The 72,089-nt window shown below is 44.2% G+C and overlaps 1 protein-coding gene across 3 annotated transcripts; it reads left to right on the plus strand.

Moving 5' to 3' along the window:
* The first annotated feature begins 6,686 nt into the window (after positions 1–6,686).
* PIK3CG (phosphatidylinositol-4,5-bisphosphate 3-kinase catalytic subunit gamma) lies at positions 6,687–59,719 on the plus strand. 3 transcript variants are annotated; one of them, XM_060244722.1, is made up of 11 exons: positions 6,687–6,751; positions 18,452–20,443; positions 26,305–26,370; positions 26,473–26,698; positions 28,867–28,970; positions 32,990–33,136; positions 42,989–43,079; positions 46,535–46,665; positions 53,970–54,081; positions 56,511–56,668; positions 59,199–59,719. In XM_060244722.1, the coding sequence occupies exons 2-11, from the start codon at positions 18,464–18,466 to the stop codon at positions 59,478–59,480; spliced, it is 3,297 nt and encodes a 1,098-aa protein (XP_060100705.1). In that variant the 5' UTR covers positions 6,687–6,751; positions 18,452–18,463; the 3' UTR covers positions 59,481–59,719. The 3 variants fall into 3 exon arrangements, with proteins under 3 accessions (XP_060100705.1, XP_060100706.1, XP_060100704.1); XM_060244721.1 differs by lacking the exon at positions 6,687–6,751 and adding an exon at positions 16,047–16,166; XM_060244723.1 differs by lacking the exons at positions 6,687–6,751; positions 26,305–26,370 and adding an exon at positions 16,045–16,166.
* Positions 59,720–72,089: the final 12,370 nt, after the last annotated feature.

The raw sequence follows: 72,089 nt of genomic DNA on the forward strand, positions 1-72,089 counted from the left end.
GGCTGGACTGAGTCTCAGCTGACTGCCTGTGCTAAACAGATGCTATTTCAATTTCTATATTAATCAGACTCAGGGCTTCTTCTGCTGGAGCTCACTAGAGTGGCGCTCCGCCTGGACTGGCCAGGGATCCGACTGGCCCAACCCACCACGCAGCAGCTACATGTTCCTGCACCTGAAGAAGGCCACAGCAAGCAACAGTGGCAGTGGCAGGGAGGTCGAGTAGTCTGAGCCTACAGGCTCCCACTCTTTCCTGTGACCAAAGAAGGCCTCTAAGAAATCAGCCGACAGGAAAGACATTACTAGACGCCGCGGGAAAAACAAAAGTCGAGCAAGCCCTTGTGGTGAGCCTGTTCCAGTGCTGTGGGGGGCACCTGGGGGAAAAGCCCAATGGAGAAACACCAGCACCGGCTCCGGGCCCAGCATTAGGGCCTTAGGTGGGCTTGGGGGCACTTGGGTTCTGAGAGCAGGCTGGCATGGGCCCCCACAGCTGCAAGAGCCACTACAGCAGCAGCATAGCAGGGTTCAACATCAGGGGTGTGGCCTAATGAGCTCCTGCTGGGCTTTTTCTACAAAAAAAGCACTGATAAGATTATGTAGTTTATTTATTTATTACTTTAAATTTCTATCCTGCCCTCTCCGCAAGCGGACTCAGGGTGGCTAACAACATTCATTTTTTACAATTTAACCAATAAAACTACAGTTTAAAATTATTTAAAAACATTTCATTTCATGGTGCTGTATCACTACAATATAATATAGTATAAGTGGTGATCATGGTACTCTATAATGATGTAGGGTGGCAGCTCTCTCCCGGTTAGATCTCAAAGGCCTGTCGAAAGGGGTGTCTGGAAGCCCAATGGGGAGGCTTTGCATTGGGGAAGAAGAGGAATGGGCTGTGGGGACACTTGGCCTGCCGGATGTGGACTGTGATGCTGGAAAGGGGAATCAATCTTCCTCTCCCCACCAATGCAAAGCCCTGCCCTTGAGCAACTCTCAATCAAAAAGAAAAAAAGTAAGGTTAGAAAAAAAATACATTCTCTTCTTGCTCAGCATAGTATTTTTTAGTTTTAAGTTTTATTATGGTCAGCAATGAGATCCAACTAATTAAAACACTACCAGGTACACAGATATTCAGTATTTTATAGTTTTAAGTTTTATTATGGTCAGCAACGAGATCCAACTGACAAACACTATCAGGTACACAGATATTCAAGTTAAACTCCAGTTAAAATAAAAACATAAAATTTAGCAAAAAAATCTATATAAAATTACATAGTAGAAATTGAATAATACACATTAAAAATAACATCTTAGATAACCATATTTAAAATTTGAGCCTGGAATCTAAAAACCGAGAACTATGTGATTTTAAGATATTGGGCAACTGCCATGATGTATTTCACATTTTCGGGGGTCAGAAACCAGAAGACTTCATTAAGTCTTGTTGGTGTTCCAGTATCACAAACCCTTTGCCTAATTGTGAGTTTGGCCTGATCAATAGTCTGCATCCATTAAACATTAAAACATTGGGACTGATTCCTCACCAGCATTTGCTCCACTCTTGCACTTCTCCCTGAACCAGCTCAAGTGATGGATTCCCCACAAGCACTTCTTGCGTCGCAGCTCCTTCCTATGACTGTCGCAGCAACAGGATGCTGGGTTTTTGGAGTTCCAGTTGCCGTGATGGGAATGGGAAGGAGCCCCAAAGCAAGAGATGCTGCGGAGCGACAGTGGGGAATCGATGGCTTTAGCCAACGCAAGGAAAAAGTGCAAGGGTGGAGCAAATGCCAGTGAGGAATCAGTCTGGTTCTGTTTCCCAGGAGGCTTTAGGATGCATTGGGTGATGTACAATGTTCGCTCTAATTCCCCCCTCCCACTGAGCAGAGCAGAGCAGTTCACCTCCTGAGCAGAATAGAACTGCTGTGATCTTTAAATGGGCAATGGGCACTGCAGGACTCTGTGTGGCTCCAGACTGCTGCTGATCAAGACTTCCTGTGCTAATGAACAGCCGCTCACCCGCTCACCTGCACAGCTTAGAGAGAACGGTGGTGATGTGACCTTCCTGATTCCGATAATGCTGTACATGTATTTTTCCTCACATTACTTTTGCATTTTAAAATGTATACATACTATCAAACTCTAAATAGATAGCATATCGGAACCTAGCTTCCTGGATTCTCTGAGTCACCCTAGGTCTTCCTGGGTTTCTTTGGCCTCCTTGACCCAGAGAGACAGAAAGAAAGAGTTGAGCTCTATTGTGTACGTCACTACATGTCAGATGCTCATCACAGAGTTGATTGACATTGGATCCTATGGATGTGGGGAAAGTACTTAATGTATAAATGTATTCTTGTTTGGCGGAGCTGTTTGGTGTGTGGACTCTTATCTGGGAGAACCGGATTTGATTCCCCACTCCTCCATTTGCAGCTGCTGGAATGGCCTTGGGTCAGCCATAGCTCTCACAGAGGTTGCCCTTGAAAGGGCAGCTGCTGTGTAAGCTCTCTCAGCCCCACCCACCTCACAGGGTGTTTGTTGTGGGGCGGGAAGGTAAAGGAGATTGTGAGCCGCTCTGAGACTCTGATTCAGAGAGAAGGGTAGGGTATAAATCTACGGTCTTCTTCTTGGTTGTTCCTGTCAACTGTCAGTGTCCTATTACTTTAATATGAATTGGAACTGCCAAGGGATTGTGTCATCCTTGAGTACAGGTGCTAAAGTGTCATCAGGTGAAAGCCTTTAATGAATTTGGAATGGGATTGGCTAAGGCAACTTGAAATGCAGTGGCCTGCTACCTGTTCAGTGTGGGATAGGAAAGGACGGATATAGCGTGGCATACTGTTGGATGGATATTGGAATTGATGACTGTGGACTGTGTATCTGTACTTCTGCCTGGCTCCGTTGGATGTAAGTGTATGACTCTTGGACTGCTTCTTGACTTTGATATCTGCCTGACCCCAATACAGTTTATTGAACCGGCTGTCGGTGTGAGTGTCTTCCTTACAACTGCAACTGTGACTGGTCTGACCAGAGTGGCCCAGTGGGCGCTTCTACTACTACTCTGTCATCAACAACCCATTTTTTCTGTGTCTTGACAAGATCATCCAAGGATATCCTTTATAAATTTAAGTGTTGAATTTTGATTAACGATGTCTGATTCTTATATGTTTTAATGAATTTACATTTGGGATTGAAATTAAATAAATGGAGGTTTTTTTTAAAAAGAACAACTGTCTCTCTTTCTTGATGCAATTAGGAAACCCTCTCCAAATGAACTCAATGGAAATGGGACTGCGTGAAAGGGTCCTTGCATCACTCATTTCCTCAACATTAAAGTAAATGAAACACTTACTGCAAAAAAAGAAAAAGATAACTATGAGTATCATTCTGCTAAAGACTGTTTTACCAATTGTTCACTTTAAAAAAAAACCCTTTTTTCAGCAGAGTTTATAATAGTTTATTGTTCCACAAATGAAAGCCAAACGGAGAGGTTTATACAAATATTTAAGATTTTTAGCTATGTCAGACAGACATTTGCAGCCCAAGAAGACAATACAGGATGTCCATCCAGGTCTGCTGCACAGACTTTCTATCAGAAAAGCGCCTCAAGTTCTCTGCTGGAAGAACTCAATTCCAGGGTGTGTGAAGGCCCTGTTTGGACTGGAACCACAATGTGAGAGGAAAAGTTGCTTAAACTATTTTCCCAGTATCAAACAGCCTCAAGGGGTGCTATTTGGGGAAACTTATATTTACCCCATCAGCACATGCGGATCTCCCAACAAGGTAAGCCCCCCCCCCCGGGTCATTTCAGTTTGGGAAAGTGTGGAGAAAGAAGACCCTGCATGTCACGGTCCCAAACTGAACTGGAGTCCATGTGTTCTTGGGAACCAAATTTCGAATGGGGAACTTGCAGTGAGCATTTGAAAGAAAGTCTTTCAGCAGTCCCAGATGTGACACAAGGGCTGTGTTAGACCCTGATGCACACCGCCCTTATTGATCATGCCATGCAAGAAGATAAACTAAGGCTGTTAATCTGCAAGAGTTTCGTAGGAGAGTTGTTTTTTTCTACTTAACTGTTAATCACTTAGGAAACATTAGCAACAAAGGAGCAAACTGGTTGGACCACAGTGATAATCTTACTCTCCGGTTGAACTCCCTAAATTTAAAATGTTATCGCTCGACAAACTCTGATCCCTAAATACATGTACCTGGAACTAGGTCCCACAGGAGCTCAATAAAGCTGGAACCCTAAACCTATTTAACTTGAAAGTCTCACTGAAATCAATGGAAACTTATTTGTTAAGGAAACATCATGCTGATTTGACTATGTATTTGTAGCCATAAGCTGTACATAAACAGAAAATGATGTCTCGAGTGACTATTCAATTTAGAGCTGTACAGCCACGCCTGCCTTCTTCTTCTGTTTTTAGGCTGGCAAATCTCCCATGCCGTTAATCTGCTGTAAAACAATATGAAGTAGTGATTTTTTTTTTTTGCACTACTGCATCTTCAGTACTGGGAAGGATTCACCTGTTGAATTAACGCATAACAAAGAACTTTGTTGTTGTTTGTTCAGTTACATAGTCTAGTCCGACTCTTGCAACCCCATGGACCAAGTCACGCCACTGCCTGTAAAAGAGAAGATGCCATCCTAGACCTGTAGCAACCTTTTTGGGTATCCCCCAAAATTGCCAGAAGCTGTGGGCCTCTGTGTCTTCAATAGATGAATTAAAGCTACACTAGTTGAACTTCTGATTGTCATGTGGTTGGGTAAGTAGAAGGACACAGAAGCCTTGTCTGGGGCAGGGAGAGGTGGTGGCTGAATGTTCTGAATGTTTGGTGTAATGGTTAAGTGTGCGGACTCTTATTTGGGTGAACCGGGTTTGATTCCCCACTCCTCCACTTGCACCTGCTAGCATGGCCTTGGGTCAGCCATAGCTCTGGCAGAGGTTGTCCTTGAAAGGGCAGCTGCTGTGAGAGCCCTCTCCAGCCCCACCCACCTCACAGGGTGTCTGTTGCGGGGGAGGAAGGGAAAGGAGATTGTGAGCCGCTCTGAGACTCTTTGGAGTGGAGGGCAGGATATAAATCCAATATCTTCATCTACCTCACAGGGTGTCTGTTGTGGGGGAGGAAGGGAAAGGAGATTGTGAGCCGCTCTGAGACTCTTCGGAGTGGAGGGCGGGATATAAATCCAATATCTTCATCTACCTCACAGGGTGTCTGTTGTGGGGGAGGAAGGGAAAGGAGATTGTGAGCCGCTCTGAGACTCTTCGGAGTGGAGGGCGGGATATAAATCCAATATCTTCATCTACCTCACAGGGTGTCTGTTGTGGGGGAGGAAGGGAAAGGAGATTGTGAGCCGCTCTGAGACTCTTCGGAGTGGAGGGCGGGATATAAATCCAATATCTTCATCTACCTCACAGGGTGTCTGTTGTGGGGGAGGAAGGGAAAGGAGATTGTGAGCCGCTCTGAGACTCTTCGGAGTGGAGGGTGGGATAGAAATCCAATATCTTCATCTACCTCACAGGGTGTCTGTTGTGGCAGGGGGGGGGGGAAGGTAAAAGAGATTGTGAGCTGCTCTGAGACTCTTTGGAGTGGAGGGCGGGATAGAAATCCAATATCATCTTCTTCTTCTAGGGCGTCAGCTCTTTTGAACACAGCAGGATTTATTTTTAAAAAGAATGCGCTGTTCAGAACCCACAATATTTATATTTTGCTCCTTTTAACGAAGAATGCTGTGGTGTAAAATTGTACTATTCAGCAGAGCATTTTGAGGGCACATGGAGGCTGGTCTGTGATCTGGCTCCACGAATATGTACCAAGGCTGCATTGTTTTGAAGCACAAACTGAATACTGTAATTTTCACCTGTTTTGCAAGCTGCCTCAAGTCTTTGTGAAATGGGTCGGCAAACAATGTTTCAAATACAGAGATATTAATATAATACATTGCTTACTGTAAATAAGTACATGTTGAAGGAATGACTTCAGAGTAAACATGCCCGGCATTCAGCGGCCCACATTAGGCCATCCCATTAATTCAGAGTTTACTTATGAGTAACTCCACCACCTGATCTGTGCTGGTACTACAGTAGTCTTGTTCCGATGACAGTGAACGCACAAACACCCTGCCCGTGTGTGTGTGTGTGTGTGTGTGCATCCGATTGTAAGAAACAGCCAATATATATACTCCCTTTACAAATGAAACCAAAGATGTCTCTGCATGAGTGTAGGGTTAGCAGAACGCATTCAGCTGTCAGTGCTTCCTGCAACAGGAGCATTCTCAACATGCATATTAAAATAAAGTCAAGCGTACGCTATATAGGGATCGCGGGCAGGATAAATGACGGCAACTCTTGGGGGGTGCACGAAAAAGCTGCTGAAGGCCGAGGACTGCAGCCTCCCGGTTTCAGGCAGATGAGTGGCCTGCAGCGCTTAGAGGCTAAGAAGTGAGCAGCTTCCGCTCTGGGCATGGCCTGCCTCACGAGGTTGTTGTAGCAAGCAGGGAGCGCAGCGGAGGAGGGGAGGGGAGGCCGCCCTGCGCGCTCCTCGACTGGCACGCGAGAGCCAAACGCACCTGAGAAGCGGCGCCGGCCACTGGTGACTTCCTGGCAGGAGGCCCCTCCCCGGCCGGGAAGTGCGCGGCGCCTGAGTGGCCCCGGCAGGTGGTGTGCGGGCGCGGGCGCGGCGCAGGAGGGCGGCGTCAGCCGGCGAGGAAGTGGCCGAGGGCAACGACCCCGCAGACCGCCGGGCGAGAGGGGTGAGTGGGGCGCAGCCAGCCCTTCGCCCGCAGTGCCGCGGCTTTTGGCGCCCCACGCGGCTCCAAGCGCCAGGCTTCCGGGGGCTCTGCAGAGACCCGGTAGGCTTGCCAATCCCCAGGTGGCGGCAGGGGATCCCCCGGCTTGGAGGCCCTCCCCCGCTTCAGGGTGGTCAGAAAGTGGGGGAGGAGGGGGGAAATGTCTGCTGGGAACTCATGATTCCCTATGGAGGTTTATTCCCATGGAAAAGAATGAATTGATCCGCGGGTATCTGGGCCTCTGGGGGCCATTTTTTGAGGGAGAGGCACCAGATTTCCAGTGTAGCATCCAATGGCTCTCCCCAGTATACTCCCTAAGTTTCAAAAAGATTGGACCAGGGGGTCCAATTCTTTGGGCCCCCAAAGAAGGTGCCCCTATCCTCCATTATTTCCTATGGAAGGAAGGTATTGGAAAGGTGTGCCGTCCCTTGAAATGTGACAGCCAGGACTCCCTTTGGAATTCAATGATGCTTGTCACACCCTTGCTCCTGGCTCCGCCCCCAATGTCTGCTGGCTCCACCCCCAAAGTCCCCAGATATTTCATGAATTGGACTTGGCAACCCTAAGACCCGGGAAGGTTGAGCGCGGGTGGCTGGTGCGGTCGGAACCTGCCCTCTTGCAGCGGCACACCCCCGCCGCGCTGCCTCCACTCAGCCCCTTCCCCGCTGGCTTCAGGGCAAGGGAGGGCAAGCTCTGAGCGCACGTGCCGCGCCACCCCTGCTCAGCCTTCCCGAGTCTTTCAGACCCCCTTATTGAAGAGGAAGGCCGCTTTGAGACCCGGGGAGCCTAGCAGACAATTGGGCACACACTGTAGTGTCCAAGGAGACTGTAGTGTCCAGGAAACGAATCTGTGGGATAGGTGTCCACCAAGGAACCCCTCCTTTCTCTGTGGCAAGCAAGAAATGCGTCAACAGGAGGCACCTGGCCCTCGTCGAGATGAACATGGCTGGCTTCCAGCAAAGTGTCAGTGGTCTAGAGAGGCCAGCAGGTGCGAGGGGTGCGTTTCATGAGTCTCGGCCCCTGCTGTTTGCAGCTATGAAAAACAAAATCCTCCCTCTGAAAGGGGGGAAAGTTGTAAACAGCGCAGGGTCGGAAAGCCATGAACTGCACCACGTTAATGTCAAGGGGGTCTAGTCCATCTCGGGAATGGTCCACCCCCATGATCACTGTCAGTTTAAATTGCATAATTTGGCCTGGCTGGGCTGGTTCTGGTTATTTTCCGGTAAGGGAAATGGCTCCACACATGTTCAAAGGAAAATGCACCTCTTTATATAGCTTGACCAGTTTTAAGGGATGAGACTTTGGTGGTCTGGAAAACGAAAGTTGTTCCCTTGTTTGAAGAGCTAGCTTTTGGATAGCTTGGTTCTAGCCTAACTCCTGGATGCAGTCCAGGATGTGTTAAACTATCAGGTATGAACTGAACTTAATTCTTTGGGATAGGCGCTTGTTTGCTTGATTTTTAATAGGACAAGCATATACACCACTTTCTTTGGGTTAAATGAAATATAGTGTCATTGGAAATTAGGTTTTACCTGGCACCATATTTTTATGTGAGCAAGGGCTTGAAGGATCTGCAAGACTGATTTCACTGTTGCCAGAAAACATGACAGAAAATACAGGGAAAGTGGCTTTGTCTCTTGCTAGCTGTGTGGGTTTGCTTGAGTGCCTCCTTGTAGGCGTAGCTGTCGTGGAGAGTGAGGGGTTCAGAAGTTCTTTTGCATGTGAGTATGCTTGGGTTGCTCATTGCCTGGAGGAAATACTGGTCCTGTTCCTTTATTAGAGGCTTCATGGCATGTTATTTTCTTCCTCTGCAAGAAAAGCTTCATTCAGCTGCCCATTTTCATACATGAAAATTATGACACCTCAGTTACAAGAGACAGGACGCAATTGTTCAGGCTTGTTGACAACTATATTCCTGAGTGCAAAACGAAGTGCCTTATTCATATGAGCATGTTACTTCTGGATCATAGAACCATAGAGTTGGAAGGGACCTCCAGCCTCCTGCACAATGCAGGAAATTCATTAAAAATCACTAAAGATGGATGTTATGCTGTTTATCACCTGAAGAAAAACATATATGAGATGCTTTATCCATTCTTAAGTGTGACAAACTGACAGAGAGTGAAATGGAGGCCTTCATTTTGTAGTAGTGAGTTGGGGGAACATATTCCATGCTTGATTCTGTGAGGGGGGAAAAAAAATCAATGAATCCAAAGATACTGCATCACCAAATGCTTTGATATTACAGTTCTCATTGATGTAAACTCAACTCAAGTGTATACTGAAACCTAAATTTCATGGTTATGTGTAGCAGTGATTACCTGTGACACAGACATCATGTTCAGTGTTGAATAAGACAGTTTATTATAAATACTCTGAAGATAACAGAGCTCCAAGCAGGCAGAGGGTTGTAAGAAGATACGTAATGTCCACGTCCTGATCATGCATGCAGTGGGAAAGTCTGATGATGGACATATTTGTAACCCTCCTGGCAGAGGTTTCGCTTATGTGATGCCGTTTCCAGGAACTAGGACCAAAGTGAGTTTAGAATAATGATATTAAAGATATTTAAAAAGATGTTTAAACAGTTATCCAGAGATGGCATCAACCTGAAATATTTCTTTTCCTCCAGTGTAGTGCTTATTTTTGTATACGCACTCCAGTGCTTATTTTTATATATGTTCCTCCAGTTTTTGAATTAGCCTCTTGCTTTGTTTTTCATTGCTGGCTGCCTGTCAATTAACTAACAGGCAGGAGATTACTCATACGTATATACCGTAAATCTTCATGTTACCAGAGTTGCAGTATGGATATCTGTTCTGAGATAATGAAGTAACTGTGAGTCATTGTTAGACAAAATAGCCGCTGTGTTCTTTTATTTGTTCCTGTTACAGTCACACTCCCTGCCTCTGCTATAATCATGCCTTAATGCCATGGTAGTGGTGGAAATGTGGTGAGGCTAGCAATGCCCCTATTATATAACATCCAGTCACTCTTTTGGTACTCATAAACTGAGAGATTATTATCGAGGTTGCCTGGCTGGAAGCCAGGTTGTTTTGTCCTACCTCTTGGGCACAGCATCCCACTGCAGCTGTGACAGTGTCAAGAGATGCTGAGCATTTACGACATCAATATAGCAGGATGGGATCTGTCCTTCGGGGATTTTTTTGGCTTTAAACATACCATTGCTTACTTGTATAATTTTCCACATCATACATGCCTCAGAACATGCTCTTGTCTCATGAGACCCACGAAGCCACTTCAGTTCAGAGGATTCTGCTACTGGTTCCGTCTCGACAAAGGGAAAGGCAAGAAACGAAACTACGGTGCTCAATAATATAATCAAACAACTCTGAAAATGTTCAGCACTTCTTATTTTGTTTATACTACAACACAGTTGCTTTCCTTTTCAAATATTCGAGGTTTTTTTTTAAATTTTTGAAAAGCTTTATTAATATAAAGTTCAAGGTACAATAGTGATGAGACATCAACAGATGCGTAGCATGTACCAATATAAAATAGGGAAATGGAAACATACAACGTTAGCTATTAAAGGCTAATTACAACATTAGTTGACATGACATCAAAATAGCATGGTATGAGTCATTAGGGTTCCTGCTATCCTTCGAGACTTTATCAATAAAGCGGCGCCATTTGCACATAAAGTCTAGGGAAGCGGTTTGGGAGGAGCAACAAGGATCCAAATCATAGGTGAGCTTATCTAAGACAAAATAATCCCACAATTTCAGCCACCATGCCTGTCTCGAAGGAGGAGTTTGTTGCTTCCAAACCAGGGCAATTGCGAATTTAGCTGCTACGAACATGTGTGAAACTAGTTCTTCTGTGTGGTCAGGAGTGCGTGAGGCGCCTACAAGGTTCAGAAGAATATTCGAGTTACAGGCAATTGACACAACTGTAGTATAAATTCACAGTCTCAATCTCAAAACGGTAAATAGAAAATTGCCATTCACATGAAACAAGGAGAGAGAATATATACAAGAGTTCTGTTCCAGCCTAAACATTCATTTCAAAAGCCTCAAAAGATTTCCATAACAGGTTCCATGTGTTGCAAACGCCCCTCTTCATAAACTGAAAGCTGAATGTGGTCCCTCCCACAATTTGCACAGATGGGCTACTAGCTTCCTTGATGCCACGTTTTGCCGGGAGCTTGATCACAGCTATTTTCCCTCCAAACCTCCTGGCATGTAAATTCCCATTTATGCTTGAACCAACCATCTCAAATCTTTCTCCACGCCAGTAGCCCACAACTAGCATTCATGTGAATGGCAATTTTGTATTTACTGTTTTGAGATTGAGACTGAGAGCTTTTTCACACAGCCTATGTATTCCGGTATGGAAGCCGGTCAGTTACTGAACAGTAACGGGTTTCTGCTGGCATTTCAGACAGACCCGACTCAGTAACTGGCTGCTACCGGAATACTCTCACCTTTACACACAGTCCTGCGGCTGTCCCAGTAGTGAGGCATGCCTGAGTCGTTACTAACAAAGAGCAGCTTCTTCCAGTTTTCAACCCCTCTTTCCGGGTTGAAATCGGTATGGAGCGCTGTGTGAAATGTCCAGTATCTAATCTGGGAGCAGTTTTCGCACCCTTTTTTGCCTGCCGGTGCGCAATCTCCATCTTTTTTTGGGGGGGGGGGGGAACGTCAGGCTAAGATCGCTATAGTGCTATAGCGACGTCTCACAACAGCACCACCATAGGGATGCCTAGGCTCCATTGAGATGCCAGATATCGCCACCGCTGAAACTTGGTAACAGGTGGCCCATTGGATACACAGTTCAAGCGGAAGATCAGGGCACCAGGTGTTGGTCTGTCACCTGTTGCTATCACTTGCATGCCAACACGGGAGTCAGGGGAATTTGATTGGTTTGTAGGTTTCTCTGAGGCACATTTTTTTTGGGGGGGGCTGTTGCCACCTGGAGAGGGGTTGCCCATAGGGCAGCAGGTTTCAGCGGGAGAACAGACCAACAGTGATTGGTGAGACAGATGTTGTTAACCTAGCCTTGTGCACCCATCCATGCCCACAGGCTATTGGCTGGAAAGTGACTTGTGCCAAGCTGCATCAGGTATAAATGTCAGGGGGGAAGCCACAGATTTCTGTGGGTTGTAGTTGGTGAGTGGATTGTCTGGTTTAATAGGTTGGTGAGTGGTTTGTCAGGAATTGTGAGGAGGATGAGTGGGTCAAGAGGTGTAGTTTGGAGTGAGCAGGAGATTCCTAGCAGTATGGGGAGATGATGAAATCCAAAAAGTCTCAATACTGTTGTGATGGAAACCATGACTATTACAACAATAGAACTAATAGAACAATAGCCTTCCACACAAACCATCTGTCTCACCAATCACTGTTGGTCTGTTCTCCCGCTGAAACCTGTTGCCCTATGGGCAACCCCTCTCCAGGTGGCAATACCCCCCCCCCCCCAAAAAAAAATGTGCCTCAGAGTCACCTACAAACCAATCTCATTCCCCTGACTCCTGGGAAGTGTGGGCATGGAAGCTATAGCAACAGGTGACAGACCAATGCCTGGTGCCCTGATCTCCCGCATGAACTGTGTATTCAATGGGGCACCTGTTACCAAGTTTCAGCGGTGACGATCTCTGGCATCTCAATGGAGCCCAGGCATCCCTATGGTGGTGCTGTTGTGAGATGTCGCTGTAGCGCAATAGCGATCTTGGTCCAATGTTAAAAAAAAAGTTGGAGATCGCGTGCCGGCAGGCGAAAACTTTCAAGTTGATAGTTTAGGCTTCCTTTTAAACTTTTTGAACTTGGCCTTTTCTTTTCAACTTATTACATCTCTGTGTCCACTCAACCTAGTACCAATAATTTGTTGTGCAGGGGAGCAGGAGCAGTTCTGGTATGCATTCAGCCTGCTGCTGTATAGAAAGATCACTGGGTGGGACACTTGACCAACATGGGCCTTCAAAAAAAGAAACAGGACATCTCTGGCGTTGCCTAAAGCCACCCAAATTAAAATACTATTCAGGCAATGTGGGATCGCTTCCAAAGTCAAACTGAGATGATGGGAAAGTAAAGAAATACTTACCCCTGTAAATCTTAAACAAATCAATGGGGACCTTCTGCAAGACAGTAGTTAATTAACGATGCCTTTGATGCTAGTGGGAGGAATGTTCCCATTACCTCAGAATCCTATCCCTCTTTGGAACTTTAGTGCCCCTCCCACCAGTGTTTTGTGCCCTCAATACAGAGCCTGTCCCAAAGTCTGAGAACCATTCAGCTAAGCAGCTGGCCTCAGATTCAGCAGGAGCTCACTGGAACACAGCTCCTGAACCTTTCTGAGGGTTTCCCCTCTTCCTCCTCACCTACCTTGTCCATTAAAGAGTAGGTGCAACTGGATAACAATCCCTGGATTAGGAGAGCGGGCAGCCAGCCAGCCAGCCACCAGGGGCTTTGCCACACCCCCAGCAACCTTCATTAACCCTGGAGAAGCCCACCCTTTCTCCACTCCTTATGTGATTTTTGGCTTGCTGGCCTTTGACTGTGGGGACAGGGCGGCCAAGGAGAGCTTCAGGTTAGCGAGGCCTGCTTGGGCTGGCTGGATCTCTAGCCAGTCCAAGCAAGCCTCGCTTACCTGGGGCTCTCCTTTCTTGCATCTGGTTGCTTTTGGCTGGTAGGGGGGCGGCATATGCTAATGTTATGCTAATAATAATAATAATAATAATAATAATTTTTAATTTGTATCTCGCCCTCCCCGCCGAAGCAGGCTCACGGCGGCTCACAACATAGGCATTTCAACAGTTAGAACATACATCCTATAACTCAACCATTTATAAAATTAATCATCATTCTAGTTAAAAACATTCTAAGATTAAATTAATATTAAAAACTTGGTGCTATGCATCGTGCAGTTTTTCCGTGGCGACGGAATTCATTCACCAGTATGCTGTAGGATCATTAAGTAAAGGCCAGCTGAAAAAGAGCAGTCTTGCAAGCCCTGCAGAACTGAGCAAGGTTCCGCAAGGCCCACACCTCTTCTGGCAATTGGTTCCACCAGTGTGGGGCTGAGATCGAGAAGGCCCTTTCTCTAGTAACTTTCAGTTTGGCCTCCTTCGGCCCAGGGATTGTCAATAGGGCCCAGGGAGAGCCAGTTTGGTGTAGTGGTTAAGTGTGCGGACTCTTATCTGGGAGAACCGGGTTTGATTCCCCACTCCTCCACTTGCACCTGCTGGAATGGCCTTGGGTCAGCCATAGCCCTGGCAGAGGTTGTCCTTGAAAGGGCAGCTGCTGTGAGAGCCCTCTCCAGCCCCACCCACCTCACAGGGTGTTTGTTGTGGGGGAGGAAGGTAAAGGAGATTGTGAGCCGCTCTGAGACTCTTCGGAGTGGAGGGCGGGATATAAATCCAATATCTTCTTCTTCTTCTTCAATAAATTTTGAGAACCAGATCGCACTGCCCTCTGGGGAATATATGGGGAGAGACAGTCCCTAAGGTAGGCAGGTCCTTGGCCATATAAGGCTTTGAAGATAATGACCAGCACCTTGTACCGAATCCGGTACACTATTGGCAACCAGTGCAGTTCTTGCAGCCCTGGCTGTATGTGCTCCCATCTAGGGAGCCCCAATAACAGCCTGGCTGCTGCATTCTGCACTAGCTGCAGTTTTCGGGTTCGGCACAGGGGCAGCCCCATGTAAAGGGCATTACAGTAGTCTAGTCTCGAAGTGACTGTTGCATGGATCACTGTTGCTAGTTCGCCGCGCTCCAGGAAAGGGACCAACTGCTTCACCCGCTGAAGATGAAAAAAAGCGGATTTAGCAGTGGCTGCTATCTGGGCCTCCATTGTCAAGGCAGGCTCCAGCAGCACCCCCAAGCTCTTGACCTTGCGCGCCATTTGGAATGGCGCACCGTCAAATGCTGGTAGGGGATTTCCCTACCCAGCCTGCCACTACTCAGGCAAAGGACCTCTGTCTTCGCTGGGTTCAACTTCAACCTACTCAACCTGAGCCAACCTGCCACAGCTTGCAATGCCAGGTCTAGGTTTTTTGGGACACAGTCAGGCCGGCCATCCAGCAGTAGATAGAGTTGGGTGTCATCAGCATATCGGTGACAGCCCAACCCATATCTCCGGACAATCTGGGCAAGGGGGCGCATGTAGATGTTGAATAACATCGGGGAGAGAACTGCCCCCTGTGGCACCCCACAATTAAGCGGGTGCCTCTGGGACAGTTCACCCCCAATCGTCACCCTTTGTCCCTGACCATCAAGAAAGAGGAAAGCCATTGCAAGGCCAACCCCTGAATCCCCGCGTCGGCAAGGCGGCGGGTCAGCAACCGATGGTCGACCGTATCGAACACAGCTGATAGGTCTAACAACATCAGTACCACCGAGCCGCCTGGATCCAGATGTCGCTGGAGGTCATCCACTAGGGCGACCAGGACTGGCTCCGTCCCATGGCCTGGGCGAAAGCCGGACTGGTGGGGATCTAAAACAGAAGCGTCATCCAGAAAACTCTGTAACTGTAACGCTACTGCCCTCTCAATAATTTTACCCCAAAAGGGTAAATTCCAGACCGGGTGATAATGTGCCAATTCGGCTGGATCTGATGTAGCTATTTTCAGGAGAGAGCAGACCACGACCTCTTTAAGAGGTGTTGGAAAAAGCCCTTCCGAGAGGGATCTATTTATGATGTCCCGTATAGGACATCTAAGCTCTCTCTGACAAGATTTAATTAGCCAGGAGGGGCACGGGTCCAGACCACAAGTTGTTGGGCGTACAGTGGAGAGGATTCTGTCAACTTCCTCCAGGCTGAGCATGTCGAAGCAATCCAGAATTGGTCCAGAAGACAGGCACATGTCTTGAGCTCCACCACCTGTTTTCTACAAAATGACTCCTGCTAAGCAGTAACCATTATCGCCAAACATGAGATTTGCATTGCAATCCTGTGCACAGTTACTCTGAAGCTCATTGAATTAATCAGGCTTATAATGGAGTAACTCTGTATAGGATTGCATTGATCATCTGTTATTTTCAGAAATGTTTAATTTGCTCGTTTCTGTTGTTGTTGTTGTTGTTGTTATTTGAGGCAAATTTGAGCTATGTCCCTACCAACACGTTTCCTCTTTTGTGGGGGGGCGGGTAGCAGTTACAGTAAGCATTTCTTTGCCTATTCTAACAGGAAGAAAGTTGCCTATAAAACACAACAGTGTTTATAACGAGTGGGTTAAAGCTTCCTTCCTGGTTACAGGAGGCCTTCCTTTGCAACTGCTTATGAAGGCAAATAAAAAAAGCAGAACCGCTTCCTTGAACATCTTTTCCTATTGTGAACTGGTTTTTTTTTTTCAAATTGCTTGGCTGAAAAACTAAACAAATGAGTCCTCTTCAGCAGCTCAGTTTCTACTTTTCAATCAGGTAATATTTTCTTAGACAGTCCATTTGTTTCTTAAAATTATGTTTTCTATTACTACAATCAGGAAACTTGTTGAGTAGCATGTTCTTTTATAGTGGCGTTTTGTTGCATTTGTTTGTCTTGAGGTTGAGGGACAGAGGATGGGGAACAGGGCTCTTTCGTTTTGTTTTTTTGGTATCAAAGTTTGTTTTAAAAAATCTTGTTGTGAAGGAATATGGGGCATACCAGTTAAGAAAAAACTAAAGCTATGTGTGTCTGATTTCCTCTGATGCGGCAGAGGGGGAAAAATTATTTTTGTGTTTTCTTGACCTCAGAGAGATTGTTTACTTATTTAGCTTCAATAGGGTTTGCTTGGAACACATGGGAAGTCAGTTCATTCCCAGTTTGTGAGCTTCTAGAAGCATCTACCCTGCAAATATTGGAATAGATGGGCTTAAGCCAAACCAGCAAGGTCGTTTTTAACAGCATGAGAGAGAGAGAGAGATTCTCTGAATGTTAGCTGAGGAGTTGCTTCATCTTCCATTGCTCTTGGGAGTGATGCTATTTTGGGCATGCTTTTTAATAGCAGGAATTCCTTTGCATATTAGGCCACACCCCCTGATGTAGCCAGTCCTCCAAGAGCTTACGGTAGGCCCTGTAATAAGAGCCCTGTAAACTCTTGGAGGATTGGCTACACAAGAGAGGTGTGGCCTAATATACAAAGGAGTTCCTGCTACAATAATAGTAATGTGGATTCCAGACATGTTAGTTCTGTAGCTCCAAAATAAAGCAGGAGATTACCAGCATTTATTCCACCGCACGTATTTTTGTGTCAGAGCTCACTTCATCAGATGCCTGAATACTATGAAAATAGCTATGTAGATCTGAAGTAGAACAGCTAGATTTGATTCCAGTAGCACATTAGAGACTACCATGTTTTTTGGCATATGATCTTTCGAGAGTCAAAGCTCCCTTTGTCTGATGCAGATAATAATATGAAGCTGATAACCATTCAAGGTACACCTTAAGGATTTCAATGGAACTTCAGGCAATGATGATAGCTTAATATTTGATTATCTCTTACTAAAGAAGGCAGGGTATTTGAAATTATGAGGTCGCATAGAATGTGCATGTTCCTTTCCCTAGCTATCTGATTAATACCTTTTATGCAAGACTACAATAATAATTCATATGCCCAGGCATGAACATCAGTAGTGTAGGATCCAGGCCTCAGATTCAGCAGGAGCTCACAGGAGCACAGCTCCTGAACCTTTCTGATGGTTCCCCCTCTTCCTCCCCACCTATCTTGTCCATTGAAGAGTAGGTGCAGCTACATAACAATCCCTGGATTAGGAGAGCAGGCAGCCAGCCAGCCACCAGGAGCTTTGCCATGCCCTCAGCAGCCCTCATTAATCTCTGGAGAAGCCTTCACCAGCCTTTCTCCACTTCTTATGTGATTTTGGGCAGTGAGTAGCTTGCTGGCCTTTTGACTGGTGGGGGGGCGGCCCAGGAGACCCCCCAGGCAAGCAAGGCCCGCTTTGCTGGCTGAATCTCTAGCCAGCCCAAGCAGGCCTCACTCACCCAAGGCTCTCCTTTCTTGCATCAGGTTGCTTTTGACTGGGGGGGGGCAGCGCATCCTAGTGAGTTATGCTAATGAGCTCCACCACCTATTTTTTTACAAAATGACCCCTGGTAGGATCCAGTATCAGAGCACACCCTGAGATGTTTTAAAGACTGGTTATTTTTCAGCTGGCTTACTAGCATGATAAACCTTCTCTGAGCAAATGACATTTGATAACCTTTAAAAAAACCCTAACGTGTAAGGATTATCCAAATCTAGAACAAGGGAAAAATCAGAGCTGAGGAGGAGAACTTGTTTTTAAACGGCTGGCTCCATTCTTTTCTTGTGCTGTGCCAGTTGACTTGAACAGCTTGACATTGGGTGGGGTTTGAAATGTAGAAAGGAGGAGTCATTTTAGTGAGTTTTTACAGATCTGATGTTTCTAGATTTGCAGCATGCTGATGATGTCTGTGTGTAAAGTGTTCCAGAGCGCTCTGATTTTTGGCAATAGAGGCACCTGCTACTCCAGACAAAAAAAATTATGCCCAGTATTTCCCGAAGTTAAGCTTGTCAGTTCTATTTATTTTATTGGAAGGAATCAAAGGGGCAGATGTTCAAATTTTTGGCTTGCTAGCATATATGCAAAAATGATTTTGATAACTGCATTGAATGAAGATTCAGCAGAAATGTGAAGGCAAGTAGATTAGGAAAATGACCACTTTTTCTTTCCTTCATGTATTTTTCTAGGTTTCCTGTGGCATGGAGCTGGAGAACAGTGAACAGCCTGTTGTTATGAGAGAGGACAATAAACGACGGCGGCGGAGAATGAAGCCCTACAGTACAGCAAGCGGTCTGTCTTCAACAGAGTTAATATCTATTGAGTTCATTCTGCCTACAGGCAACACGCTGATAGATGTAGCCAGCAATTGTACAGTAGAGCAGATGAAAGCACAGATTTGGATACGAGCAATAGAGAGGAATCTGAACTCTGACTTCTATCATAAATTCACTCCAGATCAATTTGTTCTTCTGTACCAAAAGAAGGGACAGTGGTATGAAATTTATGACAAACATCAGATAATACAGACCCTAGACTGTATATCGTACTGGAAGGTGCTACAAAAGAAGGTAGGCAGAATCCATGTGATCCAAAAACAAAAGCCTTCAGAGGAAGTTCAGGAGTTTCAAAAGCAACTAAATTATTTGATTGGCTATGATGTCAGTGATATACATAACGTTCATGACAACGAGCTGGAATTTGCTCGCCGCAGGTTAGTCACTCCACGGACAATTGAAGTGTCCTGCAGAGATCCAAAATTATATTCCATGCACCCTTGGACTACATCCAAACCTCTTCCAGAATATTTGCTTAGTAGAATTAGCAATAACAACATTTTTATAAATATACACAGAGGAACAACTAGCCAGAAGATTAAAGTGTCCATTGATGATACTCCAGACTTAATCCTTCAGAACTTTTTCACAAAAATGGCAAAGAAGAAATCCTTGATGAATATTCCTGAAGAATACAGTGAGCTAGACTTTGTTTTCAGGGTAAGTGGCAGAGATGAGTATATCGTAGGGGAGACACCTATCAAAAACTTCCACTGGATAAGACAGTGTCTTAAGAATGGGGAGGAGATCGATCTAGTACTGGACAGTCCACCTGACCCAAATCAGGATGAAGTTCAGAAAGAGGAGTGGCCCTTAGTTGATGACTTCACTGGAGTCTCAGGATATCATGAACAGCTAACGATAGATGGTAAAGATCATGATAAAGTGTTCACTATCTCACTGTGGGATTGCAACAGGAAATTTAGGGTCAAGATAATTGGCATTGATATCCCTGTGCTACCAAGAAACACAGACTTAACTGTATTTATTGAGGCTAATATTCAACACGGACAGCAGCTTTTGTCTCAGAGAAGGACAACAGCTAAACCATTCACTGAAGAAGTCTTGTGGAACATTTGGCTTGAGTTCGACATCAAGATTAAAGACTTACCCAAAGGTGCATTGCTGAACCTGCAGATATATTGTGGCAAAGCACCTCCGTCATCCACTAAGACTAACCCCCAATCACATGATCCCTCCAGTTCCGATACCAAAAGCAAAACCCAGCTTCTCTATTATGTAAATATTTTGCTGATTGATCACCGCTCCCTGCTACGGACTGGCAACTATGTGCTTCACATGTGGAAGATCCCGGGCAAAGGGGAAGATCAAGGAAGCATCAATGCAGATAAACTTACGTCAGCTACCAATCCAGATAAAGAAAACTCAATGGCTATTTCAATTGTTCTGGACAAATATTGCCACCCAATAGCTTTACCAAAACACAGGATAGTGATTGATTCCCAGGGAGACCGGGCTAGAACTGAAATGCCCAACCAGCTGCGGAAACAGCTTGAAGAGATCATAGCTACTGATCCCCTTCATCCACTTACCCCTGAAGATAAAGAATTGTTGTGGCATTTCAGATATGAAAGCATAAAGCATCCAAAGGCATATCCAAAGCTGCTTAGCTCAGTGAAATGGGGACAACAAGAAATTGTTGCCAAAACTTACCAATTGTTAGCTAAAAGAGATGCTTGGAATTGTAGCGCTTTGGATGTTGGACTGACGATGCAACTTCTAGATTGCAACTTCTCCGATGAAAATGTAAGAGCCATGGCAGTGCAAAAACTGGAGAGCTTAGAGGATGATGACGTTCTTCACTATCTCCTGCAGCTAGTTCAGGTAAGGAAGAATATCCTTATAGTAACCTCTAAATGTATTTGTACGATTTTCAGGATTGTTGTGAAGACGCGGATATCTTCTCATTTGCTCTTTCAGGACAGAATGCAACAACCGTAGTAAAATTAACATAAAATAATGCCATTGTGAGCACCCCTTCTACAAAGTCACTCTCTCACCCCTTTCTGCTGCCATGCCTTCTGTGATGGAGCTTCTTAGGCCTCAGAACTGGGGAAGGTAGGACTGCAGATGAGCACAAGAAGTCCCTCCTTTTCTTCTGCCTCCCTCTCTGGCATTGTGCTTCTCCCTTCCTCCCTGGCCTATCTGTTAAGCCTGCCTTTTATTTCCCTCTCTTGTCTTCCTCCCTCTTCCTCTATCCTTGAAGAGGTAATCATCCACCCCTCCTTATTCACCTAGTGGTCCCCACACCTGAGTCTGGCTTGGCCTTGCCTGTTCCCGTGGTCCCGGTGTTTTATCTACTGCCTGACTCCTGTAGATTCTCTTGTCTGCTTTAAGCAGGCAGCCTGTTCCTTGGTGCCTTTCCTTCCCTCTCAGGACTCCAGACCAGGTAAGTATCCCAGTTCTGGAGTTTGGGGTAAACTTGTGTTTGAACAGCCATGGTTAGCATATTGGCAATAAACACCACATGTGTGTTTTTTAAACTGTCTTTATAGCAACTCTGGTTGACTGGCAGCCAAATGTATTGAAATGATGCCCCGGACAAGTTATTGCTTTGGAGTTTCCATCAAGTTATAATGAATGTTCTGAAATCTTTGATGACTCTTTTGTAAGAGCAAGTTGCCACTTTTTGTGCAGTCACCGACTGATCAGCATGCATGCGTGAACCAGCCTTGTGTCCAAGGTTGTCTTATTTACCACTAGATCTCTACCCTTGATCAGACAGCCAGTCACTAGAATGTAGAAGAAAGATATAGGAGAATCAGGATCTCCTCTCCCTCAATGGAAGAGCCTCAGTTTTGTGTGCAGAAGGCCTCAGGTTCAGTCCCTGATATCTCCATTGAAAAGGACCAAGCTGCAGGTAATGTGAAAGACCTTGGAGAGCTGCTGTCACCTGTCAGTCTAAGTAGATGATAGAAAACTTGGCGGACCAATACTCTGGTTCAGTATAAGGCAGCTTCATGTGCCCGTTGAGCTAACAGGATGTACAGTTTAAAATCCTGGTATGTATGAAAAAAAACGGGGGCAGACTCGCCGTTTAACTTTCTGGACAAGTTCCTGGTAGGCCCCTGGATGAAAAGCCCCAACAGATCCTCTAGGGCTACAGGAATTACTTGGGTCAGACTCTTCTGCAACAACAATAGCTCACTAGTTATCTGTTCAGTAGTGCCACCAGGAGCTCTGGGTGAGCTGATACCCATCAACAGCACTGTTTATGGGGTCTGAGCTGCGATGTTCCCTGCTGTGCTGGCTCACAGCGCTACAGAGGCTGCTCAGTTTGGCAGGTTCCTAGGCCATTTAAACTTCTCAGTCTGCACCTGGAGAAGACAAATTCCCGTTTACCCCAGGCACCTGCTTTAGATATCACAGCAAACTGGAGTTCAGTTTTATGCCTCTGAAACAAAATATGCCTTCAGTCATGTCCCATGCAAGGGGAGCAGAGAAGGGAGCATTTGCAAATCAGAGAAGAAACAGATTAATAACATCTGGATGTAGTGTAGGTTTGTTTCAAGGCCATAGATATAAATTCTGCTTTCTGGTGTGCTTCAATTAGGAGGGAAACAAAGATTGCCTGTGAATTATGTTGGTGAGATTGTTTTTCCTGCTTGGAAAAGCTGATGGTTACATGACTGTAGCTTGAATGGCTAAGCTTATGTTTAGCTGTGCTGCCATTTTTTGTTTTAGCCTATAGATAATGGGGAGGAGGTGATGATTAAGGATTGGCCTAGCACCTTTCCTAAAAAGGAAAGAGCAGTGGGCATCAGAACTGGGGAAGAAGAAGAAGAAGAAGAAGAAGAAGAAGAAGAAGAAGAAGAAGAAGAAGAAGAAGAAGAAGAAGAAGAAGAAGAAGAAGAAGAAGAAGAAGAAGAAGAAGAAGAAGATATTGGATTTATATCCCGCCCTCCACTCTGAAGAGTCTCAGAGCGGCTCACAATCTCCTTTACCTTCCTCCCCCACAACAGACACCCTGTGAGGTAGAAGAAGATATTGGATTTATATCCCACCCTCCACTCCGAAGAGTCTCAGAGCGGCTCACAATCTCCTTTACCTTCCTCTCCCACAACAGACACCCTGTGAGGTAGATGAAGATATTGGATTTATATCCCGCCCTCCACTCCGAAGAGTCTCAGAGCGGCTCACAATCTCCTTTCCCTTCCTCCCCCACAACAGACACCCTGTGAGGTAGATGAAGATATTGGATTTATATCCCGCCCTCCACTCCGAAGAGTCTCAGAGCGGCTCACAATCTCCTTTCCCTTCCTCCCCCACAACAGACACCCTGTGAGGTAGATGAAGATATTGGATTTATATCCCGCCCTCCACTCCGAAGAGTCTCAGAGCGGCTCACAATCTCCTTTCCCTTCCCCCCCCCCCCACACAACAGACACCCTGTGAGGTAGATGAAGATATTGGATTTATATCCCGCCCTATACTCTGAATCTCAGAGCAGCTCACAATCTCCTTTACCTTCCTCCCCCACAACAGACACCCTGTGAGGTGGGTGGGGCTGGAGAGGGCTCTCACAGCAGCTGCCCTTTCAAGGACAACCTCTGCCAGAGCTATGGCTGACCCAAGGCCATTCCAGCAGGTGCAAGTGGAGGAGTGGGGAATCAAACCTGGTTCTTCCAGATAAGAGTCCGCACACTTAACCACTACACCAAACCGGATGTGATATAAGGTTTTTATTGGGACCAACCAAAATACAAAATACAGAGAAGTATAAGTCAGAAGACTTCTTTGTTCCTTTTGCTCTTTGGTGCATTTTGTAACTATCATCACTGATTAACTCTGCAGCCTTTCCTGGCCTCCAGTGCAAGAAAGCTGCACCTTTAGAGTCTTTCCTCGTGCCCTGAAACATTTTTTCTTCCCTTTTTCTTCCTCCACTTTTGTTTTGTATAATCTGATAAAGAATTCCAGGAGACCCAAAATCTTGCATTTGTCTAAGGTTGCCAATCTCCAGTTGGACAGGAAAAAGGTCAGAACCTCCGCGAAAAACCAGCCTCAAAATAAAAGCAAAATTTATTCGTGCTCTATAAATGGAGAACGATATAGCAATATAAAGTGAAACGAATCACAAAAAAAGAACACTAGCCACCCCCACACCAAAGTCTCACAAAAGACGAATCACCGTCAATAAATCCAATGGTAAAGTCCAGGTTATGGCAAAGGAGAGTTCTTCAAAGGAGGCCAACACTCCAGAAATGTCTTCAGAAATGCTTGATGGAATAATCTTGTGCCCCAGGGCACATACAAAACGTGACAGGGTTGTACTTGATCCCCTGTTTCACATAAGAGCTTCAACGAGCTTCATAATACCATTATACATTTTTCAAGGGAGCAGAGCTTCAGAATTTTTAGCAAGAGTATTTCTGAAGACGTTTTGGAGCATTGAACTCTGCAGGCTCAAAAAAAAGTCGGGGACCCAGGGGACTCTTGTGGGATAGCTTTTTAAAATTTTGCATGCACCCCAGCCCAATTTCCCCATAATATAACAAACAATGTTGTGGAATTCCTTGGGCTAGCATTGGTGACGGTAGAATAGGGAAGATGTGCATTTTGACTATATACACAGAGCCCTGAATATTCCTAGATCAGGGTCTGGGATTGTGTGATAATTACAGAATACCCCAACTCCAAAAACTGGAGCAGCTGGCACAGTTACAATCCAATTGAGAGCAGTAGCTAGACCTTTTTTTAAAAAAACCCCTCTTGTTCTCTTATGCTTGTTCCAGCAAAAATTTACCGTAGTCTAACACAGCCTGAGTACAGTTGAACCCTGTACTGTTCTGTCCTACTACAGTTTTGGACAAGATGTGGATCAGGTAGATCTGGAAGCTCTTGTTCTTTGTTCTTTTTATGGTTGTGTCCCTAAATACTGGTGAATACAGGCAACTTGCTTCCCCCATGAGAAAGCTTGCTCGCTCCTTAAATGAATGCTGAAGTGCTCCAGTTCAAATGATATGGGTGTTTTTAATATTTGTGGCTGCTCGTACTCTGCCCTGGGTTTCTATTTTCTACCATGTTCAGTTGCTATGAAGAAAAGACATTAATGGTACCTATTGCTTGGTAGTTTGCTCCAGTGTTTTGTTGCTCCTTCCAAGTTGTTTACAAAAGTAGATGATTGGATGGGAAGGGTTTTCTTTTTTAAAAGCCCCTGTTGTGAGTAATTTAAATTATCCACAGGCAGTCTTTACACATAACACTCTATTCAAGTGGATTTTGCTTTTAAGTTTTTTTTTTTTTAAAAAATGATGTCTCTGAGGTATGTGTCATCTTCTTGAAATAAAAAGTGGAGAGAGAAAACCCACCCCCACTCTCATTGCACAATGCTTGAACAAATGTAATTTGTGAGAAGATCTGGTTTATGGTTTCTCAAGAGCCAGCATGATATAATGATTACAGTTTCAGACTAGGGTCTGGGAGCCATAAGGTCTAATCCCCACCCTGCCATGGAAGGTTGCTTCAATCACACACTCTCAGCCTAACCTACTTTAAAGAGTTGTTGGTGACGATAAAACGGAGGAGAGAAGAATGGTATCCACTGCTTTGGGTCCCTGTTGGGGAGAAAGTCAGAGTATAAATGAAGCAAAAGAAATAAGAAAGAAACCATGAAGCACATTCTAATAAATGCAATTAAAACTGCAGTATTTGAATCTTTCAAAATGTATAAACTGCTGGGTATTGTGAAATCTGAAAACTCATGAATAAAGCAGGGAAGACGATCTGTTCAAAACTCTTAACAAATCATACAAATTCCCCCACTTACGTGCCTCATTTGTTGCTCGCTAATGCAAATGACAGTCCCATGGAAGCTCAGCAAGAAAAAATTTACACCATATTTGTAGTAATACAGATTAGTATTACTGAGTAATTACATGATAAACTAGTCATATGTATTTACTTAGCAGAGTTGGAATAAACAAGAACAGGCATTTCCTATTCTGTCTGTATTATACTTGCATCAACAGGTATTTAGAGAAAAGTTAAAGCAAGATCTGAGAATAGATACTACTTCTCTTGAAGGGTCAAGTGACCCTTTCCCAGAATGCATCTGTCTACCACAAAACAACTGTGCCCTCTCCTTTTGGGAGAACTCCAGATGATCCTCAAATGGAGACTTTGAACAAGAAGGTCGGTGGCATCTTAAGGATGTTCACTGTAACACTAGTGTTTGTAGGCTTTGATGTTAGATGCAGTGAAGTGCTGCAAAAAACCCCATTGGTCTTGTGAGGAATAAACTCCTGTATACAGGAAAGATGCCTTGAGAAATGCCTTCCTGAACCAGGATTCTTAGATGCTGTTTCCTTAAGCACCTTTTGAAGCCAGTTTGGTGTAGTGGTTAAGTGTGCGGACTCTTATCTGGGAGAACCAGATTTGATTTCCCACTTCTCCACTTGCAGCTGCTGGAATGGCCTTGGGTCAGCCATAGCTCTCGCAGAGTTGTCCTTGAAAGGGCAGTTTCTGTGAGAACTCTCTCAGCCCCAGCCACCTCACAGGTTGTCTGTTGTGGGGGAGGAAGATAAAGGAGATTATGAGCCGCTCTGAGATTTAGAGTGGACGACGGGATATAAATCCAATATCGTCCTCTACCTCCTCCTATCATAAGAGTGCACAATGCTCTAATGATATAACTTCAGATTATAGGGAAGTTTACATAAAGCCTTTTCTGTTTATCTTTTCTTCAGGCTGTGAAATTTGAGCCTTATCACGACAGTGCGTTAGCCCGATTTCTTCTTAAACGAGGTTTAAAAGTAAGTGTTTGGCTTTTTAAAAACAGATATTGGCAAAATGAAGTCTGCTGTGAAGACACCCTGTGTATTAATCTGCCCCCCCCCCCACTTCTGCACCTATAGAACAAAAGAATTGGACACTTCTTGTTTTGGTTTTTAAGAAGTGAGATTGCACAATCCATGCACTATCAGCAAAGATTTGCCGTGATCCTGGAAGCTTATCTTCGAGGCTGTGGAAAAGTAATGCTACACGACTTCCTGAAACAGGTTCAAGTAATTGAGCTCCTGCATAAAGTAACGATGGAGATAAAGTTGGTTTCTGCTGAAAAGTATGATGTCACTTCTCAAGGTACGTACAGATTTTACACTCAGTATCTTAATGATGTGTTTTTACTATGTGTACAAAGCAAGATAAGCTGTAAGCCTTTGATATCGTCAGTGGGGCAGGTATGTAATCTTAGATTTATGCCCCATTCCCATTTAGATGGTAATGTATTCTTCAAATGTGAGGCATACCATGAACATCAGAAAACTTGTCATGTCTCTCCCCACCGTTTTGGCATCAGTACACCTGGTGTTACCTGATGTTATGCACATTTATTTTGAAGTAATCCATTGTGTCCAGCAATTAACTACAGCCCTCATTTGATAACCCCTTCACTGAACCTGTGGTCTAGGACCCTGAATTTCTATCTCCCAAGTCAGGTCCGGATGCCACCACTTGGCGTCAGAAGTAAACTGAAGATTTTAATATATTCGCATTAAAAAAAATCTTTAGGACATTAGTACTCAGTGGCTCGTGTGTCACAAGTGGCTGTTTGACATACCACAAGTGTTCCAGAGTAGTGGGTAAGGCTTTTGCCTGGTGGTGTTTGTGGTTGGCAGGTGGTCCCTACTTTGAAACAGTTGCCACTGGAGGGACAGGAGGATGGGTGAGCTGGAAGCCTCTAAGGTGCAAACACCTAGGGATGGAAATAAATGGAGGTCTGTAGAAAATGGGGTAATGTCCTTTTTTAATACTGGTCCAAGATAGAACAGTCTTATTTTTACAATGCAACATAACATTTGTTATAATTATTATACCAGGGCTCTGGAAATGTAGGGGTTCTGCATGTGAGGCCAGATCAACATATGCAGCTGAATGAGATAGTAGAATGGGGCGTGTCACTGTTACAAAACAAAAATCTCTGCAAACAGAAAATGTAGTACCAAGAGAGGTTCTAACCATCCCTCCTCCTGCAACGCTAGAGTCAACTTGAAGAGAACTTCTAATATAGGGAAACATTTATTTATTTATTTATTTTTAGAGCGGCCCCATGGCGCAGAGTGGTAAAAGCAGCAGTACTGTGGTCTGAACTCTCTGCTCATGACCTGAGTTCAATTCCGGCGGAAGCTGGATTCAGGTAGCCGGCCCAAGGTTGACTCAGCCTTCCATCCTTCTGAGGTCGGTAAAATGAGTACCCAGCTTGCTGGGGGGAAAGTGTAAAAGACAGGGGAAGGCAATGGCAAACCACCCCGTAAAAAGTCTGCCGTGAAAACGTTGTGAAGCAGCGTCACCCCAGAGTCGGAAACGACTGGTGTTTGCACAGGGGACCTTTCCTTTCCTTATTTTTTTAACGTCCAGCCTGATAAAGAGTTATGGAGACTGTGAAGGTTTGCACATTGTTTTGTATCATAAATCTGAATGGCAAGTTGCTCCCCTCACTCCAGGCACCCAAGGGTTGGCTGAGATACAGCTGTGATGGGGGAAGACAATTCTACACATTCTAAGGTACTCTAAAAGGTACTTTAAAAGGTTCTGGATACTGGTATATATTTAACAGCTGTATCTTATGTTACACTGAGTGTTGGATGGGGTGACTCATGGGGAATACAGTTGTCATGTGGCCTTTTCAACTGAGGGTAGTTAGGAATGGGGCTTTCTGTGAGCCACAGGGTGAGTACTACAGGGTGAGTTTAAAAAGTAGTTTGGGCCAAAAGAGGTTACTTTGGGCAGTAACTCTGGGCAGTTACTTTGGTCACTTCCAATCTAAATCGTGGAGCAGACCTACTAGCCCAGAGTAGCCTGATTTCATCATAGCTTGGAGGATAAGCAAGGATGGGAGACCACCAAGGAAGACTGGAGCTGACATGCAGAAGAAGGCAATGGCAAACTCTCTTCTCATCTCTTGCTTTGAAAAGCCCCATGACGTGGAACTTTGTGGGTTCTCCATGAGTCAGTTGTGAATTGACAGCACAGTTTACCTTTAATGTAGATCAGGATGCCATCAAAAGTCTCATCAGGTAAAGCTGGAGATGCACAGGAATTCTTGAGAGTACTAGAAGTTGACTAGAACTTCATGACAAACAGGTTTTTTGAAACAATACGTTTTATAATCTTGATTGCAAACAGGTGAAAGTGAGCTGATTATACATTCCACAAACAGAATCCCTCTTTCAACTCACAGATAACGCTGAAAAAGCAGTCTGCTCGCTCCTAACTAATTTTTGAACTTTTTTCTAATTGACAATTTTTAGTTATCATACAACTCAAACAAAAACTTGAGAAACTACAAGACAATAAATTTCCTGAATGTTTTCGAGTTCCATATGATCCTGGATTGAAAGCGGGAGCCCTTGTGGTAAATATGCTGAATACTTTCATTTCTGTATTTCTAAAAATGCATTTAACTTGCAATCTTAACTTGCAAGTACATCTCTAAGTTACTGTCTTGTTTATTAATCTTTGGGCATATACCTCATGGAGTGTTCCAAGTTTAATTAATCTTTAAGTTTAAAAAGTAGTTTGGGCCACAAGAGGTTTAAAAGGAAGCTGAGAAAAAATAGTGTATTTTGGTGGGGGTAGATTTCTTCAAGTTGGCCCTACAGTAGATTTCAACCTGTTGCGTCTTGCATTTCGGTCCCTGGATTTACATCACAGCACGGCTACACGCGCTAAAGGGACCAGCGGGAACCCACGGGTGACCTGACTGCAAGGGACTGCTATAAACCGCCTATGAAGGTCTGTGGTGCGAAGTTTAACTGGTCTGGATTGGACCTGACAGAGAGATCCCTCCACGCCGTTGAATTTGCCTGGTTCACGGCCTGAGACTGTATCTTTGCACGGGGTTCTGACTGGGTGGGGAGGGGCTGGCCCACAGGCAAGATTGATGCAGAGTTCAGGCCCTTTGCATCGTGCAGGGATGAACTTTTGGCATACAAGGGTTGCATCCTTTGGGGTAGCCGTGTGGCAGTTCCCGCCCCCCCCTCTCCAGAAGCAAGTACTTGAAGCTTTACATGAGATGCACCCAGGGATAGTACGTATGAAGGCCCTGGCTCGTAGCTATGTATGGTGGCCGGGGATGGATGAGGAAATAGAGGGATGGGTTAGAAGGTGTCAGCCCTGCCAGAAATCCCAGCCAGTGCCCCCCACTTACCACTGGGAGTCTAGTCACATGCCCTAGTCCCAGCTTCATTTTGACTTTGTAGGGCCATACCGGGGCAGATATTTTTTATATTAGTGGATGCCTACACAAAGTGGCTGAAGGTGATTTCCGTTGCCTCCACATCATCCAGGGCTACAAGGAGCCCTTCGGAGGGCCTTATGCATGCATGGGATCCCAAACACAGTAGTCACAGACAACGGGACCGCATTTACCTTCTGGGAGTTCCTGGAAAGGTACCTAATTAAGCACATACGGTCCACTTCCTTCCACCCGGCCACCAATGGCCAAGCAGAGCGCATGGTCCACACGACAAAAGAGGCCTTGGGGTGCATCATGCAGGGGGATTGGGACCCCCAACTGGCCACCTTCCTTTTCGGGAACCGGACCACCCCAAACCAAGTTACCAACAGAGCCCAGCAGAGCTGTTAATGGGGAGGAGGTTGATCACCTGGTTAGACAGGCTGCATCCAGACCAGGCCCCGGACCTCAGAAACTCACCCGAGAATAGGCAAGCCACAAGGATTTTTTTCCCAGGGGACCCAGTTTATGCTAAGAACTTTGCAAGTGGTCCGGAGTGGATCCCAGCCCAAGTGCTGTGTGTCACCGGGTCCCAGTCGTACGAGGTCTCGACGGAGGGAGGTCAGCTCCTCCATTGGCACATCAATCAACTGCGCCACCACGCCCAGCCCGCAGAACCAGAGGAGCCTGGGAACGAGGAAGATGGAGAGAGCGGGGCAGCGCCATTGGCTGTCACTCCACCGGTTTCAGTCATGCTGGCTGTGGAGTTTCGTAGTGACTCTAGGGGTTCATCTCCAGCAGGGGAGCGGGCAGAGTTGCCGCCATAGTCGCAGGGTGGGTCTTCCCCCCCTCACCCAACAGTGAGGAACCGGTTCCGCCAATCCGTATTCCAGCAGCTCCCGTTCCCCCGGCCGAGCCTCGGCGGTCACACAGGGAGCGGCGGCCACCTGCCTACGTAAAAGACTATGCAGCTTGAACTAGGGGGGGGGGAGGATTGTTGTGTTTTGCATTTTGGTCCCTGGATTTACATTACAGCATGGCTATCCATGCTAATGGGACCAGCGGGAACCCACAGGTCACCTGACTGCAAGGGACTGCTATAAACCGCCTATGAAGATCTGTGGTGTGAAGTTTAACTGGTCTGGATTGGACCTGACTGGGAAGTGGGTTGTTCCGGGTGAATGTATATAAATGGGGAGCCGGCCCCACCATGTTGTCTTTGTGATGTACTAGCTAATAAAGTATGTTGGTTGTTACTCGTGTCCGAACCCAGTACATTGCACACCCTTTCTCTTTAAATCATGATGTGGGGACAGCTAAGAAAATAAACACTCTCAATACAAGAAAAAATATGATGACAAAAAAGAAATGTGTAATCTAAGTCCTGTATTCATTAACTTCTTTCTCAGCCTGTTGAGAGAAATTTTAAAAACCCTTGGTTGTTAAATATGAGAATGTGGGATTGACCAGTAAAATTCTGTAAAAAGCCCTAGATTGTATTGGTGTCAGAGATGTTGAAACCATGATTGCTTGTTCCCAGATGAATAACTTAAAAGTTATAAAGACCAAGCCATCATGTAGAGTCCAGATTTCAGTAGAACTTGATACAACAAAGTGTATACAGCAAGAACTTTTTCTTCCTCTCCCGTAGTACTGGGACTCAGATGAACCCTATGAAGTTGATAAGAGGCAAATTCACAAGAGAGAAGATAACTTCTTTACACATCCCAGTTTTGCAACTTTCTGCCAAAGGATGTAATGGTAGCCACTAATGTAGCTTCTTTTGGAAAGGTGTTAGAAAAGTTACATAGTCAATCAGTGGCCCCTAGTAGGTGATTAAATAAAGCCTCCATATTCAGTTATCCTGCCCGGAGCTATTGGGGGGCAAAACAGGGGAAGTTTGGGCCTTTACTTGTGATCTGTTCAAGTTGAATGGTACTGAAAGCAAAATGCTGAGCATTGGTCTGATCCAGCAAGGTTCTGCTTATGATCTACTGCAGGCTTTGACACAGTGTGGCCTTGTTTCTCTTCTTCCATGTATCCCAAGTTGGAATTTATTTCTCCAAGTTTCTTCTATAGCCTTATGGTAGTCATGTTTACTTAAAGATAAATCAAGTAATATGTAATTGCCTTATTCTGAGGTAAGCATAGACTGGACTGGACAGTGAATTGAGTGAGTTCCAGATTCTATTTTTATTTATTTATTTGGTGGATTTATATTCCACCCTTTCCCAAGTGGGCTCAGGGCAGATTACAGCATAATAAAACCAGTTAAAATATAGCAATAAATTAATAAAATACAATTAAACAACACAACTCAGTAAATATAGCAAAGGCAGGGCGGGCTCATATTGCAGAGCACAATATAGTTATCGACTCAAATATAATAACTCAGATGGTACATCATTGTGGGGGAGGATAAAGATGATGTAGGCAGTGAAAATAAAGGACGCCCACTTGCCTCAACCGAAAGCCTGGTGGAATAGCTCTGTCTTACAGGTTCTACGAAATGGTAACAAATCTGGTAAGGGCCAGATCTCCACGGGGAGCTGATTCCACTAGTTCGGGGCCAGGGTCAAAAAAGCCCAGGCCCTGGTCAAGGCAAGTTGGACGTCCTTTGGTCCAGGGATGGCCAAAAGATGTTGATGGGCAGATTGCAGGAATCTTCGGGGCTCATGTGGGCGCCCTCAGGTATGTCGGTCCCAGGCCACGTAAGGCTTTAAATGTTAGTACTAGGACCTTGAAGCGGATCCAGTACTCAACTGGTAACCAGTGCAGTATGCACAGCATTGGCCGACTGCTTGCTTGTAAAGGCAATCCAGTTAGCAGCCACGCTGCCGCATTTTGCACCAGTTGGAATTTGAGTTTACTATAGAGGGGGAATTATGAAGCTGTATGAAGAAGAAGTGGCGCAAGAGCTAGGTGCTAAGACAACTAGATGGGCCAAAGGGCTCCTGAGTTTAGCCTTTGTCATTGCTATGCTATCATCATAACACTCTTAAGGATTGATTTTTGTTTTGAAAAAGCAAACTTGATTATAAACAGAGGGATACGCTCCCTGAACATAGTTTGACTAGAGGTAATTAATTTTGCAGATAATTAGCAAATTAATTTTGGTTTTAAAATGCCTGTTTCAGCCTTTTAGTTTTTAGGCATCTGTTACTGCCATATGAAATACATAAATGTGTCTCTTGCAGATAGAAAAATGTAAAATAATGGCATCCAAGAAGAAACCACTTTGGCTAGAATTTAAGTGTGCAGATCCTACGTCCCTGTCCAATGAAACAATTGGCATTATCTTCAAACATGGAGATGACTTGCGACAGGATATGCTTATTTTACAGGTATTGTCTACATGGTCTGCTATTGAAATGGTAGTTGATCTTTAGAGATAAGGGGATAGGATCTCACTGAGCATTCCCACTGATGGAGGGGGGGGTGTTTTTTGCCAGTTCCCTCATCTTGCTGCAGAAATCAGATTCCTCTTAGCAGTAACAATGGGCAGGGGGTCAAGATTTTAGGCTGCAGTGAGATGGGGAAGACCTGATGCTCCACTGACAGAAATCGTTCCATCTGCAGAAATCCAGTGGAAATTTTGGCAGGATCCAAAACAATATTTCTTTGTTCAAAAGAAAAATATAGATGAGTTTTATTCATGGTCTGCTTAGAATTTAGACAGGATCCAAAGATGTGTGTCGTTTTTTTTCCTGTGTCCATTAACAGCTGTATTTCCAATTATTGTTTTAATATGGCATAGAAGTCTGCTTATTACCATTAGCCAACTCTACACTGGCCATTTTTTGGACAAATTTAAAGGTTGGTTAGAGCAGGAAGATCAACTTGCACGAGAGCAAGCTGGCTTTATGGGAGGAAGTCCCCCCATCCGAAACTGTTGTTTGCCCTGCAGGAGAAACTATGAAGGTCTGCTACTGAAAATGTTTCCAGATTTTTGATATTTGATACATAGGTTTATGATCTTCTTCGTGGTCTCTGTGCTTCATACTCATGGGATGAAGCGCCAGCACCAATCCCCGATTGGTAATACAAAAGTTCGGGATTTTTCGCCGCTCGACCCTGGTGGGCATGTGCAACAGCCCCAATGCGCATGCTCACCCAGTGGGGGCGAACATCCCGCCAGTTTTTTCTTTACCGCCACGTCGGATAGACATGTTCGTGGTTGCTCCGGTCGTTAGTTACTTACCTTTTTTCTCTCCAGGTTTCTCTTCATTTTTTCTTCGTTCCTGTTATTGGGGGAAAAAAAGAGAGAGAGACTATTAGTTTAGTAGTTGCTACCCTTCAGGGTTTCCCCCCCCCTCCCACCATCCTTTTTATTAAGTGGTGCTTTAAGTGCGGGAGCAAGATTCCTCCTCCCGACGGACATCCTCATTGCTTACTGTGTCTTGGGGAAGGTCACCAGGTGGAGTCCTGCCATCACTGCTCGAAATTTTCCAAGCAGACGAGGAAAAACCGAGCTGCAAGACTTTCAGCGGCGCTGCTGAAATCGGCTCTTGCACCACAGATGTCGGCATTGGTGTCGACCAATGCTTCGATGGCCACTCCGGCGTCAACATTGGTTCCAGTTTCGTTATTGAGCCAACCGACTCAACTACTTCAGGGAGCCGACTGTCCCCACAAGCGTGCGGGCTCGGTATCCCAGTCAAAACCCTCGACACTGGCCAAGAAGGCCAGAGGGATCTGGGACTCTCGCTCCACTGAGCCCAGGAAACATAAGAAGGAGAAGAAGAGATGCCAAGATCGACAGACCTCTTCTCCGCCACCGAAGGATCTGGCGATCATTTCAGGGGAGCCTCCGGAAAAAATCCTTGCTTCACCGATTCGACCGAAGAGCCCCTCGGGTCTGATGGATGCTCCACATACCTCTCTTTCTGGCTCTGATCAGGAGGCTGACCCTACAGAACCATCAGCAGGCTCGAGGGAGGGTGGCGATCCGAGTTCGGCATCGGACTTAGATGTTTCACAGCCGAAGGACCGCTCGACACCAAAAATGCCGCTGATGCTTCAGCCTGATTGGCTTGGGAAGACCTCGGACTCTTTTCGATGTCCGCATCCTCTGCCCAACTGGGACCCACGACCGTGGGCTTATCTGTTTGGGGGCTATCCCTATCATTCACCATACCCTTGATACCCTCCTCAGAACCCAGATTGGGATCAGTGTTCTGAAGCCTCACGCTACTCCAGAGTCTTTGCGCACGCATTCTCCACCGGGTTGACGGGATTCATCAATGCCCACTTCGATCCTGAAGTTAGTCAGGAAGCCGGCACGTTCCAGTGTTCCCGATGTTGAGCAGACCTCCTCAACTAGGCCTACTGTAAATGCCCCAGGCTTACCATCTGAGGAGAGCGCCCCTTCCTCTCTGTCAACGTCCGATGACGATTAGGAGGACAAGTCGGGTCATCAGCAAGAAGGGTCCTCCCCAGAATCCAGGATAGCTGAAGATCTCCCTATCTCCCCTTCTGAGGATTTAAAATCCTATGGAGAGCTGAATAAAAGGATATTGAACTCCTTGTCTCTGCTAGTGGTCCAGCCTCAACCGGTCATTGACGACATAGTCTTTGACATTATGCAAAAGGACACTTCAACAGCTGTAGCCCTTCCTATCACTAAGGTGATCTTGCAAGCCATCAAAGACCCTTGGTCCAAGCCTGCCTCAACCCCAATCTCTTCCAAACGTATGGATCATATGTACAGAATCCAGGAACAGGGTGCAGAGTTTCTTTTTAACCATCCACGCCCCAACTCTGTGGTGGTGTCGTTCTTTTCCAAGGCTAAGAAGACCCACTCCTCACTTCCAGATAAAGAGGGGAAGAGGTTTGATACTTTCGGCAGGTGCTTTTATTCTGCGGGCACACTGAGAATAAAAATTTCAAACTACTCTGCCTGCATGGCGAGACACCAGTATTCCCTCTGGGAGCAACTCTCACTGCTGTTAGCTGCTCTGCCTGAGGATAAGTGTAACCTGGCCAAAAAGGCTCAGAGGGAGGGGATGCTCCTGGCAAAACACATGGTGGACACTGCAGGCCTCAAAACACATGGTGGACACTGCAGCTAAGACACTTACCTCGGCTATGACGTTGCGTTGTCACTCCTGGCTTCGTGCACCACCATCCAGTTAGACACCAGATCCTGGGTTGAGGATCTCCCCTTTGAAGGTGAGGTTCTCTTTAGCTCCACTACTAATGCAGTCCTACAGGAAATGGACAAGAGCATTAAGACGTCACAAAACCTGGGAGTTCCTGCATCTTCCCCTCGCTCTGGCAGGCCTCATCCAGGGTCCAAGCAGTGGCCTAAGAAGCCCTACCAGACCAAATCCCTTGAATCTGCATGGAAACCGCGTGCGGGACAGCATGAGGCCAAGAGTTCTTTCGCTGCAGGAGGAAAAGCCAAGTTTTCTTCCTTCTCCTCTCACATAGGAAAGTCAAAGACCAACCGGAACCCTAAACAGGGACTTTGACTTCTCCCCCCCTCCTCTGGGCCCACCCACCTCCACAGTTTTCTGCAAGCATGGTGGTGGATTACCAGTGACAAGTGGGTCTTGTCCATCATACAGGAGGGTTATGCGATACAATTTGTTCAGCCCCCTTCTCATCCCAGATTGGTGATCACACACCCTACAGCCGTTCTACTGGAGGAAGTTCAAAATCTTCTCAGCAAGCTAGCAATAGAACCTGTTCCCGACCATCTCAGGGGTCAGGGGTTTTACTCCAGATACTTCACGGTTCCCAAGCAGGATGGGGGACTTCGTCCGATTATGGATCTGAGGGGACTGAACGAATTCATCGCCTATCAGAAGTTCAAAATGCTGACTCTACAGAGCATCCTTCTACTCATCAACAAAGGGGATTGGATGGCTACCCTGGACTTGAAGGATGCCTATTTCCACATCAGCATCCTCCCCAGTCACAGGAGGTTTCTTAGTTTTGCCATTGGGACGAACCATTTCCAATACCAGGTGCTCCCCTTTGGGCTCTCCACAGCCCCCAGGTTCTTCACAAAGACCATGGTTGTTTGAGCACAAACTGGAGGTGGATGGTAGTAGTGTAAGAATTATGAAAGAATTGCCGAGGAAAGTTATAAATGACAGAAGATTGTATAAAAAACGGACTGACAAGCTGAGAGAAAGTGAAATAAGATACAGATGGATACTTCCAGAGGGCCTGGGTTTTGAATACAAAGGGAAGAGATTTATCATCACAACCACTCAAGACATGACAAAGTTTTTAGAGGAGCATAAAGAATTTGGGAGTACAGGCTAAAAACAGAAAACCATGATGGATTACAAATTAATATCTTGGAATGTAAATGGACTTAATTCACCACAAAAAAGAGCAACTTTTCATTGGATTGGGAAGCAAAAATGTAATATAATTTGTCTACAAGAAGTACATATTAAACAAATGGATTACAAATTTTTATGGAATAAGCAACTTGGTGTGGAATTTTGTTCATCGGCTAAAGAGAAAAAAAGAGGTGTGGTTTTTTTATGTGAAGCAAGAACTAGACCCAAAGTTGATTTTTAAAGATGATGATGGTAGATTTATTGCGATGGAAGTGACATTGAATCATAAAAAAAACTTTGTTATTGGGACTGTATGCCCCCAAATGGAGCAAAAGACTCTTTTTTTAAGGATATTAAGCAACATTTAGATCAAGTGACATATGAGCAAATTATGCTAATGGAAGATTTTAATGGAACAGTTAAAATATTTTGGATAGATCAGGGGAAAAAAACAATGAAGGAAAACTACCAAAGTCATTTTTTGAACTAGTTAAACAAGAGAGTCTGGTGGATACATGGAGAGAATTTAACCCTAAAGTACGGGACTACACTTTCTTTTCAGCAAGACATAATTCTTTCTCAAGGATTGATATGTTATGGATTACAAAAAATCTGGGACTTACAACAACAAAAAATAGAGATTCTTCCTAAAGTAGGTGCTGACCACAATCCATTAATATGGTTTGCAAAACCCATAAAAAAGACTTTGAGGTGGCAGATAAATGAAGACTTGCTGCAGAATAAGGTGGTAGTAGAATCTCTGGAAAAGGAGACCAAATCCTTTTTTCATATAAATGAAAATGAGGACATTCAATTGCAAACGGTGTGGGATGCGTATAAAGCAGTAATGAGGGGCATCCTAATTACAGTGAACAATAAAGATAAAAAAGCCAAGGATAAATAAATTAGAGACTTGCAAAGTGAGATCGGAAAGAAAGAGAAGGAACTTAAAAAGAGGCCTGGGAAAAAGAAAATTATAGGGGAGATTAGAATATTAAAAAGTCAATTGAGACATTTGTTAAACCAAGAAGTGGAATGGAATTTAAAAAGACTTCAACAAAAATCTTTTGAAGGAGCAAATAAACCTGGAAAATACCTAGCCTGGCAAATAAAAAGAGAAAGGAAAAATAAAATTATTAATAAAATCATTTTGGGAGATAAGGAAATTGTTGACCAGGAAGGAATTAAAAGAGAATTTTATAAATATTATGCCAAGTTGTTTAAAAGTCAAATGGTGGATAAGGAAAAAATTGATGCATATTTACAGAAAATTAATATAAATCTCTTAACTGAAAATATGGAGACGGTATTAAATGAACCAATTGGAAAGGAAGAAATAGAGGTGGCAATTAATTCAATGAAATTGGGAAAAGCTCCTGGTCCAGATGGTTTCACAGCAAAATTTTATAAAGTCCTCATGGAGACTCTATTACCAAAACTTCAAAAACTGATGAATACTACAAGAATAGATGGGAAAATACCTAATACTTGGAAAGAAGCCGTAATCTCGTTGATACCGAAAGAGGATAGAGACGCCACGAATGTAAAAAATTATAGACCAATTTCATTACTTAACAATGATTACAAAATATATGCCAGAATATTAGCAGAACGCCTGAAACAGCATTTGAACAATTATATTAAAGAAGAGCAAGCAGGGTTTCTTCCCAGAAGGCAAATTAGAGATAGTATTAGAACGGTGACAGATATTATTGAATATTATGAGAAACATCCTGAAAAAGAAGTAGCATTATTTTTTGCTGATGTAGAAAAAGCATTTGATAATGTACATTGGGATTTTATGTTTGCAGTGATGGAAAAACTGAGATTGGAAGAAGATTTTGTAAGAATGGTGAAGGCAATATATACTGAACAATAAGCAAGACTTTGTATAAATGCGGATCTGATAGAAAAAATGATAATCAGTAAAGGTACGAGACAAGGTTGCCCTCTATCTCCACTGATATTTATAATGACTTTAGAGATATTGGTTATGCAAATCCAAGAAGATAAAGAAATGGAGGGACTGAAATTGAAATGTTTTTCTTACAAATAGAGCGTTTGCTGATGATGTAATGTTTATAAATGAAAATCCAACTCAAGTTATACCATTGCTGCTTTGTAAGATACAAGAATATGGAGAGCTGGCAGGTTTCTATATAAATAAAGAGAAGTCAAAAATTTTGTGTAAAAATATGTCAAAGACTAAACAAGAACTACAAAATATAACAAAATGTGAAGTGACTTCTAAAGTAAAATATTTAGGTATAGAAATAACAACAAAAAATATTGACATGTATAAAAATAATTATGAGAAACTCTGGCGGAAAATTGATGGAGATCTACAAAAATGAAATAAGTTGAACTTGTCTATGTTCGGCAGAATTTCAGCAAATAAAATGAATGTGTTACCAAGAATTATGTTTCTGTTTCAAACGATTCCAATAGTGAAAGATAATAAGCAATTCAATAAATGGCAAAGGAAACTCTCAGAATTTGTATGGGCTGGCAAAAAACCAAGAATTAAAATGAAAATGTTGACAGACGCAAAAGAGAGGGGAGGCTTCCATTTACCAGATTTAAAGCTATACCATGATGTGGTTTGTTTGGTGTGGATAAAGGAATGGATGACGTTACTAAATAGAAAATTATTAACATTAGAAGGTCAAGGAAATGTTTTTGGCTGGCATGCATACTTGTGTTATGGGAAAAAGTAAGATGGATGGCTTCTGTTTACATCATTATATAAGAAGTAGTTTGTTAAAAACTTGGTTGAAATACAAAAGATTTGGGGATGAGAGGAAACCGCTTTGGATTGTGCCAACAGAAGTAATAAAGCTATATTCAGATATCAAAGAGGAGAAATGGTTATCATATAAACAATTGTTAAAAATACACGGCAGTAAGGTGGAACTAAAATCGGTGGAAGAATTGGAATATAAGTATAATTGGTTTCAATTGCAACAAGCAGACTCTTAATTTGCTTGAACAGGATATTAAAAATGATGGAATAAGACAAGAACAAACAGAACTGGAAAGAATGCTGTATTGCGATAACGAAAAATTGATCTCAAGAATTTATAAATTATTGTTGAAATGGTCTACAGAAGATGAAGTAGTAAAATCTCAAATGATAAAATGGGCGATTAACATAAACAAAGAAATACAGATGGAACAATGGGAGTACTTATGGAAGAACTCTATGAAGATATTCACATGTTATAATATAAAAGAAAACTGTTTTAAAATGCTTTATAGGTGGTATATGACACCTAAGAAACTGTCAAAAATGAACAATCAGGTGTCTGATAGATGTTGGAAATGTAAAAAACATGAAGGATCTTTCTGCCATATGTGGTGGACTTGTGAAATAGCAAAACAATTTTGGCAAATGATTCAGCAAGAGATCGCAAAGATTCTGGGTTATAACATCAAGAAGGCACCAGAAATCTTTTTGTTGGGATTACAAATGGAAAAATTTCTGAAACAAGATAGAATGATACTTTGGTACATGCTTTCAGCTGCAAGGACATTATATGCGCAGATGTGGAAGCAAGATAAAACACCAGAAAAGTGGGACTGGATTATTAAAGTTATGCACAGGAGTGAAATGGACGAGTTTACAAGAATCTTAAAAGAACTTGACTTAGAGAAATTTAAAATTGGGGTAAATTTCAAAAATAGGTTGAAAAACAATGGAAAGTTAAAGGACATTTGGTGATTTTTTTATAATAGTTGAAGTTAGAGGGATAACAAATAGACTACTGTTAAATAATGAAACTATTAACTAAGGGTTTTTTTCAACTTAGTTTGATAAGGATTATAGTTGAAAGGTATAGTTATTTTGCCATAGGTATACTATAGCTTTTTATTTTTTTCTTTCTTCTTTTTATGAAGATTCTTAATTTGAAAATTACCTTTTAGTTTGTTTTGAAATTTTTAAAATGCACAGGGGGAGGTCACGAAAACGGGGGGAGGGAGGTGGAAAATGTGATGTATTGGCATGAAGTTCTTATTAATAGACGAATATTATTGTTACAATACGTTGCAGAATAATAAAAGTTGTTTATACACAAAAAGAAAGCTGTCAACTCGCCGCTCCTATGAGGGAAAGTGGTCTAAGTTCCTGACTTTTCTGGGGGACAGGGAAGTCAATGCCCGTAAGGTTAGTCTTGAACTTTTTTTTGAGTTCTTACTGACTCTTGTCGATGCTGGGCTTAATCATTCCTCGATTCAAGTGTATCTGGCTGCAATCTCGGCTCATCACGATCCTATGGATGGCACATCGGTTTTCACACACCAGCATACAACATGTTTTTTGAAGGGTCTTATACGGCTCCACCCGCCATCTAAGATTCCTCCTCCTGCTTGGGATCTGCCGTTGGTCCTAGAACGGCTTTCGAGGCAGCCTTTTGAACCCTTGGCTACCTGCCCATTGCATCTTCTCGCCTGGAAGATTGCCTTCTTAGTGGCCGTCACTACAGCCAGGAGGGCAGGTGAGTTAGTGGCTCTGCGGTGTGATGCTCCATACATCTCATTTCAGGACGATGGGGTATCCTTGGCCCCGGACATCTCGTTCCTCCCTAAAGTGGTGTCTAGTTTTCACCTCAATTTGGAAGTGTTTTTGCCTACATTTTACCCTTCTTTTTCTGCGGAAGAGAGGTGTCTGCATGCCCTGGACGTTAAGAGGGCATTGTTGTTTTTTGTGCATCGTACCAAGCCGTTTCAAAGGATCCCAATCTATTTGTCTCCTATGCAGCCCCTAGGTTGGGTTTTAAGATCTCTGCACAGAGACTTTCTAAGTGGATCACGGAAACCATTAAACTCTGCTACCTGTTGGCTAAGCGTCCCTTGCCAGGGCCACTCTGTGCGCATTTCACTAGGGCTATGGCTACATCCACAGCGTTTCTGAAGGGTGCTTCCTTGGCGGACATCTGTTCAGCTGCAACCTGGGCATCTCCTCATGTCTTCATGCGACATTATGCCTTGGATGTCCAGAAGCATTGCAGAGCACAGCTGGGTACCCTGGTCCTTCAAACCGGTACTTCTGCATAACCGCCAGCGCCCTTCTCCAGGTAAGCCTAGCTTGCTAATCTCCCATGAGTGTGAAGCACAGAGACCACGAAGAAGATAAACAGGTTTCCTACCTGTAACTGATGATCTTCGAGTGATCATCTGTGCATTCACACTACCCGCCCTCCTTCCCCTCTGCTGCCGGTCATGGTATCCTAGATAGGCGGTGGTGGGAAGGAACTGGCGTGATGTTCACGCCCAACGGGTGAGCATGCGCACTGGGGCTGTTGTGCATGCCCACCAGGGTCAGGCGGCGAAAAATCCCAGACTTTTGTATTACCAATCGGGGATCGGCGCTGGCGCTTCATCCCATGAGTGTGAATACACAGATGACCCCTCGAAGATCATCAGTTACAGGTAGGAAACCTGTTTTTTTGTTTTGTGCTTCAAATGGGATGCATGCCTCACTTTTACATGAAAATTCGCTATCCTTTGGGTAGGCATTCTCCATCCTACTGCTGAGTAGCCCTGAAATCCTTTGGGGTGGTATTCCCCCTCCTCTCCATGTGTGGGTTTTCCTTACTCTGACATACAATATGGTGGCTTTTCAAGCTGCCCTTGAGCTATTCTCATAGCATGCTATTCTGCCTGGTTTTCTGGGAGGTGGTGGGTTTTCTCAAGATGAAGATCATTCAAGTATACAAGAGCAAGGATTTGTACACATCTGACATTTATACCCAGTTTCTCAGTAAGCTCAGGCAGTTTGTTCTTTTGGGTTTTTTCTAAAAAATAGAAATAATATAGGGTGATATAAAAATCAGTTGGTACTATTAAATGAAAACAAACCATCACAATAAAATATTTTATTGCTCCCCCCTTTATTAGATTCTACGAATAATGGAGTCAATCTGGGAAGAAGAATCCTTGGATTTATGTTTACTGCCATATGGCTGTATTTCTACAGGAAATAAAATAGGTAAGGGCCCTTAAAATCAGGCTTTCACTCTTCATTGCACTGCGCATGGGATGTAATGTTTGGATTTGTATTGGTTACTGGTTTGTTATACATCCTTCATGTTTGATTCTTTCTTACACTAGAACGATGTTCCATGAAGAGGAATGTGAATGAAGGAAATTAAATTACATCCTAAAAATAACTTTCAGTTCTCAAGTTCTGCAGTACTTCATATATGTCCTCTGTACATTGTGTGTATTCTTCAACCAGCTCTTGATCTGTGAAGTAGATATTGGTTAACTTTAATATCACATGAATGGACATCTTCTTTAGAAATTCTTTATCACCATCCAAAGAAAAAAATGCCTCAGATTCTTCTCTGGCTGTTTTTTCTCTTGAAGTTCTCCCCCTCCTTTTCCTGCCCTGTTGCCAGGCAACCCCACGCCCAGCCTCCCTGTAGGAAGCACCTCCTGTAGAGTCTTTAGGCTAGGCCCAATATGCTGGTGAAAGCACGTTGCATAGTTTAAAGAACAAGCATTTTTACAATGCTTACATATGTAACTCACCCTGATCTGGATGATCCACACTAGGTCTAATCTTGTCAAATCTTGGAAGCGAAGTAGGGTTGCTTGGATGGGAGACCACCAAGGAAGTCCAGGATTGCCATACAGAGGCGAGTAATGGCAAACCACCTGTTTCACGCCTTGAAAACTCTACAGGGTTGCCATATGTTGGCTGTGGCTTGACACCACTTTCCAACATGCAGGCTGCATCTATTGCAGTTGCCACTGGGGGAGTGCAGTTATTCCCTCAGCTAATGTCTTCAGTACCACTGAGCACATTCCATGGACACACATTGATCATTGCATGTGATGTCCCTGGTGATCTGTGACATCTTTCCCAAATCAAGACCTGGTTTGAGAATTCATGACAGTTTTAATTTTCTCAAGTTTAGGCACTGCACACCTGTATACCACTTGTGCAGAGGGGAGATCCAAGAGAAAACCACCAAAGACTGTCTCTGCCTTACAGTACCAATCCACTGTTTTGTGAATTCTACCCCCACCTTTAATTCTGATCTGTAAGCTCTTCATCTCTCTTGTTCCAGTACTTTGATCTTCCCCTTTCCCACTTAGCATGGGACCCACTAAGCTGTGAACACCTGACATGAAGAAGAGGAACCAGTGTAAAGACCTCACTGGTATCAAGGCCAGGACCATGAACAGCTAGAGTTGCCAGCTCCATGTTGGGAAATACCTGGAGATTTTGGGGGTGGAGCCTGACGAGAGTGGGATTTGGGGAAAGGAGAGACTTCAGTGGGGTATTGCCATAGACTCCACCTCCCAATGTCCATTTTCTCCAGGTGAACTAATCTTTGTCACCTGAAGATCAACGGTAATTCTGGAAGACCTGCAGCTACCACTTGTGAGTGGGAACCCTAAACAGAAGACCAAGCAAGTTGGATCAGGAAATGGAAACTGAGCACAAGGAAGTGATTAATACAGAGAAACAAACAAGCTTTCTGTTCCCACATAAACTCTCCCTTACTTTCTTCTCATCTAGCACAGCTGCTTCATCCATCCTTTAAAGCTCCCTGCCTGGCCTAGTGGCCCAGAGTCCCATTTACTCATGAAAGATCAGTTTTGTAGGGAGAGGGGACTCTGTTCTGCCAGCATATGCACAGAGCATTGGAGGCTCAGCCAGAAGGAGAAAGGGGTGGACAGGCTGGAGGAGGGAGAAGGCAAGGGAGAGCTTTCATGAACAGGAACTCTGCATGGAGCATTGAAGACTCTGCCAGACATGGGGGAAGAGAAGGAAAGGGGCCACTATTGCATAGAGGAGGGAAGTCTCTTAAGCCTTTCTGTCTTAAGTCCCCTGTGCCATGGGCATCTGTCCAGCTTCTTCCTCTCACTGTGGGTGTAAAGAAAGACAGAAGTCATAATGACCTTTACACATGAGCGCTTGCCACAGGTCCTTCCAAGAAGTAGGGGGAAGTGGCTCAGTAGAGACTTGTAGGGTTGCCAAGTCCAATTAAAGAAAAATCTGGGGACTTTGGGGGCGGAGCCAGGAGACTTTGGGGGTGGAGCCAGGAGACACTGGGGGTGGAGCCAGGAACAAGGGTGTGGCAAGCATAATTGAACTCCAAGGGAGTTCTGGCCATCACATTTAAAGGGGCAGCACACCTTTTAGAATGCCTTTCTTCCATAGGAAATAATTAAGGATAGGGGCACCATCTTTTGGGGCTCATAGAATTGGACCCTCTGGTCCAATCGTTTTGAAACTTGGGGGGTATTTTGGGGAGAGGCACTAGATGCTATACTAAAAATCTGGTGCCTCTACCTCAAAAAATAGCCCCCCCAGGGCCCCCAATACCCACGGATCAATTCCCTATTATTCCCTATGGGAATCATTCTCCATAGGGAATAATAGAGTGCCCAGTAGACATTTCCCTCCCTCCCCCACACTTTCTAAAGGGAGGGAGGGCCTCCATACCAGGGAATCCCCCTCCCTCTCTCACACACACACAAATACTTACTTGGTCTTCTTCCGGAGAACTGTGCCTGCTGAGAAAACGAAAGCAAAGAAGGGAGGGGCCGTTCTCCGAAGCCCTTCCTGTTTCCTCCTTCCTGCCCAGCCTTAAAGGGACAGGGATTTTACAAACTGCTCAGGAGCTCTACAACAGGAGCTCTATAGGTATGTTCTCCCCCCCCCACCCCACCCCCCGCTTCTCAATTTTTGAAGACCGGGAGATTAAGCTGGGAACCCAGAAGTCTCCCGCTAAAGCGGGGGGATTGGGAACCCTAGAGACTTGGGACCATGTTCCCTCTAAGCTGAGTTAGTGTGAGCCAGCTCACAAATTTTTAGCCTCCAGCTCACACCTTTTTGTCTCAGCTCAGGAAGGATGACCCCAGAGCACACTAATTAATGCAGTAGCTCACAGCTTTAATGCCGGTAGCTCACAAAGTAGAATTTTGGCTCACAGGACTCTGCAGCTTAGAGGGAACATTGCTTGGGACCCAGCAGGTGGGCCCTACAAAGACCATGGTGTGGGGCAAGGTTCAGGGCTAGCTCTGCTTTACCATTGTGTGAGTACCATGATTTGTCTTGGAAAGGTGTTTAGTTAAGAGGGATAGGTCTAAACCAAAGAGGAATCCTGAAAATACCAATATTATGGCATTTGTAGCAAAAGTCCAATAAATAGGTAGTAATAAAAATGAAACTTAAGGGTGTGACCCTGTGGTCCTACGTAGGGAAATGGAAGAACAGCCTGTAAAGTGGCTAGAGAAAAGCAACTATGGAAAGAGAGGAGGAGAACTTAGGTTCTGGCAGCGCTGTGAAAGGCCTAGGGAACTGCAAAAGAAACATAACATTTTGTATTTCAACATACAGGTTATCGTCTCCTTTAACGGTTCTTCTGTTTGAAAGCATTAGGGCAAGCTATATAATGAGAATATCACCATGTTTTCCTTTAATAGGAATGATAGAGATTGTAAAAGATGCTACAACAATTGCTAAAATCCAGCAAAGCACAGTTGGGAATACGGGAGCATTTAAGGATGAAGTACTAAACCAATGGCTCAAGGAGAAGTGCATCACTGAAGAAAAGGTAAGCACATTTGGCCTGCCTATCTTGGTTTTCAGTTTAGGACACTTGTTTTGTCTTTTTAGCAGACATTATTGTGTTTGGAATTGGATAGCAGTGAGCTCCCCCACCCCGAAGTATGAATCGTCTTTATTCTATTTAAAGGGATTTAAGAATGTCAGTGTGTGGTTATCTGACTTTGTATTAAGTATGCAATGCATATATGATAGTGTAAAGATTATTTTTAAACCCACTTAGATATAATGTCATTCTTTGCTTATTAGTGTTTTGGTTTCCCTTGATATTTTCAATTTGATATTTAATGAAAAGGATCAGGAGGAGGAAAATATAGCTGTAATTTTAATTACATGTAGTGAGCGCAGTGCTTGCAACAGATGAAATTGCTGTTCCTTGAAGGGAAGAATCCTCACTGAACTATTGTGAAAGCCAGAAGGGAAAATGAGAAGGATGCATGCTTTTTGTATCAGACTCTTGGGATTGTGGAAATCTTCAAAACATAGGAAGTATCTCAAGGTGTAGCTCTGTTTTCCCAAGACTAGACCCATTTTTCAGGAAAAAGTAGGGGAACATTCAGTACAGATTTATTTTTTTTAATCAACCTTCAGAATTAGTCCAAGGATCATCATAAATGATCAAAACAAGTACTTGTGTGGAAGTTGCTGGGACTTACCTGTGAAGGGGCATTCCCTTAACCAGGGCTCATCAACTTTTCTGAGCTTGCATCGTTGGAATTTTTACTGGAATAAGACCCAAGAAGGTGGGTGTAACTTCCAGATGGCTGCCACGGGGGGGGGGGGGGGAGCCAACCACAAAATGGCTGTTGTAGGAGGTGGAGCCAATTATTTTGGCTAGGATTGTGACCTAACATTACCCTCCTTGCATCATTTAAAAATGAATACTGTTTTAAAATATTTTCCTGCATACCCGTAAAGAAATACACACACACACACACACTTTGAGCTAGCTAAGAAACCCTCATCTGGCAGAATCTGTCTTTCATTTTACCCACAGGGTAACATTGTCAATTGATGCTAAAGGCAGGGTTGCCAGTTCCAGGTTGGGAAATATATGGAGATTTTTTTTGGTGGGGTGGAATGGGAGAGCACGGTTTGGGGATGGGAGGACTTCAATAGGGTATATACCACAGAGTCCCGCCTTCCAAAGTGTCCATTTTCTCCAGGCCATTTTCTCTATCACCTGGAGATCAGTTATAATAGCAGAAGGTCTCCAACCACCACCTGGAGGTTAACAGGAAAAAAACCCCCACAGCCGCTGTTAAGACCGCAGAACAGAAACACACACAAAGTCTTTCTCAATGACCAGTTTATGCTCAGTCTTCTTTTTTTTGTTGTTCATATGATATAGTTTGCGGTCCAAAACCAATATGCAATATTTATCCAAAATGAACCAAAACAATATGTGCATGTATACAGAAGTCCCAAGCATCAAAATCTAAAGGTATCTGAGATCCACAAAAATGCAGGTCTCATTCCTGCAAAAATGACCTCCTCTTCAATCATTATCTATACTTCCAGAGTTCCTTAAGGAGTAGACCCTTCTTCATGCAAAGTTCCAAAAGCCAAAAGATGACGTGTTTCTAGGTATTGTATGGCATTTTGATTTGATCTTTATCCAAACTGTATTTGCTTCTAAACGGGGCCTCATCTCAACATGCACATATTATTTTGTATCTCTGTGAATATTGCATATTGGTTTTGGATCATATGAACAACAACAAAAAAGGAGACTGAACATAGACTGACAGTTGAGAAAGACTTTATTGTGTGTATCCGTATAGTGTTTGTTTGTCTATGTTTAATTTGATTTATACCCCGCCCTCCCCGCCGAGACAAACTCAGTGGTCTTAACAGTGGCTGTGTTTTCCCCCCTGTTGACCTATACGTGTCCTCCCCCCCTTTTCTTTTGACTGATTGCAACCCCTGGTAGTTGGCAACCCTAGCTGAAGAACTGGTAAGAGATTATTGCAATAAGAAAGAGACCCTGGCCAGATTTTGATAGACCATAAATTCTTTTTGAAAAGGGCAAAATTTGATATCAACTTCCAGCTGAAAAATACAAAAGAAGTTCCAGACTAGTGCATAAAGCATTGTAGATGGGCTGCACGGTTGCGTTTGGTCAAAATCAAGCCCCACTGTATTTGCAGTATAGTACTGAACACGTGAACTACTCTACATAAAGCAACTGTTTCCAGGGGTGTCAACCATGTGGCCTGGGACTGAATCGGGCCTCCGGAGAGCTCCTATCAGGCCCCTGAGCAACTGGCTGTCATCTGCTTCCTTCTCCCTCTCTTGCTTCCTTCTGCACCTCAGCTTGCTTTGCAAAGCTTGCTCAATCGCACAGGAGTTACAGAGCAAAACCTTTATTTTCACCATTGGTTGAGGCTTCCCCCCCCCTCCTGGTCCACTGGGGAGGGAGGGAGAGAGCCAGAGCTTCCTTTGCTCAGTTCCCTGAATCCCGTGGGAGAAATACAAAGAAAGCACCTTTAAGACCAACAAGTGCTAAGGTTTTAAGCATGTTTTATTTTGTGGTTTGTTAAAAAAAATCTTTAGTCGTGTTTGTCTTTGACTTTTAAAAAGTTTATATCTCTGCTACGTCATCTTAAATAAGGACACACATGGCCCATTCCGACATGGCCCAGCCTGGCCTATCAGGACTCTGGCAGTTCAGTAACTCACACCAATCATGAGATAAGGTTAAGTTTATTACTGACAGTCATTAAGGCACGACAGGCTTTTGCAAAGACTAAAGCCTCTAGGCAGTATGGCCCCAATATATATGCACTGCAAAACTGTTACATATTTAATTAAAAGCGGGAAAGCTTGGTGGGGATCTTTGGGCAGGAGAGTACCCCCCTCCCTTCCAGTGTCCTGGGAATGCAGGTGGTTATCGCTCTTGCTTTAGCAATGGCCTTGAGGTGTTGTCTCAAGTTGGTAGAGTGTCTTCTATAATATGTTACCCAGATAACAGCAAGCGAAGTGTGGGGGAAGCAGATCAACCTGAACAATACCAGGTTTCACACCCGGTTCGAAATATTCAGCATATCAGACCACATTGCATCATGGCCAGGCACTTGACATTGCCCAACAGGGCCTCGTTTAGGTTAGATCTGGCCCTCATAACAAATGAGTTTGACACCCCTGGTTTATACTATGAACATCAAAAACTCAAGCAAAATCTGCACCACAATATAATGTGATAGAGAAGTAGTTGACGTTGGCATATAATAAGGAAGCATAGCATATAGAGCCCCATTATAATTTTTCAATAAAAGAAAGAATGAGGGAAAGAGATAAAACACGCAAAACAGAAGAAGCTGAAATGGTGGGAAAAGGAGAGTAAAAAAACAAAGACAGAAAGGAAGGCTGGAGGGAGGAAATCTCTCAGACATGCAAAGGGAAAGCGCAAGGGGAGAATTTAAAAAAAAAATACATAGGGAAAGCGGATGTGAAAGAGATAATACGGAATAGGAAGCTTGAGTGAGAAGGGTAATCTCAAGGTGGAGCGGAGGTCCATCAGTAGCTATTAGCCACAGCGTATTGTTGGAACTCTCTGTCTGGGGAGTGATGCTTTGTATTCTTTGTGCTTGTGGGGGGGGGGCAACAGGGGGAAGGCTTCTAGTGTCCTTGCCCCACTGTTGGACCTCCTGATGGCACCTGGGTTTTTTGGCCACTGTGTGACACAGAGTGTTGGACTGGATGGGTCACTGGCCTGATCCAACATGGCTTCTCTTATGATTTTATGAAGAAGAGAAGAAAAGGAAGGATTTCTCTGTCTCAGGCAGCCATTCCATCATTTCTTAACCACTCTCCTCCTTTACTGCCCCCATCCACTTTCCTTTTCTTTCCCACCCCCTAGACCAGTCAGTTTTGGTCGTGGACTGCAGAGCAGCACTTGGGAGAAGCAGCAGGCAGGACTCGGGTAGGGAGAGAAGATCTTTTCTGTCTCCTCCCACTCAGCCTGCTTCTTCCCAAGACTGCAATAGACAAGAGAAAGGCAACAGATTTGGTTGGAAAGGGGATTCCCCCCCCCCCTTTCCTTGCAAGTGTCAGCCAGCTTCCTCTCATCTGGAGCTCTGCTTGAGCAAAAATAGAAAGCTTTTCTCTCCCCTCCCATTGAGGTCATCCAGCTTGCTTTCCCAGGCTTCAGCAGCAGTTAGGATAAGAGCAAGCTGGTAGGTTTGCTCTGCAAGGGAAGGGTTTTTCTTTCCCTATATGCAGAGCCACTAGGCAGTTGCCTAGGGTGCCGGGAGGTGGGGGGCGGAGAATTGGGCTCTCCCTCCCCGGTGCCCATGGCAAATGCCTAGTTTGCCTGCCTCCCTCTCCCCCCCTCCCGCCGCCCTCCTCGCTCCCTCTGCAGCACTGCAAGCCAGCGCCACGCTTCATCTCCGTCGCCTCATCCCCACCCAGTCAAACCAAGCCTGCTCCTTACCAGCTTTAATGCGGCTTTTAATACTTTGAAGGGCCCACAAGAAGAGACTTCCCTTCCCCTCACTTCTGGGAGGGAGAGGGAGCGAACTCTCCTTCCGCAGGCCCTTCAGAGCATTAAAAGCCACGCCAGCTGCATTGAAGCTGGTAAGGAGCAGGCTCGACTTGACTCGACTCGGAGGGGGAGGGAAGGGCGACGAACCGCAGTGCTGGCTTGCAGCGCCGCATAGGAGAGGAGGCTGGGGGTGGCGGGGAGGTAAGGATCAGCCTGGGGGAGTGAGCGACTGAGCAGAAGGAGGGCGGCCACGGTGGGGGTGGTGGCCAAGGTGGGGGGGGACACGGAGCCTGCCTGGGGCGCCACATGCCCACAGGCCGGCGCTGCCTACATGTGCCACCTGACTTGGACTTGGGACAAGAAAGCTCACATGCTTGGAAGGGACAGGAAGGACTTTTCTCTCCCTCAATTCATGAAGAAAGCTGGCTTGTTGTGGTGTTGGGCTGTAGCAGAACTGGGGACCACTGGCTTGTGTGGTGGAGGGCTTTTCTCTCAGCTCCCCCCAGACCTGAATGAGGTATCCTTTAGAAGTTTGCCTTTTCTTTATTGCATATGATACACAGGCCCACACAGGTCAAGAGGTGCCCAGGCCACTTTCATTTTTAAGGCCTCCCCCAATAAATTAAAAGATGCAGAAGTGTGATAACAATGATACAAAACTAGTAGTATCAATGGCTCTAACCCATTTGTCATAAGCAGGGGACCAGGGAGGGCCTCTATAGGCTGCCACTACTCTGGTGCAGGTCTGTCTGGGAGGGCCCAAAGCACCCACCCAAACCCTCTATCTTCCTTCTCAGCAAATACCTTCTTCCGTGACCAAAGAGGCATGAGGACTCAGGCAGTATAACAATAATAAGTCTATTGTAAGTGCTCAAGAACAAACAAGTGGTTTTAAATTATTAATGAAAAAGGGAAAAACAGTAAAGGCGGTACAAAGAAAATAAAAGTCCTGATGCGACTAATTACACATTACCTCCTTCTGCTTACAACTCGCTCACCCCCTCTTTGGATGAGGGAACTCTCCTGCTGCAGCCTGTCTCCAGTTCAGTCTTTCTAGAGATAAGACTTCCTCCTCTCCAGCTAGGATTCTTATCCTTTCCTCCAAGGTCCCACTCCTCTATTCTCCATTGGGCAAGTTTCCCCTCCAAGACCCCTACCAATCAGAGGGACAGAAGGGATCCTGGGAGATGTAGGCCTGGTTGCTACTAATACAGGCTTCCCTGGAGCCTGTAAGCCACACTTGGCCTAGGATCATGACATCATCATACATACATTTGCAAACACAGGTTGTCTTACATTAAATTTCTAAGACATAAGCCTAAAATGCTATACATGCATGTCTGAAATTATGTTTAGGTCGACTTCCCATATATAAAGTACCTGCCTGCCGATGAACCCACATCCTGATGACTTTGACCAGTAGTTAATCTGGTCCTAATTATAACTATCGTATGCCAATGTGTGTAGTATAGCCAGGAGATTTTAAGATTGTCTGGCGGCCAGAAGTTCTATCTCGTGCTTTTAGTATTATGCAGCACTAGGTGGTGAGCTAGACTTTTTTTTTTAAAGGTAAGAGATGTTTCAGAGGTGGTTTGCTGGAGGTTTTCTATCCAAAAACTAGCCAAGGCTGACTTTGCTTAGCTCCTGAGATCTGATGAGATAAGTGTCAGCGGAGGGTTCATTGAAGTTTCAAAATGATCAGACTTGTCTTTGATGAAAAAAAAAACTAAGTTGCCTTTATTGATAACTACAATGTTACTCTCTACATGGATTCATTGGAACTGATAACACATAGCTTGAACCATTGGCATTTATGGATACACTTCAAAGGATTGGTGCTTTAAACTACTTCCCATAATAAAACTACAGTATGTCCCCGCAAGTAACACTTTCACATGCCCGCTTATCTTTCCCAGCGATGGTTACATCCCCCTCCCGGTGATGGCCTTGCTCCGTCCAGGAGGCGCCTGGGAAGCTGGCTGAGCATTCTGCACTTCAAAGGCTCGCCTGGCTTCTTAGAACTTTGGTAACAAATGTTCTCCCCCCCTCCCCCCCTTGTGCTATGCGGGCACTTTCGTTAGTAGCATAAAGATTTATTAAGCATTCAGGTTAGTAAGCAGTAATGAATAAATTCAGAAAGCAAATGCAACTTCAATGAAACATAGCCTGACAATAAGGCTAGCTTGGGCTAGCCAGATCAGGGTTAATCTGGCCCTACCTTGTTTACTCTGACTGGTGGCAGCTCTCCTGAGTGTCAGGCCAGGGGTATTTCCTAGTCAAGGGTTGAACTTGGGACTTTCTGCATTCAAAACATGTGCTGTAGTACTGGGCTATGGGCTTTTCCATTTATTTACTTAAAATATTTTATGGACATTTCTAGGTTCAGAAGTGGCTTACACACACATATGAAAATGTAACTGAACACAGAATGGAAACCAATTGTTGTAGTAAACTTGTGTTTTATAGTCTGTTTAAAACTGGATTGATTTGAGTCTGATTTGGAAAGTGGTAACGACTTCCCATTGTCTTTTGGAAGATGTTCTGTTAACCTCTCCATCCTGTTTGATCTCTCCTAAAACAGTCACAGCAGCCACCATTAAATCTTCAAGGTGGGATGGGGGTCTTTTGAAAACAAAAGCTTTATGTAACTGTTGATGTGTGGTTTTTTAAAAAGTTACGCGCTTGAATGGATGCAACTCAGCATTAAAGCTCAGTGTATCTTGGAAATTCCCAAGGAAGTCAAGTGGATTTTGAACTCCCCGCCATGTCGACCCTCTTTCCTATAGCTGCTTTCTTTAAATTATTAGTTTCAGACAGCAGTGGAGAGATTTGTGTACTCTTGTGCTGGTTACTGCGTGGCAACCTTTGTACTTGGAATTGGAGACAGGCACAATGACAATATAATGATTACAGAGTCAGGTGAGTATGTTGATGTTTTCATCTGCAGCAGATGTTTCAGTTAAAATCAGGTTTGGGGGTTAAGTCTTTCTTTCTCCAGTTACTCCTTAATATGTCTGTGTCTTTGCTCTCCACTTTCTTGGAACTCTTGTTTAAAATACTGCATCTTAAATCAAGTTAGAGCACAGCATTAAGACTGAACTTGGCTATCAGTGCAATGTATTTCATTGTCACTGGATCATTTCTGCATGATATTCTGTATTGTGTTTCTCTACAGTTTAGCAGTGTCTTTTTTCATTCTGCTACTTGGCAAGGGACAGAATTTTATGCCTTCAGTATGAGATTCTGCTTTGTTAGTTCAGATTGATATACAAAACAGACTTATCAGCTCCTGCATTGCCCCTCTCCTGTTGAATTAGGCAGTCTGCCAAAAAAAAAAAAAGGCTCATTACATTTTTATATGTTCCTGCTTCACCTTATTTTTATTTATTTTGATTTGATTTGATTTATATCCTGCCCTTCCCACCGAAGCAGGCTCAGGGCGGCTCACAGCATAAAATCCCAACAGACAGTTAAAATCAATAAGAATTAAAATGACACATTCAACAGTAAAACAAAATATTCAATAGTTAAAACAGTTAAGAACAGGATATTAGTTTGGTGCTATTTCAGTGGCGACGGCATATCTTTCAATTCCCTGAAATATAGGCGCTGTGTCAGTTAAACGCCAGCCGGAAGAGAACAGTCTTGCAGGCCCTGCGGAACTGCGCAAGGTTCCGCAAGGCCCTCACTTCCTCTGGCAGTTGATTCCACCAGCAGGGGGCTGCAATCAAGAAGGCCCTGTTTCTGGTGGTTTTTAATTTGGCCTCCTTCGGCCTGGGGATTACTAGGAGATTTTGTGATCCTGATCTGAGTACCCTCTGGGGAACATATGGGGAAAGATGGTCCCTAAGGTAGGCAGGTCCTAGACCATATAGGGCTTTAAAGGTGATAACCAGCACCTTGTAACAAATCTGGTATACTATTGGCAGCCAGTACAGTTCCCGCAGTCCTGGCTGAATGTGCTCCCACCTGGGAAGCCCCAATAACAGCCTGGCAGCCACGTTCTACAATAGCTACAGCTTCCAGGTTCGGCACAAGGGCAGCCCCATGTAGAGGGCATTACAGTAGTCCAGCCTTGAGGTGACCATTGCATGGATCACTGTTGCCAGGTCGCCGTGCTCCAGGAAGAGGACCAACTGCCTTGCCCTCCTAAGATGGAAAAAAGCGGATTTAGCAGTGGCTGCTATTTGGGCCTCCATTGTCAAGGCAGGCTCCAGTAGTACCCCCAAGCTCTTGACCTTGTGTGCCATTGTTAGTGGCGCACCATCAAGTGCCGGTGGGGGAATTTCCCTACTCAGACCACCGCAACTCAGGCAAAGGACCTCTGTCTTCGCTGGATTGAGCTTCAGTCTACTCAGCCTAAGCCATCCGGCCACAGCTTGTAGTGCCAGGTCCAGATTTTCTGGGACACAGTCAGGCCGTCCGTCCATCAGTAGATAGAGCTGGGTGTCTTCAGTGTACTGGTGACAACCCAACCCATACCTCTGGGCAAGGGGGCACATATAGATGTTGAACAACATCGGGGAGAGCACTGCCCCCTGAGGCACCCCGCACTCAAGTGCGTGCCTCTGGGACAGTTCACCCCCAATCGCCACCCTTTGTCCCCGACCATCTAGGAAGGAGGAAAGCCATTGCAAGGCCATCCCCTGAATCCCTGTGTCGGCGAGAAGGCAGGTCAGCAACTGATGGTTGACTTTATCGAACACCGGCAATAGGATCAACAACATCAGTACTGCTGAGCCGCCTCAATCCAGATGCTACTGGAGGTCATCCACCAGGGCAACCAGCACCGTCTTCGTCCCATGACCTGGGCGAAAGCCGGACTGGTGAGGTTCTAGGACAGAGACAGTGCTGGTCACCCTGGTGGATGACCTCCAGTTAAAATACAAAACTGCTCCATGGCTTGGGTAAGTGAAGTATGTTGTTGAGCTTATGGTTACTAGAGGTGAATCTCATAGCTAGCTTTTTTCTCCATACAAGCTTGGATTAGTCCATTTTTTTCTGGAGCTCTTCTCCAGAGAGAATAATATATATGTCTGTTTATAGAGCAGTACAGCTGCTACAGATGTCTTCTGTCACCTCTTAGAATGTGAGGTCTAACCTTACCCTCAAAGATCCTTACAAACACAAAACAGGAGCAAAATCTGCAGAGTGCAATTATTATGTTACAGAAAAGTAAATCATGACAAAAGTAGAGAGCCACTTTATTAGAAAGGTAAATATAGAAGAGAGGTTGAAGATGGTTAAGGTTTTGTAGGAAGCCATATTAGATGTACTGGTGGAAATTCTATTCAGCCCAAAGAATTTTTAATGAGTCAGTTTTGTAATACCAATTTCTTTTTCATAAGGTAATCTCTTTCATATCGATTTTGGCCATATTCTTGGAAATTACAAAAGCTTCCTTGGAATTAATAAGGAAAGAGTTCCATTTGTGTTGACTCCGGATTTTCTTTTTGTCATGGGATCCTCTGGGAAGAAAACAAGCCCCCACTTTCAAAATTTTCAGGTAAAGAAGCATAATGCAAGCAAGCGGGGATGATCTTTTAGGAACGAAGCGCAGTGGACTCAAAAGAGATACACGTTACCATCCCAGTTTGTTAAACTAAGTAAATATGAACTGTGCTTGCTAACATTTAATCTAATAGACACAAGATGATGGAGAAAGGAAATGATGAAAGAATGAGTTCTCTGAAGGCTGTGCACTTCTCTCTGTCTGATGTCTTTTTTTAAAAAAAAGATAATAGCAGGTTATCTCACAGCAGCAAGACTCCACACCTCACCTGATGCCACATGGGGTGAATATTCCTTTGCTAACTCTGAATCCTGGCACACTCTAGCCCTGTGCAAACAATGCACCTGCTTGATGGCTGACTGCTTGGGGAGAAAGAGTGGGCACAAGTGCATTGCCTCCGCACAATTTCCTGTTCTGTATGGAGCAAGCAGAGGATTCATCTACTCGTATGCTCCTTTCCCCTGATCAGCAACTCTGCTTTTCAAGCATTCTTTCCTGCCCACTGGTCCGCAGGCCTCTGCATTCTTTTCTCATCTGCACTCACAGATGCCTGCCCTGCCCATTTGCCCATTCGCTGACAATGTTTGGCAGTGAATGCGGCTGGGATCACAAATGACAGAGTGCATGAAAGCAGGTGGTTGGGGAAGGGCGTTGGGCAGCAGGGAGGTGCATGGTCAGTACCAGTGGGCCCTGCCCAAAGCCCTGGAGCCTGACAGCTTCCCTACCTCAGGGATGTTGATACTGGCCCAGGGCTGGCCTGCAGTCAGTCAACATGTGGACATGTCACCTGTGCGAGTTTTCTTTGAGCGCTTTAGCTCATTTTCCCAGGGACATATATATGCTGTGAATGTTTGTAAACAGGTGCAATGATAGATAATTTTCATGTTTTTGAGATTGAATTCAGGACTTAAAATGGTGTGGAAATCTGTCTTGAAAAGCTCTACATGGGGACGCTGAAATTCTGACTGCTTCCGGTGTCCTGGGAGTTTCCATTCAGTAACTGCAATAATTTTTCTTTAAGCACTTAGTTGTGTGTATGTGTATATATACATAGGGGTTGTTTTGTAGAAAAATAGGAGGTGGAGCTCATTATCATAACTCATTAACATATGCTCCCCTCAGCTTAAAGCAACCTGATGCAAGAAAGGAGAGCCCTGGGTGAGCGAGGCCTGCTTGGGCTGGCTAGAGATCCAGCCAGCCCAAGCAGGCCTCGCTCGCCTGGGGCTCTCCTAGGCCACCCCCCCCCCCGGTCAAAAGGCCAGCAAGCCCAAAAGCACATAAGAAGTGGAGAAAGGGCGATGCGGGCTTCTCCAGAGGTTAATGAGGACTGCTAGGGGTGTGGCAAAGCCCCTGGTGGCTGGCTGGCTGCCCACTCTCCTAATCCAGGGATTGTTATGCAACTGCACCTACTATTCAATGGACAAGGTAGGTGGGGAGGAAGAGGGGGAACTGTCAGAAAGGTTCAGGAGCTGCGCTCCTGCTGAATTTGAGGCCTGAGTTTGTATACGTATATACATACATATATTTATATATAAATATATATAAAAATAATCACAAATTCCTCAGCGAGATCAGAAATGGCAAATAATCTTCCTGGAAACAGTGCATGCCTGTACCACTAAACCTCATGAGCAGTGCACAGTTGTAATAAAGGAGTAGATGCACTTATATCCCGCAAATAGTTCATTAGTTAGGCGACTTTGGGTCAGTCACACATTCTTAGCCTAACCTACCTCATAGGGTTTGTCCCTGAGTATAAAATGGAGGAGAGGAGAATGATGTGAACCACTGTGGATCTCCTCTGGGGAGAAAGTCAGCGTATAATCAATCAATCAATCAATCAACCTTAAATGGCATATAAAAACAGGTTAGGAAACAATGGGTTAAGAAACAATAAATAGGTTAAGATACTGTACATCAGGATTAAAACACAGTTACATAAAATCACAGTTAAATGAAACAACAAGACTGTTCCTTGTCTTGACGAATCTTTTTGGCCCAGTACAGAAATGAGGCAGTATTCACAGTTATGTCAGGAGTATAAATTAAGTAAATAATAAACTCAGGATAATAGAATTGGCCAAGAACCTTAGACGGCACTCTGCATGAATAGAGCTCGTTCCCTCGAACTTATCCAGAACTGTCTTCAACTTTACCATGTTTCTTGCTATAGAAATAAATGTGGAAAAGTTTCTGAGATGCTGTTTTGTGTGTTTTCCAGCCACATTATGCTCTATCAGTACACAGTTATGCATACTGAAGCTGCAAAATGCACGCATTGCCGTTTTTCATTAGAAACAGAAGTGTGTACTGTGCTTTTCCAGTACATGAGTGCCAGAAACATAATGCCTGGAGAGGGCATTATGTCTGAAAGTTCATTAGTGTGGAAGAACTCACATCAGCGTCGTCTTCATCCAACAACTGGATGACATAAAGGGGAGTCTTCATTTGGAACTCAGCGGCATTTCTGAGCCCTTCGATTCACAGTCATACTAATATGAGAACTTTCCTCCCCTTTTTATAGGCTATCTGTGTCAGGGCTTACCTGGCACTTCGGAATCACACGAGCCTCCTCATCATCCTGTTTGCTATGATGCTAATGACTGGCATGCCTCAGCTAACTAGCAAAGAAGATATTGAATACATCCGCGATGCCCTGACAGTGGGGAAAAACGATGACGATGCTAAAAGATATTTCCTCGACCAGATAGAAGTTTGTAGGGACAAAGGTTGGACGGTGCAGTTCAACTGGTTTCTACACCTGGTGCTGGGAATCAAACAAGGGGTCGAAAAACATTCTGCCTGAGGGCGCTGTGTAAACAAGAGGACTACGAGCTTTTGAGGGCTCATAATTTTTCAACTCAGGCTTCTGAGGGCTTTTTTTTTTTTTTGCTTTCTTAGAAACAACATGTCTTCTTACAGAATCTCATTTTGGTAGCCGCTGGCTCTACACAGGGATAATTTATTTAATGCAAACAAAGTTCTACTGATCCTTGCATTTTTCCTGCTGCCCTTAATCGTCATTAAATACGATGTGGAACTTCCGAAGCGCTACTTCATATTTTTGGTAATTAACTTACTGTTGTGTTTTAACAATTTATTAATAACACATGGTTACAATATTTAATTATCTTTTTCTTATACTAAACCATATGATATTTCACCCCCCCCCTCCCTCCAATATTGACTTCCCCAAAGTTATAAATTTGAATTCAATTCTAAAGGTACCACTAATCTATCAAAATATAATACTTTTAGTTACTACTAAAAAATTGTCCAGTATCTTTTTATGTCCCACTCTTTCTCCATATATCCTTTGAATTTCTTCCACTCCTTTTTGAATAAGTCTAAGTCAGGTAATTAACTTACTGTTGATGTTTAGAGGGGAAAGAAAAGCCATTTGGCGGGATCTGGCCTTCTGAGACGTTACTGTTCAGAATAATGTTAAAAGCAGAGCATTCTGTTTTCTTCCTTAAGAGCTATTTTTGTTGCAGTAGTAAATTGTACTCTCTTAGTACTTCTAAATACTATCTCTTTGTTTTGTAATAGTAGCAAAATTCAGAACATAAGAAGAGCCATACTGGATCAGATCCAGGGTACATCTAGTTCAGCCTTCTATTCATGCAGTGGCCAACCAGATACATGTAGGAAGCCTGGAAACAGGAAGACTTGTAACAGCATCATCCTTTCTCTGCTCAACCGATTTAAGGACAAATACCTCTGGTAGTGGAGGGAGTAGATGTCCATCATGATGCTTGGGGTGCCTTCCCTTCCCTTAACCACGCTCCATTTCAAACCTCACCCCACTTCTCCTTTGGGCTGATCTGTGTGGGTGGTTGTCTGGTTCCAGAGTTAGGTTGAGCCATATGATATGGGGTGCTTGGCTCCTGGGCCCCAGGCAGGGCAGGCGCATTGGCCCTGCCCAGTTACTGCATTGCACATAGGGGGAGGGCTATGCTATGGGTTGCTCCCGGGCCCCAGGCGGGAGGGTTGGCTCTGCCCAGCAGTCACCATGCCAGTGAAGGTTGGGCCAAGGAAGAAACAGCCACCCATAACACTATGGGTGAGTCCTGGGCCCCTGGTGGGATGGAGGGTTGGCCTTGCCCAATTATCACATTGGGTGTAGGGGAGGGTGACAGCACCACCCGCTACACTGTAGGTGGGTCCTGGGCAAGACGGAAGGGTTGGCCCTGCCTAGTTATCATGTTGTCTGTAAGGTGAGCCATATGGTGAGGGAGAGTGGACCCTGGGAAACACAGCCATCTGCTTGGGGGTGGCTCCCAGGCTCCAGGGAGTGTGGGAGAATTTGCCTTGCCCAGTAGTCACCATGTCAGTAGTGGACGGGTGGGCCCAGGGAGAAAACAGTCACCCACAAGCAGCTCCCAGACCCCAGGTGGGGCAGAATGGTTGGCCCCACCCAGTAATCACTTTGACAGTCCACAGAGGGAGGGGGGGCAATTAAAAGCAGGGTGGATTTGTCCTGCCCAGTGATCACATTTTCACTCTTGAATCCACACCAAAAAGCACTTTCCTGGGGGCACCTTGTTTGGAGGTCCATAACTCTGATCCTGGTCCCCCAAGTTCAACCTGCACAAAACATGTGGGACATGTGGAGGGGCATCCCGGGGAGGTACTCTGAATTGGATGCCTCTAGCTCACCAAGAGTGTGTTCTGTACACCTGCCTGACATTCCCTGAAAAGCTCTTTCTTGGGGTGCCTTGTTTGGGGTTCTGTAACTTGGACCCCCAATGGCCAGCCTTCACCATAGCTGGTGGTCAGGTAGAGGAGAGCCAGCTAGAGATGCCCTGTGATTATGGAGCCTCTAGGACCCTGTGGGGGGCATCTCCTGCACAAACCAGTTCCTGGTTCATTCCCATCCCTAGCTATTGCCACATTCTGTGAACACATGCTTCCTTTTGTCTGTGTTTAGTCTCCCAATCTTCAGCTTCAGTGGATGACCTTGGGTTCTAATATTATGGGAGAGGCTGTCCATTCTCACCATGCCATGCAGAATTTTATAAACCTGTATCATGTCATAGTTAATAATAATAATAATAATAATAATAATAAATTATTCTTATATCCCGCCCTCCCCCGCCGAAGCGGGCTCAGGGCGGCTCACATGACATGGTTTACACCATGATTACACTAAAATCCATCAATACATTAAAACAATTAAATAGTTAAATACAATTCAGATTAAGTTAAATAACAATTAAAATTTTATCAAGTATAAATTAAAGTGCCACAGTTCAGAATGTGTATAGGATGGCTAGGTGTCATCTCCGGGTGCCATCTTAAATGCGAGTTGACAGAGGGTGGTTTTGCAAGCCCTGCGAAATTGGTTTAGGTCTCGCAGGGCTCGCACCTCCTCTGGTAGTTGGTTCCACCATTTGGGAACCATTGTGGAGAAGGCCTGCTCTCTTGTTACTTTCAATCTGGCCTCTCTTGGTCCAGGGATTCGTAGTAGGTTTTGTGAACTAGATCTCAGTGCTCTCTGGGGAACATATGGAGAGAGGCGGTCCCTAAGGTAGGCAGGTCCTCGGCCATATAGGGCTTTAAAGGTCATAACCAGCACCTTGTAATGAACTCGGTACACAATCGGCAGCCAGTGCAGCTCACGCAGCCTAGGCTGCACGTGTTCCCACCGTGGTAGTCCCACTAACAGCCTGGCCGCTGCATTCTGCACTAGCTGCCTTTTTTCTAGGGTAGACAGCCCTCAGTGTCATAGGATAGCCGCTCTAACTCTCCTGATAATTTCAGTTGCTCTTTTCCAAGCTCTACAATATCCCTTTTCTGGTGCGGGGAACACAGCAGTACACAGTATTCCAAGTGTGGTCTCACCAGGGATTTTGTATAAGGATAGGATGAAAGCAGCAGTTTTATTCTATGTTCCTGTGTCCAGTTATGGCAAGCATGGGATTTGCCTTTCTTCACAACAGCCACACGTGGGGTTGACGTTTTCATCAAGCTATTCACTGCCATCCCAAGATCTGTTCCTTCTTCTGTTGCTGCCAGCTTAGATCCCATCAGTGCATATGTGAAGTTGGTATTAATTGCCCCAATATGCATCACTTCATTGAATCTCATTTGCCATTTTAATGCTCCAGTTTGAAGAGATCCTTCTGGAGCTCTTCATAATGTGTTTTTGTCTTTAACCACCCTAAATAATTTGGTGTTATCTGCAAGTGTGGTCACTTCACTACTCACCCCTAACTCCAGGTCATTTATGAATAAGTTGGAAAACACTAGTTTAAAGATATACAGCTACTGGGGACACAATGGAAGGTAAACCAGTGCCATGACCCAGATATGTAATACAGGCACAGGCTGTGGCTTGAACTTGCTTAGAAACCTTTGCGCAGTGGAGTCTTCATTAATGTTGTTACCAACAGCTTTTTCAACTGTCTTGGCTTTCAAAAGTGGTTTGCCATGCGGCTTGGGGAGCTGCGGTTGGAAGACCTAAATATTTAAAGCTTCCTTGGTCATGCATACCTTTGGAGTGGAGTGTCATCAATATGCAGATTTTGTTATCCAGGCCTCCAGATGTGTCCATCTTGGTTCTGAGTTAGTGCTTTGAGGCTGTGATCAGACAGCTAAAGCAGAACAAACTGAAGCTGAATTCAGACAAGAAAGAGATAACGCTGGTCAGGAAGGCTGATATTCTAGAGGGACTAAATCCGTTTGTCCTAGATGGATTGTCATTGGCTTTTTCAGAGCAGGTTAAGAGCTTGGAAGTGCTCATGGACTTTGTTTTGCTGTTCAAAAAGCAGGTCGGCATAGTGGCCAGAGGTGCCTTCCATTAGCTGCATCTGATTCACCAACTTCCTTATTACCTAGCCTCAGCTGATCTGACCACTCTGATCCATGTTTCTGTAACTTCACAGTTGGGTTATTGCAACACATTCTTTGTGGGGCTGCCCTTGAAGACAACCTGAAAACTATAAGTGGTCCAGATGTGGCAGCTTGATTGCCGTTGGGCTAGCCACTGGGAACATACGTTGCTCATTTTGAAACAGCTTTACTGGCTGCCAGTCTGTTTGCAAGTTCAATTCAAGGTGCTGGTTGTGTCCTTTAAAGTGTTTCATGACCCTCATATCTGAAGGACTGTCTTCTTCCACACGTCCCTGTTGTCAACTGTGGTTATCAGGCAACTATCTGTTAGCTATCTCTCTACTTAGGGTGGCTTTTTCCATTGTGGCCCCACCTCTGTGAAATGGACTCCCTGAAGAGGTGAGATGGGGCCCTCCCTGCAGATTTTCAGGAGGTGCTGCAACGCCTGTCTTCCATGAGTTTGTAGAGGTTTAAATGACAGGCAACTTTTAAGGAGGGAGGGATTTGGGGCTCGCTATTTTATCTTTCTCATTATTTCTCATAATGGATTCAGTCTAATTGACTACTTTTTAGGCTCATCTAATCTAGTCTCAATGGTTAGGGGATTGTGTGTTGAACCCTTTTATTTAGGTGATCATCTTCCACTCTCAACAACATGGCTAATTAATCCTTTAGGCACAAGTTCCCTGAAATATAATCTAATTCAGGAGATCTCCTCCACAATAGCAAGAAAGTGGACTCCTCAGTATGAATTGGAAGTTAATACCTTATTGTCCTCAGATTCAATAAAGAGGCTAACTTTGGAAATAATAGATGACCCTGATCCAGCATTTAGTCTTAAAAGCATTGGGGGACCTTTTGACAGCCTTTAAATAAATTTTTGAAGCATCTAAGTGTCCCTTTAAATCTAGGGGAAAGCATGCTTGGTATGATGGGGAATGTCACCAGCTAAAGAGGGCTGTCCAGAGGTTAGGTAGGAGTTTTAAGATCCCTACTTCAGCTTAAAAGGGTTTACAGAAATCTAATAAAAACTAAAAACACCAGCACATACAAAAAGAATGGGATCTTCTTATTGATGCCTCCAGGAGGAAGGATGCAAAACGATTCTGGTCCCTGGTTTCTAAAGCAGGTTACCAATCTAGTATGAGGAATCCCATCCCCCCACAAATTTGGGTTCAGTATTTCTCCGAGCTTTATATGTCTACATACCCAACAATAGCCCCATCTCAAACTAGTATTCGAGAACTACCCTTATGGCCTGAAATTACTACACAGGAAATAGAAAGCCTTATTAACAAAATGAAACTAGGGAAGGCTCCTGGTCCTGATTTTCTGTCTTCAGATCTTATTCATAGTAAGACCAATTGCTGGGCCCTACTATGAAAGTGAAAGTTTTTACTAAGATACATTCAGGGCTTTTTTTCTAGCAGCTCCTCTGCATATTAGGCCACGCCCCCTGATGTAGCCAATCCTCCTGGAGCTTACAATAGGCCCTGTACTAAAAGCCCTGTAAGCTCTTGGAGGATTGGCTACATCAGGGGGCATGGCCTAATATGCAGAGGAGCTTCTGCTAGAAAAAGAGCCCTGGATACATTAGTCTGGCAGAATTCCACCTCGATGGAAGCAGGCACTTATAGTCCCAATCTACAAAAAAGGAGACAACGTATCCGGGGAATTATCACCCAATCAGTCTCCTCTCAGTGGTGGGTAAGCTATAGGCCTCCTATTTATTAAAGAGGTTGACTAACTGGATGTCAGAAAAGTCTATACTGGCCCCTGAGCAAGTGGGCTTTCGGCCGGGATATTCCACCTTAGACCATTGTTTTGTCGTTTACTGTCAGCATTTGGAAATTACTGTAGCAACAAGGCTTTAACCATCAATTATGATAAATCTAAGATTAAAAAAAACTCAATTCATTCCACATGTGTGGTACTTAAATGGGTGGAAGATCCAACAAGTAACCAGTTATAATTATTTGGGTCTGAAATTTCAATCTAATCTTAATTGGAAGAATCACATGGACCTTATGAAAGAGAAAGCTCTGAGAACTATCAAGGGAATCCTGCATTTCTTTTTTTCCAGAGGTGGGCAATATGTCCCCTCTGCAGTCAAACTTTCTGATACCAAAGTGGCTACTCAGTTTCTGTAATGGAGCTCCCTTATGAACTGACTCAGCAAATAAGTGTTTAGATACTGTTTTGCACTACTTCCTTAGAAAAGTCTTATCTGCCCCCTACTGTATTGCAGGGATTGCCATTAGAGCTGAGTTGGGGATTCAATCCTTGGAAGCTAAAGCATGGGCTGCAATCTTTGGATACCAGTTAAAATCTCTTCTGGCCCTCCCTGCAGACAGTCTCTTATCTGTACTACAAAGAGACTCATTTGTTAACCCTTGGCTTGAATGTGTAGATTCTAAACTTCAGACTTTGGGATTATTGGATAATGCTTTTTTTTGTTGACTCTGTCTTATTCCAAAACTCAATCCCTGATGAAAAAAAAGACTTTCAGTGGGACTTAAACAGCACTATTATCCGTGCTCGTCACTTGTGCTCTCCTGCCTTCTTTGGTTTTACATATTCCAAATCCTATTGTCCCTCTATAGATTTTATGACCATCCCAGCCTACAGAAGAGCCTTCTTTTTTGCAAGCTTTAATGTGCTCCCTACTGCTGTTCTTAGTGAGCACTACATGAGAAAGCTCTATTCTGAGAGATTATGTGGTTGTGGATCTGGCTCCGTTGAAACTGTAGAACATGTGTTTTTTGCTTGCCAAAGGTATACCTACCTAAGAAAACAGTTTATCGACCCACTGATTTCCGGTATTGATCTGCCTGTGGCAAATCAGCTCCACCTTTTGCTTGGTGGCTTTGAGCTAACCATCACAGTTTCAGTTGTAAAGTTTCTTCCAGGAGTGCTTAGATTTAAGAGACAAGAGGAGGATTTTAAGAAAATGGGAAATGATGTTTTTTATATTGTGCACTTTGCTGTTTCTAAATTTTTATTTTGTAAAATCTATATTATTGATGCATTTTTTATTTCATTGCCATTTGCTTATGACCAAATGGTCATATAGATGAGATGTAAAAGTAAAGATGTTGATGAAACCTAATAAGAAACATTCTTACTATTGTTGCACACAAACTGTGAGCCAAACGTGCTCCCTCGCCCAATTCACACTTGGAGTCCTGTGAGAAATTGAAACTGAACAATTTATTAAGTAATAAATTAGAGAGACTGTACAGAGGAGAAAGATCCTCAAAACTCCTACAGATCTCTGAGGAATACAAGAAGCACAGTCCATTTTATACGTAAAACGACATCACCCAAAGTTATACAGAACAAACTTGATTGGTTAATCAAATATGAGTCCATATACTTGGAAACGCCCTGTTGGGCATTCTGCTAAACAGACCCTTATGACCTGAAAGGGCTCAACCAGGATATCACTTTTAAATTTAACTTTACTTGCAGATTCTTGCCTTTTGCTTGCCTCTTGAAATATCCTGTTGCCAGGAAGTCTTTTTTTTAAAAAAAAAGATCCTGCTACCTAGCAATTCCTGCAGCGAACAATGGTTCCTCAGGAATGTTGGCTGCTGTTTTAACGTTTTGTATTAGGAAGCTAGTTTCGACAATCCAGCTGGAACTTGACATGAAAATGAAGTCTAATACAGAAATGCTATATGCCTAATCAACATGTCTCCCATCTTCTGATTTGACTCTGAGAGTAAAATATGATTTCTTGATGTGCCTCTGGGTTAATAGTGCAAGCTAAAATGTTCAAATAAGTGGCCATATCTATCACTATGTTACTGGTAGAAATTTTAAAACTCACACTGGGGGAGTAGTCAGTTGTACTGTAACCTTGTTGTGTTTGTGTGCTCTAATTCTGAAATGAATAAATTGTATATATGTTTAATTAGATAAATAATCATTATATACTTTTGTTGTTTATTTTTCAATTACAACTGGAAAAAGAGAGATAAGTAAGAAGTAGAAGAGAGATTTAATTTTTTTCATTGTTAGGAACTTAAGAACCAAAAGTAGAAAGTGACAGTAGATGAGATTTTATGCCTTTGATACCACTGTATTTTAAGAACACATTTATATGCAATACAAAGTGTGTTTTTTGCAATTCTACCAATATTAAAATCTAGTTGGCCAGATTCTTTCAGATGATCATAATGCCTTATTGTAATCTATCTTTATGAGAAACAAGACGGTGGGACGGTGGGACGGTGGCTCAGTGGTAGAGCATCTGCTTGGGAAGCAGAAGGTCCCAGATTCAATCCCTGGCATCTCCAAAAAAGGGTCCAGGCAAATAGGCGTGAAAAACCTCAGCTTGAGACCCTGGAGAGCCGCTGCCAGTCTGAGAAGACAATACTGACTTTGATGGACCCAGGGTCTGATTCAGTATAAGGCAGCTTCATATGTTCAAGACATCTTAATATAAATTGGGAAAACAACCAGGCCTGTAGTCAGGACATTTTTTTTAAGTTGGAGGGCATTTAAATTACTTGGGGGCAGTGTTCCCTCTAACCTAAGTGTAAGCTAGCTCACAGTTTTTTAGCCTCAGGCTCATTCATATTTATCTCAGCTCAGGAAGAATGGCCCCAGAACAAATTAATTCATGTGCAGTAGCTCACAACTTTATTGCCAGTAGCTCATGAAGTAGAATTTTTGCTTATAAGACTCCACAGTTTAAAGGGAGTTTTGCTTGGGGAGCACTGGTTAATTTGATTAAATTGTTCCCGAATGAATTAGGCATGTTTACAGCTAGACATTTAGAGCTCCCGTCCTGCCCAGAGTGGCATTGATAAGTCTTACTTCCCAGTTGGGAGGAGGAGAGGAGAGCTGGGGGTGGATCAGAGAAGTTAGGAGCAACAGCGACGGCCTAGGGCAGGCTGGGGCATCCCATTGGCTTTCCTTGTCTTTCTTTTTCTCACCCCCTCCCAGCTGCTGGGGTTCTTCCTTGGCAGGGCGGTGTGGGCCACTTTGCCTGTACTGCTTCTTGAAGCACCTGGTTGGGAGGAAAGGTGAGCATGCCCGGGGGGACCATGGACAGAGGAAGCCTGAGAGAGGATGCTGGTGGCAGTAGGGGATGCTGGCCAGCTGAAGGAGGCACAACAGAAACGGCATGAGCCAGAGCAAAGTGACTTCTTTCCTCAAGGGGAGTGACTGGAGTGTGAAAGAGGCAAGCCCTGAGCTGTTTTCTGCTGCAGGCAGCTGAATCCTCCATGAGGTTGTCCCTGGAAACTGAGAGAGCTGGGTGCAGAAGCTGGAGCTGGGCAGCTTAGTCGAGACAGAGTTCCAGCCATGGAGAAATGCAGTGGTACTGCACACTGGTTGCCTTCTGCAACTGAGATAAAAGTGCCCCTGGCTTGCTGGCAAGGCAAAAGAGTGTGCTATGGGCTTGCCAAGTGTAAGAATTATATATATATAATTCAGTTAAATTCAATTTGCTTTATTACGGTCCATGACACAGTACAATGCAGACCAACAACACCCCCAGAAAAATTGTAAAAATCTAGAGGGACCTAAAAAGGTAAAACATATGATATGATAAATACAGATAAAAAATTAAAAGATTATACAGCTCCAGTAAAATATTAACTAAAATACACTGATTAACATTTGTTTCAGTTTCAATAGCATTTATGGTAGTATACAGAGTACTCAGGGATCGGGATAAAGTAAAATACAAGTTTGGGAATATTCAAAAATAATTAAAAAACAGACCGTTTCAAGACCCCTTCGTTACATAATCCTCACGATTATTTAAAAACTGGAAGTTGGGGGCCTGGGCTTGGCAGGAAGTTGGGGGGGGGCTTGGTAGGAGGCGTGGCTCCAAGAGGCCCCACAGTGGCTATGGGCCTGGAAACAACCCAGTACCTTGGCTAGAGCAGTTATGAGTGGGTGAAAGACTAAGACATTCTCAGTCTCAAAGGCAAGGCTTATATTCAAACAAATAAAAACCATCCTTGTATCTAATGGCCAAGTGCTGGCCGCCATGAGCAGATTAAACACATGCACACAGCAAAGAACAGGGCCAGCTATGGCATCGATTTATGGTGAGCACCATTATGAAGAAAAAGTCTTTGTAAAAAAAAAATTACAAGCCACATCTGCACATGTGCAACCATCACAAAAGAAAAAAATGTAACAGCAACTGGAGTTCATGCAGCATTTTGTATAGCCATACCAACCTCAAATGGCAGATGATATTGTAGCAGTAGCCATCACCAGGAGGTGGTGGTGGACAAAGGGAAGAAGAAGAAGAAGATGATATTGGATTTATATCCCGCCCTCTACTCCGAAGAGTCTCAGAGCGGCTCACAATCTCCTTTACCTTCTTCCCCCACAACAGACACCCTGTGAGGTGGGAGGGGCTGGAGAGGGCTCTCACAGCAGCTGCCCTTTCAAGGACAACCTCTGCTAGAGCTATGGCTGACCCAAGGCCATTCCAGCAGGTGCAAGTGGAGGAGTGGGGAATCAAACCCAGCTCTCCCAGATAAGAGTCCGCACACTTAACCACTACACCAAACTGGAGCAGCAGTCCCAGAACCAGCATGGACGGGTGGAAGAAGGGACAGGAGAAAGCAGGAATGTGGAAGCTGTTTGAGGGATGGTGATTTCCGCTCCTCTAGGATTTCTTGCTTGCTATAAAAGGAACACCAGAAATTCACTTGAAATAATTAAAAAAAGAACTGGAAAAGGGTATAAAAAGAACATAAACACTCCTTCACTGACTAGAGCCAGATGTTAAAACAGGGAAGGACCTTGTTTACAAATTTTTCCAAAATGGAGTTGGGTTCAGTGTGAGCTAGCTCAGTTTTTTAGCCTCTGGCTCACACATTTTCGTCTTAGCTCAGGAAGGATGGCCTTAGAACAAATTAATTTATGCAGTAGCTTACAACTTCAATGTGAGTAGCTCACAAAGTAGAATTTTTGCTCACAGGACTTCACAGCTTAGAGGGACGTATTGGTTGGGTTATGTGGCTTCTTCTGAAGAAACATGTTTTCAAAGCAACAAACCTTCCCCCTTTGGGTAGGGTTAAAGGCTCTTTATGTAATGAGGAAATCAATCCACTTACCAATTATATGGGAAGCATGCAGAGGAGGTGCTAACATATAATTCACAGGAAAATGACTGACTGAAGTGTTTGAGAATTCTTGGAGCTGTTTGGATAGTCACTAACCAATTCATTATCACCTTTTCCTGGACTGGGAATGAAAAGGCATCCTTCAGACACCTTAAGCAATAAGAAAAATGTTTAAATTACATTAAATTAAGAAGAAATTGCACATGATATCAGCAAGTATCAAAGGAAATTATACATTCACTCGGGTCATTTTGTAGAAAAATAGGTGGTGGAGCTCATTAGCATAACTCATTAGCATATGCTGCCCCCATCAGCCAAAAGTAACCCGATGCATGGACAGCCCCAGGTAAGCAGGCCTTGCTCGCCTGGGGCTCTCCTAGGCTGCCCCGCCCCCAGTCAAAAGGCCTGCAAGCCACCTGCCACCTAAAATCACATAAGACGTGGAGAAAGGGTGGTGCGGGCTTCTGCAGTGGTTAATGAGGGCTGCTGGGGGCATGGCAAAGCCCCTGGTGGTTGGCTGGCTGCCCGCTCTCCTAATCCAGGGATTGTTATGTAGCTGCATCTACTATTCTGTGGACAAGGTAGGTGGGGAAGGAGGGGGAACCGTCAGAAAGGTTCAGGAGCTGTGCTCCTGTGAGCTCCTGCTGAATCTGAGGCCTGCATTCACTTACCAGTAAACAGATTAGTTTACACTAGGAAAGGGGACACTTTGGTCTTTAGATAATACATACATTGATCATTCGGACCAAACTTATTTTGTATTTTATAAACACAAAAATAAATGATAACATATTCCTAATTAATACCATACACAACTACATTCATACATATGGGCAATCATCTCACATAGACATAAATGTATGCATAAATAATCATTTCTTCTACAATGGCTTCATCTACCATATCTAAATCACACATAACAACAATACTGCATACATTGCATGCTACAATAGTCTAATTTCTTACAATTGTCAACCAGAACCTGCTTGCTTACATAAAACGTATGTATATATGTTCTTAATTTTACATTTCTATTTAACTTTATTCCATCTTTCGTTCATCACTTCATATCTAAGAATTTGATTTTATAAGGATATGTTGCCTGAGTAATGTTCTTTAGTGATTTAATCCTATCAGCTATATGTTTGAAAAATATATTCAATTTTTCTTGGAATTCTGAAATTGGTCTATTATGTATACAAGATGTTAGTTTTGCCATTGTCATATACTCATTTAATTTGTTCTTCCATCATTTCTAGACATTTCTCCACTTTCCATTTGTTTGCAAATGATCTTCTGTACCTCACACCTTTGGGACTCTAGGTGACTGCACTGACCCTGATTGGTGACTTTTAAGCTTCATATAGGGATTTTTCATGCCCTTGCTTCTGTGGGTGCCCAGTAGGTAAGACACAGAGTTCCCGCCAGTTTTCTGACCGGCATGACCGGTTGATGAACTTCTTCATACTTTCTTCAACTTT

Source organism: Heteronotia binoei, chromosome 8 (genome assembly GCF_032191835.1).
Source record: "Heteronotia binoei isolate CCM8104 ecotype False Entrance Well chromosome 8, APGP_CSIRO_Hbin_v1, whole genome shotgun sequence".
Lineage (NCBI taxonomy): Eukaryota > Metazoa > Chordata > Lepidosauria > Squamata > Gekkonidae > Heteronotia > Heteronotia binoei.

Coding starts and splice junctions, on each gene's coding strand:
- PIK3CG (XM_060244722.1), top strand. CDS start 18,464: ATGGAGCTGGAGAACAGTGAACAGCCTGTTGTTATGAGAGAGGACAAT. Junction 20,444..26,304: donor ATCTCCTGCAGCTAGTTCAG/GTAAGGAAGAAT, acceptor TCTTTTCTTCAG/GCTGTGAAATTTGAGCCTTA. Junction 43,080..46,534: donor TTCTACAGGAAATAAAATAG/GTAAGGGCCCTT, acceptor TTCCTTTAATAG/GAATGATAGAGATTGTAAAA.